Here is a 72,089-nt window from a genome sequence, read left to right as displayed (position 1 = left end):
CAATGGAGTATTACTCAGCCATTAAAAAGAATGAATTTCAATCAGTTCTAATGAGGTGGATGAAACTGGAGCCTATTATACAGAGTGAAGTAAGCCAGAAAGAAAAACACCAATACAGTATACTAACGCATATATATGGAATTTAGAAAGATGGTAACAATAACCCTGTGTACGAGACAGCAAAAGAGACACTAATGTATAGAACAGTCTTATGGACTCTGTGAGAGAGGGAGAGGGTGGGAAGATTTGGGAGAATGGCATTGAAACATGTAAAATATCATGTATGAAACGAGTTGCCAGTCCAGGTTCGATGCACGATACTGGATGCTTGGGGCTGGTGCACTGGGACGACCCAGAGGGATGGAATAGGGAGGGAGGAGGGAGGAAGGTTCAGGATGGGGAACACATGTGTACCTGTGGCGGATTCATTTTGATATTTGGCAAAACTCATACAATTATGTAAAGTTTAAAAATAAAATAAAATTAAAAAAAAAAACTATAGTAATCAAAACAGTAGGATATTGATATAAAAACAGGCACAGAAATAAATGGAAAAGAACAGAAAGCCCAGAAATGAACCCATGCTTATATGGTCAGTTAATCTAAACAAAAGAGGCAATAGCATCTAATGGGAAAAGACAGTCTCTTTAGTAAATGTTGGGAAAACTGGATCACTATATGCAAAAGAATCAAACTGAACTACTTTCTCTCCTCATGTTCAGTTCAGTTCAGTTGCTCAGTCGTGTCTGACTCTTTGTGACCCCATGGACTGCAACATGCCAGGCCTCCCTGTTCATCACCAACTCCCAGAGTTTACTCAAACTCATGTCCATTGAGTACGTGATGCCATCCAACCATCTCATCCTTTGTCGTTCGCTTCTCCTCCCACCTTCAATCTTTCCCAACATCAGGGTCTTTTCAAATGAGTCAGTTCTTTGAATCAGGTGGCCAGAGTATTGGAGTTTCGGCTTCAGCATCAGTCCTTCCAATGAACACCCAGGACTGATTTCCTTTAGGATGGACAGATTGGATCTCCTTGCTGTCCAAGGGACTCTCAAGAGTCTTCTCCAATACCACAGTTCAAAAGCATCAGTTCTTTGGCACTCAGCTTTCTTTATAGTCCAACTCTCCCATCCATACATGATTCCTGGAAAAACCATAGCCTTGACTAGACAGACCTTTGTTGGTAAAGTAATGTCTCTGCTTAATAATAAGCTGTCTAGGTTGGTCATAACTTTTCTTCCAAAGAGCAAGCATCTTTTAATTTCATGACTGTAGTCACTATCTGAAGTGATTTTGGAGCCCTCCAAAATTAAATCTGTCACTGTTTCCATTGTTTCCCCATCTATTTGCAATAAAGTGATGGGACTAGATGTCATGATCTTCGTTTTCTGAATGTTGAGCTTTAAGCCAACTTTTTCCACTCTCCTCTTTCACTTTCATCAAGAGGCTCTTTAGTTTTTCTTCACTTTCTGCCATAAGGGTGGTGTCATCTGTATATCTGAGGTTATTGATATTTCTCCTGGCAATCTTGATTCTAGCTTGTGCTTCCTCCAGCCCAGCATTTCTCATGATATACTCTGCATATAAGTTAAATAAGCAGGGTGACAATATACAGCCTTGACGTACTCCTTTCCCTATTTGGAACCAGTCTGTTGTTCCATTTCCAGTTCTAACTGTATCCTGACCTGCATACAGATTTCTCAATAGTCAGGCAGGTGGTCTGGTATTCCCATCTCTTGAAGAATTTTCCACAGTTTTCCACAGACTGTGATCCACACAGTCAAAGGCTTTGGCATAGTCAATAAAGCAGAATTAGATGTTTCTCTGGAACTCTCTTGCTTTTTTGATGATCCAACAGATGTTGGCAGTTTGATCTCTGGTTTTTCTGCCTTTTCTAAATCTAGATTGAACATCTGGAAGTTCACCGTTCATGTACTATTGAAGCCTGGCTTGGAGAATTTTGACCATTCCTTTGCTAGTGTGTGAGATGATTGTAATTGTGCACTAGTTTGAGCATTTTTATGGCAGAAGGCAAAGAAGAACTAAAGAGCCTCTTGATGAAAGTGGAAGAAGAGAGTGAAAAAGCTGGCTTAAAGCTCAACATTCAGAAAACTAAGATCATGGCATCTGGTTCCATCACCTCATGGCAAATAGATGGGGAAACAGTGGAAACTGTGGCAGACTTAACTTTTTTGGGCTCCAAAATCACTGCAGATGATGACTGCAGCCATGAAATTAAAAGACACTTGCTCTTTGGAAGGAAAGTTATGACCAACCTAAACAGCATGTGAAAAAGCAGAGACATTACTTTGCCAACAAAGGTCAATGTAGTCAAGGCTATGGTTTTTCCAGGAGTCATGGATATGAGAGTTGGACTATAAAGAAAGATGAGCACTGAAGAATGAATGGTTTTGAACTGTGGTATTGGAGAAGACTCGAGAGTCCCTTGGACAGCAAGGAGATCCAACCAGTCCATTCTAAAGGAAATCAGTCCTGGGTGTTCATTGGAAGGACTGATGCTGAAGCTGAAACTCCAATACTTTGGCCACCTGATTCAAAGAACTGACTCATTTGAAAAGACCCTGATGTTGGGAAAGATTGAAGGTGGGAGGAGAAGGGAATGACAGAGGATGAGATGGTTGGATGGCATCACCGACTCAATGGACATGACTTTGAGTATACTCTATGAGTTGGTGATGAACAGGGAGGCCTGGCATGCTGCAGTCCATGGGGTCACAAAGAGTTGGACACAACTGAGCGATTGAACTGAACTTGAGCATCCTTTGGCATTGCCTTTCTTTGAGATTGGGATGAAAACTGACCTTTTCCAACCCTGTGGCGACTGCTGAGTTTTCCAAATTTGCTAGCATATTGAGTGCACCAATATGTACAAAACACCATGTACAAAAAATAAACTCAAAATGTGGACCAAAGGCTTAAATGTAAGACCTGACACCATAAAAACTCCTCGAGGGAAACATAGGCAATATGCTCTTTGATATTGGTTGACACTATATTTTTGATATGTCTTTTTAAGCAAGGGAAACGAAAATAGACAATGAGAATATATGAAACAAAAAAGCTTTTGTATGGTGAAGGAAACTATCAACAAGACAAAAAGGCAGAAATTTGGAAAATTTTTATCTGATAAAGGATTAATATGCAAAATATACACATAACTCATGAAACTCAACATTGAAGAAACCAACTCAAAAAAATAAGCAGAGGACCTAAATGGATATTTTTAAAAGAAGATATACAGATGGCTAATAGACACATGATCAATCAACATCACTAATCATCATGGAGATGTAAGCAACCTGGAGGGGTGGGATGGGGAGGAAGGTGGGAGGGAAGTTCAAGTGGGAGGGGACATAGGTAAACCTATGGCTGATTCATGTTGATGTTTGGTAGAAACCAACACAATACTGTAAAGCAATTATCCTTTAATTAGAAAGATACAGTTACCAAAAAAACACAACAAGATATCACCTCTAGTTTACTCTGGACCGTCTGACTCTGACAAACCTATTGCCATAGATCAGTGTGTTCTTTACTTGCTCCATCAAAAGAGGAAGCTGTAGGTCCCCACGGAATCACTGTATTGCTGCTGTGGTTTTCATTCTGTTTGTCCATGCTGGTTTCTTCACCACTGTAGTGGGTATGCATTGTTTGTTTTCCTTCCTCTTGCCAACTCTTTTTTGAGTGTGGTCCAGTCATGATTTCCATACTAGATACAGTCTTACTCCCTGTTAGGCTATTTTTTAAAATTTTCTGTCAGTTGCTATTAATCAGTGGCTTTTTACATGATGAAATGTCCTTCTTTTCTCAGAGGGCTATAATTTGGTAGGTAACAGTATGGGCTACGTGCTGTATCACCTAGATCTGAATGCTAGCATACTCTCTGTGGGAGCTCTGGCAAGTTTTTAACTTTTCAAAGGCATGGGTATGTTATTTGTAATGGTGGGAAGATAATAGTACATACTTTGTTTTGTGAAAATCATGGAAGTTAATTTCTGTTCAGTACTTAGGATAATCCCTGGTCTAATCAATTAATGTGAACTATCACCACTTTAGAGGCATTTTAAAATAATGTTCCAAGATTATTACAGCTGGCATGAACTGGTACTCATATTCTCCCAGGTGCATTGCTTAGGTTACTTATATTAACTTTTTTTTTTTTTTTTGACCAAAGGACTTTTAAAAAATCTTTCTCCACAAACTCTCTGTAGCAGTCTAAATCTTTGTGTGCGTGTTTTTAAATAAAGCATTTTGTTATTTGATGAATCCCTGAAGTATTTTCAACTTTAGAAACTGTTGATATAGTCTAGTTTCTTCATTAATGTGGAGGGCACATTTTTTAAATTTATTTTTTTAATTGAAGGATAATTGCTTTACAGAATTTTGTTGTTTTCTGTCAAACCTCAACATGAATCAGTCATAGGTATACATATATCCCCTCCCTTTTGAACCTCCCTCCCATCTTCCTCCCCATCCCATCCCTCTAGGTGATATGGAGCCCCTGTTTTATTTCTGAGCCATACAGCAAATTCCCATTGGCTATCTATTTCACATATGGTAATGTAAGTTTCCATGTTACTCTCTCCATACATCTCCCCCTCTCCTCCCCTCTTCCCATGTCCATAAGTCTGTTCTCTATGTCTGTTTCTCCACTGCTGCCCTGCAAATAAATTCTTCAGAAACATTTTTCTAGATTCTGTATATATGTGTTAGTATACAATATTTATCTTTCTCTTTCTGACTTACTTCACTCTGTATATTAGGCTCTAGGTTCATCCACCTCATTAGCACTGACTCAAATGCATTCCCTTTTATGGCTGAGTAATATTCCATTGTGTATATGTAGCTCTACTTCTTTATCCATTCATCTGTTGATGGACATCTAGGTTACTTCCATGTTCTAGCTATTGTAAATAGTGCTTCAGTGAACAATGGGATACATGTGTCTTTTTCAATTTTGGTTTCTTCAGGGTATATGCCTAGGATTGGGATTGCTGGGTCATATGCTGGTTTTATTCCTAGTTTTTTAAGGAATCTCCATACTGTCTTCCATAGTGGCTGTACCAATTCACATTCCCACCAACAGGGACACATGGTTTTGAGCTGCTATAACTAGTCTGTAAGACAAGCCAAATTTGCTTCATTCTCTTGTTTATAATAGCTATCTTCTTCAAAACAGAGTCTTGAGTAAGATGCCTTTGTTTAAAATTTCCAAACCAATATGAATCCTTCTTGGAAGCTAATTTTAAAATACCTTATACTTGCTTTGCTTAATTGACCATCATTGAAATGGAGTTTGTTAGTCTGTAATGAATACCTGTTGTCCTCCTTTAAATGATATGCATTTATACCTCTTTTTCAATCTTTGAGAAGTCTAATTCTTGTTTCCTGAAGATGTGCAGAGCTGCCCAGTGACTTGAGCATGCCATCAACCTGCTAATTTGAAATTTTGTAGCATTGATTCAATTCATGAATTTTAAACATTAGTCTTGGTTGGCTTTTTACTTCCAAATTGCTTGAGTGATCCTGCAGTTTGGTCTTATTTGCATGATTTCAGTTTAGGAACATTTGTGCAATATTTAACTTATATGCAGAGTACATCATGAGAAACGCTGGGCTGGAAGAAGCACAAGCTGGAATCAAGATTGCTGGGAGAAATATCAATAACCTCAGATATGCAGATGACATCACCCTTATGGCAGAAAGTGAAGAGGAACTAAAAAGCCTCATGATGAAAGTGAAAGAAGAGAGTGAAAAAGTTGGCTTAAAGCGCAACATTCAGAAAACGAAGATCATGGCATCTGGTCCCATCACTTCATGGGAAATAGATTGGGAAATAGTGGAAACAGTGTCAGACTTTATTTCTGGGGGCTCCAAAATCACTGCAGATGGTGACTGCAGCCATGAAATTAAAAGACGCTTACTCCTTGGAAGAAAAGTTATGACCAACCTAGATAGCATATTAAAAGCAGAGACATTACTTTGCCAACAAAGATCCGTCTAATCAAGGCTATGGTTTTTCCAGTAGTCATGTATGGATGTGAGAGTTGGACTGTGAAGAAAGCTGAGCGCCGAAGAATTGATGCTTTTGAACTGTGGTGTTGGAGAAGACTCCTGAGAGTCCCTTGGACTGCAAGGAGATCCAACAAGTCCATTCTGAAGGAGATCAGCCCTGGGTGTTCTTTGGAGGGAATGATGCTAAAGCTGAAGCTCCAGTACTTTGGCCACCTCATGCGAAGAGCTGACTAACTGGAAAAGACTCTGATGCTGGGAGGGATTGGGGGCAGGAGGAAAAGGGGATGACAGAGGATAAGATGGCTGGATGGCATCACCGACTCGATGGACATGAGTCTGAGTGAACTCCGGGAGTTGGTGACGGACTGGGAGGCCTGGTGTGCTGCAATTCATGGGGTCGCAAAGAGTCGGACATAACTGAGCGACTGAACTGAACTGAACTCAACTGTGCAAAAGAAACTGTTTTCCTGCACAGTAATAACAACAAAGATGATGACCACTCATACAACACAACTAACACTGGCATGGCCCATGATAGTTTTCAAAGTTCCTTGAAATAACTTGGTTAATTTTATTTTCATGGTCCCTCATTGAGGAAGGGGAAAAGAAAGACAAGAACTGTCCTTAGGGATAAAGTCCAAGTTTTGACTTACACTGTCAGGACTGTCGGTGTGTCAGACACACTAAACAAAAGATTTGGATAATGAATCAGAGAAAACCTTTTAGACCATCTTAGGAATAAGTCTACAGGGCACCCATACTTGTCAGCCACTCCTCTCTTCAGCCTTTTCCAGTTTTTATTTGCCAACGTCAACGTCCTACAGACTCAGTATTTCTCAGCTTCTGAGATGACTTGAGAAATCATAAAGGACACCGGATTCTCTGATTTGTAGGGTTGAAATCAATTTTGCTGCAAAAAAGCCTGATATCTACAGTATAAGTTAACTTGCAATGTCTATGACTTTTTAAAATCTTTATCTTATGATCATAAGACCCTTTCCAATACACTCATTTTTCATCCATTTAATATGATTAGGTTTCTGACACAGGCTTTGTGCCCATGAGTCTGGCTCTGGTTTCTTGCTGAATTTTGGACCCTGTACTGAAAACTATTCAATTGACCCACAATCCTATCGTTTCTAGGGCTTCCTAGGTAGTGCTAATGGTAAAGAACCCATTGCCAGTGGAGGAGATGCAGGAGACATGGGTTTGATCATGCATGGGTCAGGAAGATCCCTTGAAGGAACACATGGCAACCCACTCTAGTATTCATGCCTGGAAAATCTCATGAACAGAGGAGTGGCAGGCTACGGTCCATAGGGTTGCAGAGTCCGACACGACTGAAGTGATCTTTACTTGTACCTATCCTTTTTTCAAGCCATTCCTTTGGCAGTTCTCTGTACCTACACACATGCGTTATCAAGGCTCTCAGTGCTATTACTTGTCTGATTTCAAGTCTGACCAAGGTGTGAACATTCTCCTGCTGAATCACGACTCCAGATTTTGTTTTCCTTAGAGATTGACAATATGTCAACCATGGTCCTACCCATTTTGATGTTTTTTTTTTTATGTTTGCTTGATATGCAGGAGTCACTCAGCTTGTTTCTAGATTTCTTTCAGAGGGAGTTATTGCATGTGTAGCTGTAGATTGGTGTGTCCATGGAAGGAAGTGTGTTAAGGAACCTCTTATAACACTGTCTTGAACCAGAATCTGACGGCTGTTTTATTCTTAAATTTCACTCGTGATATCAGTCTATTTTGATCTTGTACTTTTCACATTTTTTCTTTTTGTTTTTTTGCAACCAGACATTTCTTCCAGAAATATAATACATATACTACCATCTTACTGGCTAAATGCTACATAACTCATTGACTTCATCTGTCAGCATTATTCCAAAGCCATGTATTTCTTATATTTTCAAAGTCTGTCATTTGATGTTAGGGTCTTATTTTCTAGAGTATAAGGGAGTCTTTCTTTTTAGCTCTTTGTCTTCGCATGTTTGACTAATTTGTAACTTTGTAGCACATGGCGAGTTATCTTTCTATTTTTTATTTTTGGACCTACCCCACGGGTATGTGGGATCTTAATTCTCATACCAAGGGTTGAACCTGTGCCCCCTGCAATGGAAGCCTGGAGTCCTAACCAGGCTTACTTGCTGCTGCTGCTGCTAAGTCGCTTCAGTCGTGTCCGACTCTGTGCAACCCCATAGACGGCAGCCCACCAGGCTCCACCATCCCTGGGATTCTCCAGGCAAGAACACTGGAGTGGGTTGCCATTGCCTCTTCCAATGCATGAAAGTGAAAAGTGAAAGTGAAGTCGCTCAGTCGTGTCCGACTCCTAGCGACCCCATGGACTGCAGCCCACCAGGCCTCTCTGTCCATGGGATTTTCCAGGCAAGAGTACTGGAGTGGGTTGTCATTGCCTTCTCCTAACCAGGCTTACTTACTGCCATGGAAATCCCCTGTTCAGTTACTTTGTGTGAACTCCTGGCTTCTCTTTCTGCTTGGTTTTTCAGATGTAGCAACTATTGCACATTAGTCATTCCTGTTTTTGCTCCAGAAATTTTCCTCCAGAATTACTTGTCTTACCATTTCTGTATCTATTATTTAGTTCTACAAAACAGAACAAGGAAATACCTATGCTTGGAAATGCATATACTCTTACTGAAAGAAGAAAAGACAAATATTAATGTACATATCATAATAATACATTTGTTTTCCAAAGTCAGTTAAAAATAAACAAGGCTTGAGGGAAAGGGATGGTTAGGGAGTTTGGGATGGACATGTATACACTGCTATATTTAAAGTGGACAAACACCAAGGAGTTTCTACAGTGCAGGAAACTCTGCTCAATGTTATATGGCAGCCCGGCTGGGAGGGGAGAGTTTGGGGGAGAGTGGATACATGTATATATGTGGCTGAGTCCCTTTGGTGTTCACTTGAAACTATCACAACATGTTTGTTAACTGGCTATAACCCAGTACAAAATAAAAAGTTTTTTTAAAAATAAGCAAGTCTTATAATATATATTCACATTTTATATTGGAAATATAAATTTCTTCCTTTTGTATCATTATAAATTAATAAATTTTTATACATTCAAATATTTCTAATTTATCGTCATAATATAAGTAAATTATGTATATATATATAACTATTTTAATATCTATTTATCTATCCTTGTTATTAATTAACTTAAGGATAATAAATCCTTATTACCAAATTCAGACTTAAATGAAGAAAGTAGGGAAAACCACTAGGCCAGTCAGGTATGACCTAAATCAAATCCCTTATGATTATATAGTGAAAGTGAGAAATAGATTCAAAGGATTAGATATGATAGAGTGCCTGAAGAACTATGGATGGAGGTTCGTAACATTGTACAGGAGGTGGTGATCAAGACCATCCCCAAGAAAAAAAAATGCAAAAAGGCAAATGGTTGTTTGAGGACACCTTACAAGTAGCTGAGAAAAGAAGAGAAGTGAAAGGCAAAGGAGAAAACGAAAGATATAAGCATTTGAATGCAGAGTTCCAAAGAATAGCAAGGAGAGATAAGAAAGCCTTCCTCAGTGAACAATACAAAGAAACAGGAAAACAATAGAAGGGGAAAGCCTAGAGATCTCTTCAAGAAAATTAGAGACACCAAGGGACAATTTATGCAAAGATGGGCACAATAAAGGACAGAAATGGAAGGGACCTAACAGAAGCAGAAGATATCAAGAAGAGGTGGCAAGAATACACAGAAGAACTGTACAAAAAAGATCTTCATGACCCAGATAACGACGATGGTGTGGCCACTCACCTAGAGCCAGACATCTTGGCGTGCAAAGTCAAGTGGGCTTTAGTAAGCATCACTATGAAAAAGCTAGTGGAGGTGATGGAATTCCAGCTGAGCTATTTCAAATCCTAAAAGATGATGCTGTTAAAGTATTAGGCTCTTGGATCGCAGCCATTCTGACTGGGGTGAAATGGTACCTCATAGTGGTTTTGATTTGCATTTCTCTGATAATGAGTGATGTTGAGCATCTTTTCATCCAAAAGTCTACAAGCAATAAATGCTGGAGAGGGTGTGGAGAAAAGGGAACCCTCTTACACTGTTGGTGGGAATGCAAACTAGTACAGCCACTATGGAGAACAGTGTGGAGATTCCTTAAAAAACTGGAAATAGAACTGCCTTATGATCCAGCAATCCCACTGCTGGGCATACACACTGAGGAAACCAGAATTGAAAGAGACACGTGTACCCCAATGTTCATCGCAGCACTGTTTATAATAGCCAGGACATGGAAGCAACCTAGATGTCCATCAGCATATGAATGGATAAGAAAGCTATGGTACATATACACAATGGAGTATTACTCAGCCATTAAAAAGAATGAATTTCAATCAGTTCTAATGAGGTGGATGAAACTGGAGCCTATTATACAGAGTGAAGTAAGCCAAAAAGAAAAACACCAATACAGTATACTAACGCATATATATGGAATTTAGAAAGATGGTAACAATAACCCTGTATACGAGACAGCAAAAGAGACACTGATGTATAGAACAGTCTTTTGGACTCTGTGTGAGAGAGAGAGGGAGAGGGTGGGATGATTTGGGAGACTGGCATTAAAATATGTATAATATCATATATGAAATGAGTCGCTAGTCCAGGTTCGATGCACGATACTGGATGCTTGGGGCTGGTGCACTGGGATGACCCAGAGGGATGGTATAGGGAAGGAGGAGAGAGGAAGGTTCAGGATGGGGAACACATGTATACCTGTGGCAGATTCATTTTGATATATGGCAAAACCAATACAATATTGTAAAGTTAAATAAAATAAAAAAAAATAGTGTTAGGCTCAATATGCCAACAAATTTGGAAAACTCAGCAGTGGCCAGAAGACTGGAAAAGGTCAATTTTCTTTCCAATACCAAAGAATGTTCAAACTACTGTGCAATTGCACTCATTTCACACGCTAGCAAAATAATGCTCAAAATTCTCCAAGCGAGGCTTCAACAGCACGTGAACCAAGAGCTTCCAAATGTTCAAGTTGGATTTAGAAAAGGCAGAGGAATCAGAGATCAAATTGCCAACCTTCAATGGATCATAGAAAAAGCAAGAGAATTGCAGAAAAACATTTGCTTCTGCTTCTTGACTATGCTAAAGCTTTTGATTGTGTGTATCACAACAAACTGGAAAATTCTTTAAGAGATGGGAATATCAGACCACCTTACCTGCCTCCTGAGAAACCTATATGCAGGTCAAGAAGCAATAGTTATAACTGGACATGAAACAACAGACTGGTTCCAAATAGGGAAAGGAGTACATCAAGGTGTGTATTGTCATCCTGCTTATTTAACTTATATGCAGAGGACATCATGTAAAATGCCAGGCTGGATGAAGCACAAGCTGGAATCAAGATTGCCAGGAGAAATATCAGTAACCTCAGATATGCAGGTGACACCACCCTTATGGCAAAAAGTGAAGAAAAACTAAAGAGCCCCTTGATGAAATTGAAAGAGGAGAGTGAAAAATTTGACTTAAAGCTCAACATTCAGAAAAATAAGATTATGGCATCTGGTCCCATCACTTCATGGTAACATAGGGAAACAATGGAAACAGTGAGAGACTTTATTTTGGGGGGCTCCAAAATCACTGCAGATGGTGACTGCAGCCATGAAATTAAGACTCTTGCTCCTTGGAAGAAAAGCTGTGACCGACCTATTTCAGTTCAGCTGCTCAGTCATGTTTGACTCTTTCTAACCCCATGAACCACAGCACGCCAGGCCTCCCTGTCCATCAGCAACTCCTGGAGTTTACCCAAACTCATGTCCACTGAGTCGGTGATGCCATCTAACCATCTCATCCTCTGTCGTCCCCTTCTCCTCCTGCCTTCAATCTTTCCCAACATCAGGGTCTTTTCCCATGAGTCACCTCTTCGCATCATGTGGCCAAAATACTGGAGTTTCAACTTCAACACCAGTCCCTCCAATGAACACCCAGGACTGATCTTGTGTAAGATGAACTGGATGGATCTCCTTGCAGTCCAAGGGACTCTCAGGAGTCTTCTCCAACACCACAGTTCAAAGCATCAGGTCTTCAGCGCTCAGCTTTCTTAATGGTCCAACTCTCACATCTATACATGACTACTGGAAAAACCATAGCCTTGACTACACAGATGTTTGTTGACAAAGTAATGTCTCTGCTTTTTAATATGCTGTCTAGGTTGGTCATAACTTTCCTTCCAAGGAGTAAGTGTCTTTTAATTTCATGTCTGCAATCACCATCTGCAGTGATTTTGGAGCCCCCCAAAATAAAGTCAGGCACTGTTTCCACTGTTTCCCCATCTATTTGCCAGGAAGTGATTTCCTTGAACTGCAAGGAGATCCAATGAGTCCATCCTAAGGGAAATCGGTCCTGGATATTCATTGGAATGACTGATGTTAAAGCTGAAACTCCAGTATTTTGGCCACATGATGCAAAGAGCTGACTCATTGGAAAAGACTGACGTTGGGAAAGATTGAAGGCAGGAGGAGAAGGAGACAACAGTGGATGAGATGATTAGATGGCATCACCGACTCAAATGACATGAGTTTGGGTAAACTCTGGGAGTTGGTGATGGACAGGGAGGCCTGGCATACTGTGGTTCATAGGGTTGCACAGAGTTGGACATGACTGAGCAACTGAACTGAACTGAACTGAACTGATGAGACCAGATACCATGACCTTAGTTTTCTGAATGTTGAGCTTTAAGCCAACTTGTTTACTCTCCTCTTTCACTTTCATCAAGAGGCTCTTTAGTTCCTCTTCACTTTCTGCCATAAGGGTGGTGTCACCTGCATATCTGAGGTTATTGATATTCCTCCTGGCAATCTTGACTCCAGCTTGCGCTTCACTCGGCCCAGTGTTTCTCATGATGTACTCTGCATATAAGTTAAATAAGCAGGGTGACAATATACAGCCTTGATGTACTCCTTTCCCTATTTGGAACCAGTCTGTTGTTCCATGTTCAGTTCTAACTGTTGTCCTGACCTGCACACAGGTTTCTCAAGAGGCAAGTCAGGTGGTCTGGTATTCCCATCACTTTCAGAATTTTCCACAGTTTATTGTGATCCACACAGTCAAAGGCTTTGGCATAGTCAATAAAGCAGAAATAGATGTTTTTCTGGAACTCTCTTGCTTTTTCAATGATCCAGTGGATGTTGGCAATTTGATCTCTGGTTCCTTTGACTTTTCTAAAACCAGCTTGAACATCTGGAATTTCACAGTTCACGTATTGCTGAAGCCTGCCATGGAGAATTTTGACCATTACTTTACTAGCGTGTGAGATGAGTGCAATTGTGCAGTAGTTTGAGCATTCTTTGGCATTAACTTTCTTTGGAATTGGCATGAAAACTGACCTTTTCCAGCCCTGTAGCCATTGCTGTTTTCCAAATTTGCTGGCGTATTGAGTGCAGGACTTTCACAGCATCATCTTTTAGGATTTGAAATAGCTCAACTGGAATTCCATCACTTCCACTGGCTTTGTTCGTTGTGATGCTTCCTAAGGCCCACTTGACTTCACATTCCAGGATGTCTGGCTCTAGGTGAGTGATCACACCATCGTGATTATCTGGGTCGTGAAGATCTTTTTTGTACAGTTCTGTGTATCCTTGCCACCTCTTCTTAATATCTTCTGCTTCTGTTAGGTCCATACTGTTTCTGTCCTTTATCGAGCCCATCTTTGCATCAAATGTTCCCTTGGTATCTCTAATTTTCTTGAAGAGATCTCTAGTCTTTCCCCTTCTATTGTTTTCCTCTATTTCTTTGCATTGATCGCTGAGGAAGCCTTCTTGCTATTCTTTGGAACTCTGCATTCAAATGGGTATATCTTTCCTTTTCTCCTTTCCTTTTTGATTCTCTTCTTTTCACAGCTATTTGTAAGGTCTCCCCAGACAGCCATTTTGCTTTTTTGCATTTCTTTTTCTTGGGCATGGTCTCGATCCCTGTCTCCTGTACAGTGTCACGAACCTCCATCCATAGTTCATCAGGCACTCTGTCTATCAGATCTAGTCCCTTAAATCTATTTCTCACTTCCACTGTATAATCATAAGGAATTTGATTTAGGTCATACCTGAATGGTGTAGTGGTTTTCCCCACTGTTTTCAGTTTAAGTCTGAATTTGGCAATGAGGAGTTCATGATCTGAGCCACAGTCAGCTCCTGGTCTTGTTTTTGCTGACTGTATAGAGTGTCTCCATCTTTGGTTGCAAATAATATAATCAATCTGATTTCAGTGTTGACCACCTGGTAATGTCTATGTATGGGGTCTTCTCTTGTGTTGTTGGAAGAGGGTGTTGCTATGACCAGTGTGTTCTCTTGGCAAAACTCTGTTAGCCTTTGCCCTGCTTCATTCTGTGCTCCAAGGTCAAATTTGCCTGTTACTCCAGTTATTTCTTGACTTCCTACTTTTGCATTCCAGTACCCTATAATGAAAAGGACATGTTTTTGGGGTGTTAGTTCTAAAAGGTCTTGTAGGTCTTCATAGAACAATTCAACTTCAGCTTCTTCAGCATTACTGGTCGGGGCATAGACTTGGATCACCGTGATATTGAATGGTTTGCCTTAGAAACGAAAGGAGATCATTCTGTCATTTTGAGATTGCATCCAAGTACTGCATTTCAGACTCTTTTGTTGACTATGATGGCTACTCCATTTCTTCTAAGGGATTCTTGCCCACAGTAGTAGATATAATGGCCATCTGAGTTAAATTCACCCATTCCAGTCCATCTTAGTTTGCCGATTCTTAGAATGTCAATGTTCACTCTTACCATCTCCTGTTTTCACCACTTCCAATTTATCTTGATTCATGGACCTAACATTCCAGGTTCCTATGCAATATTGCTCTTTACAGTATTGGACCTTTCTTCTATCACCAGTCACATCCACAACTTAGTGTTGTTTTGCTTTGGTTCCGTCCCTTTATTCTTTCTGCAGTTATTTCTCCACTGATCTCCAGTAGCATATTGAGCACCCACCAACTGGTGGAGTTCATCTTTCAGTGTCCCATCTTTTTGCCTTTTTAAACTGTTCATGGGGTTCTCAAGGTAAGAATACTGAATGGCTTGCCATTCCCTTCCCCCTTGGACCACATTCTGTCAGACCTCTCCACCATGACCCGGCCATCTTGGGTGGCCCCACATGGCACGGCTTAGTTTCATTGAGTTAGACAAGCTGTGGTCCGTGTGATCAGATTGGCCAGTTGTCTGTGATTGTGGTTTCAGTCTTTCTTTCCTCTGATGCCCTCTCTCAGCGCCTATCGTCTTACTTGGGTTTCTCTTACCTTGGAGGTGGGATATCTCTTCATGGCTGCTCCAGCAAAGTGCAGCCACTGCTCCTTACCTTGAACTGGGGTAGCTCCTCTCAGCTGCTCCTGCACCACGCAGTTGCCAAAGCAGAGACATTACTTTGCCAACAAACGTCCATATAGTCAAAGCTATCATTTTTCCAGTAGTCATGTATGGATGTGAGAGTTGGACCATAAAGAAGGCTGAGTGCTGAAGAATTGATGCTTTTGAACTGGGGTGTTGGAGAAGATTTTTTTTAATTAATTAATTTATTTTAATTGGGGACTAATTACTTTACAATATTGTAGTGGGTTTCGCCATACATCGACATGAATCAGCCATGGGCGTACATATGTTCCCCATCCTGAGCCCCCCTCCCACCTCCCTCCCCATCCCATCCCTCAGGGTCATCACCGTGCAATGGCCCTGAGTACCCTGTCTCATGCATCGAACCTGGGTTGGCGATCTGTTTCACATATGATAATATTGTTTCAATGCTATTCTCTCAAATCATCTCACCCTCGCCTTCTTCAACAGAGTCCAAAAGACTGTTCTTTACATCTGTGTCTCTTTTGCTGTCTCGCATATAGGGTCATTGTTACCATCTTCCTAAATTCCATATATATGCGTATTCTGTATTGGTGGAGAAGGAAATGGCAACCCACTCCAGTACTCTTGCCTGGAAAATCCCATGGATGGAGGAACCTGGTAGGCTACAGTCCATGGGGTTTCACAGAGTCAGACACGACTTAAGTGACAACATGGATGCATGCATTGGAGAGGGAAATGGCAACCCACTCCAATATTCTTGCCTGGAGAATCCCAGGGACAGAGGAGCCTGGTGGGCTGCTGTCTATGGGGTCCGCACAGAGTCAGACACGACTGAAGCGACTTAGCAGCAGCATACTGTATTGGTGTTTTTCTTTCTGACTTACTTCACTCTGTATAATAGGCTCCAGTTTCATCCACCTCATTAGAACTGATTGAAATTCATTCTTTTTAATGGCTGAGTAATACTCCATTGTGTGTATGTACCACAGCTTTCTTATCCACTCATCTGCTGATGGACATCTAGGTTGCTTCCATGTCCTGGCTATTATAAACAGTGCTGCGATGAACATTGGGGTACACGTGTCTCTTTCAATTCTGGTTTCCTCAGTGTGTATGCCCAGCAGTGGGATTGCTGGGTCATATGGCAGTTCTATTTCCAGTTTTTTAGGGAATCTCCACACCGTTTTCCATAGTGGCTGTACTAGTTTGTATTCCCACCAACAGGGTAAGAGGGTTCCTTTTTCTCCACAGCCTCTCCAGAATTTATTGTTTGTAGACTTCTGTATAGCAGCCATTCTGACTGGTGTGAGATGGTACCTCATTGTGGTTTTGATTTGCATTTCTTTGATAATGAGTGATGTTGAGCATCTTTTCATGTGTTTTTTAGCCATCTGTATGTCTTCTTTGGAGAAATGTCTGTCTAGTTCTTTGGCCCATTTTTTGATTGGGTCATTTATTTTTCTTGAATTGAGCTGCAGAAGCTGCTGGTATATTTTAGAGATTAATTCTTTGTCAGTTGCTTCATTTGCTATTATTTTCTCCCATTCTGAAGGCTGTCTTTTCAACTTGCTTATAGTTTCCTTCGTTGTGCAAAAGGTTTTAAGTTTAATTAGGTCCCATTTGTTTATTTTTGCTTTTATTTCCATTACTCTGGGAGGTGGATCATAGAGGATCCTGCTGTGATTTATGTCAGAGGGTGTTCTGCCTATGTTTTCCTCAGGAGTTTTATAGTTTCTAGTCTTATGTTTAGATCTTTAATCCATTTTGAGTTTATTTTTGTGTATGGTGTTAGAAAGTCTTCTAGTTTCATTCTTTTACTAGTGGTTGACCAGCTTTCCCAGCACCACTTGTTAAAGAGATTGTCTTTTTGGAGAAGACTTTTGAGAGTCCCTTGGACTTCAAGGAGATAAAACAGTCAATCCTAAAGGAAATCAATCCTGAATATTCATTGGAAAGACTGATGCTGAAGCTGAAGCTCCAGTACTTTGACCACTTGATGCAAAGAGCTGACTCCTTAGAAAAGACCCTGATGCTGGGAAAGATTCAAGGCAGGAGGATAGAGGATGAGATATTTGGATGGCATCACCGACTCACTGGACATGAGTTTTAGCAAACTCCAGAAGATGGTGAAGGACAGGGAAGCCTAGTGTGCTGCAGTCCATGGGGTCGCAAAGAGTTGGACATGACTGAGCGACTGAACAATGTATGGCAAAACCAATACAATATTGTAAGTAATTAGTCTCCAAAAAAAAAAAAATCAATTAATACATTAAAAAAAAGAAAGTTATTTAAGCTTGGTTTTGGAGTCTTTGCAAGTTAACAAAGTTTAGTACATTTCACCTGTGCTGAAGATTGTGTTCTTTACCACAGAATTTCTCATTTCCTCTTCTTTGCCCTATTAGGGCAAAGAAGCTTAATTTCCCTTATTGGAGTACTTGGGAATTTAATCAACAGCTCCACCACCTTTTTCTAAACTCTACAACAAAAGTATTTTGTCTTTACATACATACGCTGTGCAGATGAAAAACTTTTGCTCATTGTTCACATTACCTTTTACCATCTTGCATGCAACTTAGTTCAGACAAATATCCAAGGCAGAGTTTAGCTCATGCACACAACTACCTTTGAAAACATATACAGGAAAAGAAACCTGAGGAAATGTTTATTCTTCTTTTGATTAGGTGAAGTTGTGATTCTTTTAGGGCATGGCTACATTTTTTGCTTGAACAAGTAAAAATAAATTAAGAAATCGTACATGACACACTGGCGTAGTGACCTTATGAAAATTTCTGCTGTTTTTGAGTGTGGCTTTCTCAATTTCCTTTTTCTTTGCTCCATCCTAGAGTGAATCAAAGGACACTCCCGTGTTTGGAAAGACTTCTTCTTTTGAGCTGTCTTTAATATCGAGAGCTTTCTAATCTTAGCAGAATAGGCAAGATTAATGTTCAATCTCAAGAATTTCTGAATATATTTCTTTATCCACAGAATAAACTGTGGGGAAAAAATTTAAGAGGTTGCTGAGGCTGCTGGTTCTCTCCAACGCTGAACCACAAGAGATTTAACATACAATGGGGCAAGAAGAACCACTAAATAAACGTGAGTATTTGTTTCCTTTCAGTTTTAAAGAAGCATATTTAATTATGACTAAGATTTTAAAATATGAATTGATGATAGTTGTAGTTATTAAGATTGAAGATGGTGATGGGGAGGAAGTTGAAGAAAGTGAAAATGATTTTGGTGAAGAGGGGGGACATAGATTCAAACATGTGAGGTATTAGAAACTTCTTTATAAAATGTATACAGGGACAAGAGAGAACACCAAATATATAAAAAAATAAGATGAAAGAGAGTAATTTGGGAAAATTGTTTAAAGGAAAAAAAGAGACGAGAGAGACAGAAAACACACTGGCTGGGACAGCAGTGAACCTGAGGTTCTGACTTTACTTCTTTTTATACTCAAGTTCTACTCAAGTGACACATAAATGGGTTTGTACTGTAAGAACATTAAAAAACACTTGAGAAATATATAGAATGAATGCAGAAATATATAATTTTGAAATTAATGTTTCATTTCATCTCATCACTCCACCCAAATTTTAATGGGGTCATGATGTACAATGGTACCGACAATCACATTTTTATGTAGCAATATGTTTTGGAGACTTCTTTATGTTAATACATACATGTATACATGATTATTTTAATTGCTCTATAGAATTTCATCATATGAATTCACCATAATTTATTGTGTCTGCTTTTGATGACAAGCATACAAGTATTAGGTTTCAAGGGTTTTTTTTTCTATTTCCAAAATTACTGCAGTGAATATCATTTTATAGAAATAAGTTTAATTGCTTCTATAGGTTTGAGTGCTAGAATTTAAATTGTGGCAAATGCAATGCATTTAAAATTTGATAAGTGTTCCTAACTTTATCTGTCTAAAAGGCTTTCCAGCTTATAGTTCAGTAGTGACATTTATTTTCTCACTGAGTGTTTATTTCCTGTAGGCCTTGCCACACTACATATTCTCAATTTACTTTAAAAAATTTGATATATGACAAAACCATGCCATAATATTTTGGTTTACATGTCTCTGATTGAGCATGCTGTTTGTTAATTTGTTTAATGGATTTTTGAAATACTTTCAGCAAATTTTCTGCTCAAATTTTTGCTCAGTTTTCAAATTGGTTTTAGAAATTCTTTATACAGCCTGGATATTAGCATTGTGACAAGATTTTTCTTCCATGTGTTCCTTGTATTTTAACATTATTTGTTTATAAAGGAGCTCTGGTTTTTATGTACTACAACTATCAATTTTTAAAGATTTGGGGGTTTTGAGTCTGGTTAATAAAAAGCATGTTCCTAATCCCCCCAAAAAACCCCAAAGAAATACATTTTATTTGAAAATATATTTAATTAATTTATTTGTTTATCAGTGAACTCTAAAGTTGATTTATTCAGGGGAAATCTTTAAGCTCTCTTCCACGTCTAAAATATTTTGGATGATCTCATTCTAAGCTTTCTCCTTGGTGGCATTAGCTCCCTTAGTTCTTGTGGCTGAGAAGAAGATAACCTATTCATCTTTCTTTTTGTTTTAGTAGAAAGAGGCCAGCATTCCCAGCTGATCCCTTGGACCATTGCTATTTTTTTCATGTCACTTCTAAGTGCCTGTTTTATTGCGAATTGTGTGGGTAAGTTATTAGCAAAGTGGAATGCTCCTTGAATTATTCACTTGAAAAACTTTCAGAAAGTTGCCCTAAACCTTTTGTTATCACGACCTTCTCCAACATACCAATCCAGAAAGGCCTCAGGGCTTGGATTTAATATTCAGAGCTACATACTTGACCTTCTGTTTTTTGATGGTGCAGCCTTGAGCCAGGAAATGAACGATGAAACTTAGACCCGTTCCTATACACGGGAAGGTTGGAGACTGCGTAAATCATTCTTCACTTTGGACCAGGATAACAAGGACTGCATCTTTCTAGAAAAGAATAACCAGTAAAAAACCCTCAAATTTCAGATGGACTGTAGTCTGGCTTTGAAAAGAAGAACATTTGGAAGACTTCTTTCTGATATCAGGATATTGTATGAAGTTATTATAAATAAAGTAATATAGTATAGGCGCAAGAATAAACAAATAGAGAAAGAATGTTGAGAGCTTTGTTACAGATCTGTATTTATGAACTGTATATAAAACAGGCTACCCACTCCAGTATTCTTGCCTGGAGAATCCCATGGACAGAGCAGCCTGGCTGGCTACATACAGTCTATGGGGTCATAAAGAATTGGACAGGACTGAGTGACTAAATAACAACAAACAAAATAAAACTGAAGGGAATTAAAAAAAAAAAAACTGAAGGGAATAAATCAACTATCCTCCAATGAAAATTAATTAAAAAGTGAACAGAAGGGGATATTGCAGAGTTATATGGAGAGGACAGTTTTGTTCAATTACTATTCAATTAGTAGAGAGGATTGATTATCCATATTCAAAAATGAAATTGTTCTCCTGCCTCATATCATGTTAAAAAACCAACCTAAGGTGGAGAATTGATTAAAATATGAAAGCAAATTAATGTTTTAGAAAAAAATATGGAGAATATATTCTTGACCTTGAGACAGAGAATGATTTCTTAAATATGACAAAATGTGCTAGCCATTAAAGAGACTATCACCAAAATATACTACGTTAAAGTAAGAATTACTGCCCAACAAAAATAACACTGAGTGACAACAGAAAACATAGGAAAATATGTTTTAATGCATATAATTAATAAAGGATTAGAGTATAGAATATTTAAACCGTTGTTCCAAATCAATAGGAAAAATACTTACAACAGAAAAATGGGCTAAGTCCTGAACAGGCAGAATAGAAAAGAAAAAAAATGAAATGTCTGATAAACATACAAAATATTTCTAACTTCATTAGTTTTCAGAGAAATGCAAATTCAACTCACAATGAGACACCACTAAGAACCTTGGGGATGGTAATAATTAAAGTCTGGCAGTATCAAGTATTGATGATACTGCAGAGCAACTAGATCTTCAATGAATTTCTGCTGGTGAGAGTGTACAGTAGTACTCAGTTCGGTGGTTCAGTTGTGTCCAGCTCTTTGTGACCCCATGGATTGCAGCACACCAGGCTTCCTTGTCCATCACCAACTCCCAGAGCTTGTTCAAACTCATGTCCATTGAGTTGGTAATGCCATCCAACCATCTCATCCTCTGTCATCCCCTGCTCCTCCTGACTTCAGTCTTTGCCAGCATCAGGGTCTTTTCCAAGGAGTCAGTTCTTCCCATCAGGTAGCCAAAGTATTGGGGCTTCAGTTTCAGCATCAGTCCTTCCAATGAATATTCAGGACTGATTCCCTTTAAGATTGACTGTTTGATCTCCTTGCAGTCCAGGGGACTCTCAAGAGTTTTCTCCAACACCACAGTTCGAAGGCATCAATTCTTCAGTGCTCAGCTTTCTTTATAGTTCAACTCTCACATCCATGCATGAGTACTGGGAAAACTATAACTTTGATTAGACAAACCTTTGCTGGCAAAGTAATTTCTCTGCTTTTTAATATGCTGTCTAGGTTGGTCATAGCTTTTCTTCCAAGGAGCAAGTGTCTTTTAATTTCAGGGCTGCAGTCACCATCTGTAGTGATTTGAGATCCTCCAAAAATAAAGTCTCTCATTGTTTCCATTGTTTCCCTATCTATTTGCCATGAAGTGATGGGACCAGATGCCATGATCTTTGTTTTTTGAATGTTAAGTTTTAAGCCAGCTTTTTCATGCTCCTCTTTCAATTTCATCATGAGATTCTTTAGTTCCTCTTCACTTTCTGCCATAAGGGTCATGTCATCTACATATCTGAGGTTATTGATATTTCTCCTGGCCATCTTGATTCCAGCTTGTGATTCATCCAGTCCAGTATTTTGCATGATGTACTCTGCATATAAGTTAAATAAGCAGGGTGACAGTATACAGCCTTGATGTACTCCTTTCCCTATTTGAACCAGTCTGTTGTTCCATGTCTGATTCTAACTGTTGCTTATTTACCTGCATACAGATTATACTTCATACAGCAGTATAATTGCTTTGAAAAAGGTTGCCCCAACCATAGTTGGCAATAGGTATAACCTATTACCAGCAGTTGCATACGTGTGCATGGACCTTACAGAAATGCATGCTTGTGTTCTCTAAGGATACATGGTCAAAAATGCTCAGAGGTGCAGAGCCCATACTAGCCAAACACTGGAAACAAGGCAATTATCTACCAGAAGAAGAAAAGATAAATACATTTTAGTTCATTAAGATAATGGATCACTTTTCAGCAATGAGAACTGATGAGTTATGATTGCATGAAACAACATAGACAAATTTCAGAGACAGCTCTGAGCAGAAGACAGAACCCAAAGTATGATTTCACTTATATTAAGTTCAGAAGCAGGCAAATCTGATCTATATGGTTTTGTGATAGATTATGAAGTGGTAGAATCATGAAGCAAAACACAAAGTGATTGCTTTAAAAGCCATGGCATGATTACCTTTAAGAGAAAGTGAGGGATTCGTGTTTGGGCTGTGAAGGTCACCTGGGGCTTTGGTAATGTTGCATTTTTTGAGCTGGGTTGTTGGAATGTTCACTTTATATTAATTTGATAAACTGTACACTTATATTTTTCACTTCGTTAGACTTGGTTATATTTCAAAGTGAAAATACTGAAAAGATAAATGTGTAAGACTTGTAGGACTTTGCAGAAGAATACCAGTGGTCACCAAAATCTCCACTCTAAGCACAAATATTGATAGAAAAACATGTTTAAAAGCACATGGACATTAAAGTTTGCAAAACTACCCCCACAAAGCATAGAATGGACACTGAGGGCTTCCCAGGTGACCCTAGTGGTGAAGAACGCACCTGCCAATGGAGGAGACATAAGAAATGCGGGTTCAGGAAGATCCTGGGTCAGGAAGATCTCCTGGAGGAGGGCATGGCAATCCACTCCAGTATTCTTGCCTGGAGAATCCCATAGACAGAGGAGCCTGGTGGGCTTCAGTCCATAGGGTCCCAAAGAGTCAGACACAACTGAAATGTCTTAACAAACATCCATAATAATGAAAATATTAATTTTCAACAATTCTTTTCAACCAATTCACCTGAAGCTGAAACAAAGGAACTGCGTAGAAAGAACAGAGAAGGTGGGGACCTTAACTATTACAGTAAAAGAAAATTTACTTAGTGCAGTACGCCCCCAAAGTAAGTGGTTATATAGGAGAAGGAAACTAAGATTTTTTTCCCTCCTTCACAGTGACTCACCACAACTTTCTATCCTGTAAGAAAGGAACAGGGTTCTTCAGGCTCCCAAAGCAGCACCCAAAGGTGACATGTGTCAGAGAGAAACCAGAACTGAAAGGTACAGAGAGTCGAAGAAATTTCTTCCTTATTTCCATTAAAATTCATAGCCTGATTTAAAGCATATCATTTCTACATTATTATATAAAGAGAGAGATGAAAAGAGCACAAGATGAGAATCTGGCACAAGAGCGGACATCAGTAAATTGAGGTAGAATTATTTTCATGATTGTGAGCAGTTGAATAACTAATCAGAGAATATGAACAAAACATTTATGAGCTGTTTTTGGCACCCAAAGCATAACATTTTCTTTTGATTCAGATATATATGGACTGCTCCCTCCTAGAATATGTAAACTTTGCCAAAGTGTCTTTATCTCTTTTATTCTGTGAAGGCTCATTACATGAGCATTTTAGCAGGTTCTTTGCCTCCTTCAGATAAAATGTCCTGCCAAAAGCTTTGTTATAGGAACTCTTTCAATATGGTTGTAAATAACTGTAGGGATGTTGAAAAATGATCACATCTTCTAAGAGAAAACCTTGTAATTTTCTCATGGTCATTATATGATTCAGATACTTTTGTTTAGGAGCTATTTAGAAATGTAATTTTCAGGATCTTTTTTTTTTTTTATAGGGGGGACAGAATGATTGTGGTAATCCTGGTATTATTCTCTTAAATGTTAATTGGATATTAGGTAGTAAAATAACTATATGATTTGTTATATATGGTATGCTCCCATGGACCTAATTTTCCTTTTGATTTTCACATGAGGGGGCACCTGGAATTGCTGTCCTGTGGGCTGGAAAGCCTTCCAGTCCAACTGCTATTTTCCTTTTAATGACAACAAGACATGGGCTCAGAGTGAAAGCCACTGCTCTGGGGTGGGAGGTCACCTGGCCACCATCAGCACAGGGGCTGAGCAGGTATGCTGAGAGGCTTATGTCAGTTTCTCTGCTGGTTTGAATCTCCTTGCAGAGAGAGGAATTTCTCAGCTCTGCTCCACCTCTGTGCCTTTGCTTCCTCTCCCCCATCTGCCTGGAAAGACTTTCTTCCTCTTGCATTTTGCTTCACATGGCCAACATCTTCTGGTCTTCTCAGATCTGACTCATGTTATATTTTCTCAAGAAAACTACCCTGACCACCTTCCCAACTCCATCCTTTTTGTTCTAATCTGGAGATACTTTCACGGAATTTTGTGCATTTTATGACCAGGGCACTTAGTTCAGTGTTCACTACCCCAGCTCTTCCATGTGCAGAGGGCTACAGCCATGCTTTACCCACGTTTGTATCTCCAATGGCCTGTGCAGTGCTAGGCCCACTTAAGTGTTTGATGATTAAGTAAATAAACGAATGGTTAATTAGGACTGAAATATCTTCTCAGCATAAAGAATAGGACAGATAATTCAGATGTATGTTTGTTATTCTAAAAAAAGAAATCTCAAGGTAAAGTTATTTCTGAGCTGCAATTTATTTCCTTGTGCAATGTATTTCCATATATTATATACCCAGACTCAGATTCTACTCCATTCTTGGTTAACATGGTTTCCTGGAGGACTTTGTTTCCATGGCTTTGCAGCTATAGGTTCAGCAACTCTTTGAAATAAGTGTAATTTAATGAAATATGCAATCAATTAATGAAGGTAATTTAAAAAATTAAATTTCCTAAAAATCCAATCCCATTAAGAACTATGCTAAGTAATTTGCAAGCTGATCTCATGCAGTCTTCACAGTGACCCTCTGAAGTAGTGGAGTTGTCCCTTTTGGAGCTGAGAAAACTGGGGTTTGGTGACATTAAAGCACTTATTAACATCACACCATAAATGTCAGAGGCAGGATCTGAAAACATATAACCAATGCTTTTGTGTTTAACTAGTAGTTTATTTGACCTCTTTCTTCTTTTCCTAAAATTATCAACTGATAAATGCAAATATACTTATAAAAATTCACATTTTTACGCAGAACTTTATCACTCAATTTTTGGATAGACGATTTTCATATTTCCTGGGACTTAGGAGTGAGAACCTTGACGGCCAGTGGCATTGGGTGGACAAGAAACCATTTAACCCACAGATGGTGTGAGTATACCAAGTAGGGTAAAATAGCTTTATAGGCAAAGGTAGGAAGAAGACAGCAAGCTACATTCATTTTGGGATGGGTTATACCAGTGTAGGGCTTCCCTGGTGACCCATTGGTAAAGAATCCACCTATCAATTCAGGAGATGGCAGGTTCAATCCCTAGGTTGGGAAGATCCCCTGGAAAAGGAAATGGCAACCCACTCCAGTATTCTTGCCTGGGAAGTCCCATGGACAGAGAAGACTTGCGGGCTACAGTCCCTTGGGTAGCAAAAGAGTCAGACATGACTTAGCAACTAAACAACAACAATACCAGTATAAGAATGCCTACTCAGAACAGAGCACTGTCTTTTCAGGAACCTCTATGCTAGTCGATTGCTCTGATTCTGTTGGACAGTGCAACTGTAAATGTTTCACTAGGGGCATTTTCTCTGCCTTGTCCTCTGACCTCTACTATACACACACAACATGTACACACACGTGTATATATATTTTTTCATTTCAGATTCTGGCACAAGCGTGAACCCAACAATGATCAGAAAGAAAAATGTGTTGTTCTTGTTAACGACAAAGACAAATGGGCCTGGAGTGATTTTCCTTGTGACTATAAGACAAGTTGGATTTGCAAGATAACTGGAACTGCATTCAACTAAAAACCTACGAAGGGGGCCTTGTGATGAGGACACAAAATAAGAAATAATGCGACTAAAGCAGAACATACATGTATTGTGGGAACAGAGAAAACATTTTCCGTCATAGAACATTTTCCGTCATGATGGTCTTATTTATTTATTTTTTTTGTTTCATTCATTCAAGATAATGTATTTTTTTGTGTAGTGTTTTGGTGGAAAGAATCATATTTTTCTGTGAGAATCAATTTTCATTAACTTTGCTTTCTTAATAGTATTTCAGGCAGGGTATTTACTTTTCAATTGGTGTGTATTGATTACATATTTAATAGCTTGAGTGGTGAAATCTCTTTAGTCACCATTTCCTCTGCTCTGATGATTCTTAGCACTTAAATTTCAAAGGTGGGATATTTCAATTGGTAGTGGTGTATCATTTTTTTTAACCCAAATATCACAAACTCTAAAGTTTTTAAGCAGCATTTTTATTGTCTGATGCTTTGTTTTCAGGTTAATAGTATCAGTCATTAGACTGAAATTCCATGAGCAGAATATTTTCTGAAGAACAGTATAGAATAATTATAATTATGGTTTTGCCCGGGAAGAAAGGGCTTCCCTGGTAGCTCAGTTGGTAAAGAATCTGCTTGCAGTGCAGGAGATCCTGGTTGGATTGCTGGGTCGGGAAGATCCACTGGAGAAGGGATAGGGTACCCACTCCTGTATTCTTGGGCTTCCCTGGTGGCTCAGATGGTAAAGAATCCGCCAGCAATGCTGTAGACCTGGGTTCTATCCCTGGGTTGGGAAGATCTCTTGGAGAAGGGAACGGCTAATCACTCTTGCCTGGATTTTTGCCTGGAGAATCCTAAGGACAGAGGAGCCTGGGGTTATAAAAGAGTCACACATGACTGAGTGAATTTCATTTTCCAGTAAGAAAAAAATATCCATTTACCTTTTAAAAAATTTACTCCACTTTAAAAATCTTACCACAGTGAGGAGTCTCAAGCTGACAATTTCTTTTTGAGTGGAAAAGTCCCTTGCAGGCCATCTTAAGCACACTCCTTTAATTCTATAGCTAAGGAAACAAACATTTTGGGAAGCCAAAGAGCTCACCTTCACAGGGTTAGTTTATGACGCAAACAAGACTGTGGCCCAGAGCTAGCTTTCATAGTAGGTGGGATGTATTCCCTTTGGTATTACGGAAAAGTTACTGGTGGTGCTGTGGCCTCTTGGCTAACAGATAGATAATAGTTCTTAATTATTCATGTAACACTGTATTAGTGTTTCTGTATTTCTAATTAGAATCAGAAGAAAATCGTATTTTCAATCCATTTATGTAAATTGTTAGCATGTTTATTTAGAGCTATAAAGCTACAGTTCGAACTAGCAAGAAAAGTCACGGCTTTAACAACCTGAAGTTGTGCTTTTGTGATGTATGTAGCTTTAATTGTGAAGCAGTCATGTCCAACATCAACAAAATATGGAGGTCTTTCTAAAACATTTTATTTTGCTGATGTTTCCTGGATCCAAGCTAAAAAATTTCAAGTGACATCTTTTTAGCTACCTTCCTTGGTGGCTCAGGTGGTAAAGAATCTGCCTGCAATGCAGAGTACCTGTATTCGATCCCTGGGTCAGGAAGATCCCCTGGAGAAGGGAATGGCTACCCACTCCAGTATTCTTGCCTGGAAAATTTCACGGACAGAGGAGCCTGGTGGGCTTCAGTCCATGGGGTCACAAAGAATTGGACACGACTGAGCAACTAACATTTTCATCTTCCTTACTACTATATTAAAAAGACAGTATTTATTCTGAAATTAGTGGTTTTCTAAGTTCAGAATATTAGTGTATGATTGACTGTATGTCTTTACGTGTCTGTGTTTCAAGCTGATGCTTTTAACTGAAATAGCATCAAGGGACTTTGTGTTTGCCACAAATTACATAGCATTAATCTATAAAACTTGAAATAGACTTTATATAGTTAATATTATCCATTCTTCATTTGTATAAAACTGTATTTAAAGATTCAGTAGTCAATAAAATGTGACCTCTTTGTGATTTTATACATCTATACCCTAATCTTTTTCTCCCAATTTGGATCATTTTCATTCTCTCCATGGCTTCCACCAGACTAAGTAAACATCTATTTACCTGGATTATTACAATGGCCTTCTGATTGATCTCCCTGTTTCCACCCTTGGTCACTTTCAGTCAATTCTCAACTCTCATGGCACCATTTATACAGAGTCTTCACAATTTCTTTAAAACAGCTAATAGTAATTTCATAAAAATAAATGCTAATTTCTTAAGAACATTGTGATAGAATGTCCTAGAAGTCTGAAACATTTTAAAAACCTAAGCACTTTTTAGAGACTTCCCTGCAGTCCATTGGTTAAGACTTCACCTTCCAATGCAGGAGGTGCCGGTTTGATCCCTGGTTGGGGAGATAAGATCTCCCATGACTCATGGCCAAAAAACCAAACCATGAAACAGAAGCAATGTTGTAACAAATTCAATAAGACTTAAAAAAAAAAAAGGTCCACATCAACAAAGTCTTAAAAAAAAAAAAAACTAAACATTTTTATCTTAGAAAAAGTAATGTATATGTGTTAAAAAGGCAAACAGTAAAAGACATTATTAAAAATATAAGGTGACTCTCTCTTCCATTCTGAACCTCTAAATACCCCTTCAGCCTAACTATGATTACTGATTTCTTATACGTATATCCATATATGGTTTTGTTTCCCTGCATGCATCCACATGCGCACATGTAAAAGCTCCCTAAGTCTATCTCACCCAATGAATGATTTAGGGGCTATATTGTTGAGAAAGGAAAAGGAGGACAGCAGGCTGAGAGGAGGAAGAAACAAAAGAGCAAGTCTTATTGACGTAAGTCAGTAAGAGAAACACAAATATTGTATCTTAATACATATATATGGAATCTAGAAGGATGGTACTGATGAAGCTATTTGCAGGGCAGGAATAGAGATGCAGACAGAGAAGGAACTTGTAGACACAGCAGGGGGAAGGAGAAGGTGGGATGAATTGAGAGATTTGCATTGACATATCTATACTACCATGTGTAAAGTGGATATCTAGTAGGAAGCTGCTGGGTAGCACAGGGAGCTCAGCTGGGTACTCTTGTGACAACCTAGAGGAGTGGGATGGCTGTGGGAGTGGGACGGAGGCTCAAGAAGGAAGATATATATATAGTTGATTCATGTTATTGTACAGCAGAAACTAACACAACATTGTAAAGCAATTATCCTCCAGTTAAAAAAAGAAAAGAGCAAGAAGAACATTTTACGTGATTCCTTATTATTTTTCTGTTAGGGACCCTTTAGGAAAAAAATTTTTGTGGTTATCTATAAGGCCTCTAACCTGGAGGAGGGCATGGCAATCCACTCCAGTACTCTTGCCTAGAGAATTCCATGCACAGAGGAGCCTGGCAGGCTTCAGTCCAGGGTCTCATGGAGTCGGACACAACTGAAGCGACTAAGCAGCAGCAGCATAAGGCCTATAAAATTCTTGAATTTCAAGAATTCTTTAATTTCACTTCAATTTTTTTATTTGATAAATTTAAGTAAAATTAAATTTCATACTTTAAAAGAAATTTAAATTGAAATTTCATACATCATCTGCTGCATGATTCCTATCGATCTTAACCTATATCAACTTGGAATTCAATTCTTTTTTAAACTTTCATCTTTATACAATTGTTGCTCTGAAAAAATTTTAATAATAAATAGGTAACATTTTAAAAAGATGTAGTAAAGTGATTTTTCTTTTTTAAAAAATTGGGAGCCCAAGTGGTAATAGTATTTAAATTGTAACAGTGGTTTAATTGGAGAACATGGTCTTGGGAATATGAATGACTGATTACTCTTTATTTTTTGCTACTTTTTGGGTTTTCTGGTGCCTAAGTATTTATATAACCCCATTTATAAAATATGATATTTAAAAACAGTTTCAATTGGATGATCTGATTCTCAAAGAAGAATTTTTCTGATAATTTAGGTTCTAATCTTTACTCTAATAAAATCTAAACAATTCTTTTTTTGCCAAACTTTGAAGGCAGAGTTAGTTGCATAACTTAAATTGTAAATAGTGAAATATATGCATTAATATTTTTATGTGTCTTTCAATATCAAAATAAAATTTAAAATTATTATAGCCATCTAAAGTATAAAAGCAATGAACAAAAACATTTCCACATATTTTAAAATGTTTCCTCATTTGATGTTTGTGATATGAAAAAAGAAATTAGAAAGTTGAAGATATATTTATTGAATTACTTTCAGGTTGAATGACTTTTGTTTTAAAGGCATATTGATTTCAAAAACACAGATTGTCATGCCTATGAGAAATAAACATTTGTAAAGAAAGCTAATATATTATATTCATTTATTCAGTTGAATTTTCCCATTCAATGATTATACATTAATTCCAATGTATGATTTTGAGGGTCGATTATGCTGCTGTGTGCAAGAAACATGTTTATAAAAGCTGCTGTGTTATTTACATATTCTTGAATAACAGTATCAGTATTAAACTGTGCTGTGCTTAGTTGTTCAGTCGTGTGTGACTCTTTATGACCCCATGGACTGTGGCCCACCAGGCCCCTCTGACCTGGCAAGAATACTGGAGTGGGTTGCCATGCCCTCCTCCAGGGGATCTTCCCAACCCAGAGACTGAACCTACATCTCCTGCATTTGCAGGTGGATTCTTTACCATCTGAGCTACCAGGGAAGCCTAAGAATACTGGAGTGGGTGGCCTATCCTTTCTCCAGGGAACTTCCCGACCCAGGAATGGAACTGGGGTCTCTTTCTGGTAGATTCTTTAGCAGCTGAGCTACCAGGGAAGACCACTGATAGATTATTATGCAATAAATGGACAGGCTTGAGACAGGAAAGTGTGAAATTGACTGTTCAATTAGAATAATTTATACTGCTCCTGCTTTTCATGTCTTGGTTGGTAGGCCATGAGGCATATGGGATTCCCGCTCCCTGACCAGGGATTGAACATGCATCCTCTGCATTGGAAGGTGAAGTCCCAGCCACTGGACCAGCAAGGAAGTCCCTGGATGATAGTCTCTTTGGAGCTGAAGGTTAGCATGGCCTTTCTATTAATAAGTAGGTGAAGTAAATGCCTTTGGCTGGAAAGTCCACACCAGTCTTTTAATCAGGAATAAGTTTGTGACTTGAAAAGTTTCCTACTCATTATAGAGGAGAACACAATGAAGCAATATGCTTGGGTAAGGGGTAAAAAAAAGAATGAAATCAAGAAGACAGATTTTTCAGGAACTAGAAAGAAGACATGACACAGAGCCTGAATTTGAACTGTTTAAGACGTTTTCCAAAATTCTCTTCTTTGCTGGATTTGGTGCTTGTCTGTGTCCCTGTATTTTCACATAAATACTCATAAATGAAGCATTTGTACCCAAAGGAGAAAGGAATAGCCCTTTTCGCAGCATTGCTAGATAAGCTTGGTAAATTCTGAGAAATCCCAAGACTGATGTAGACAAAAATGCACTTTAGTCGATAACCATGAATTATAACCTTCAAAATGACTTATTTTTATTTATATGAAAGCAACAAACATTTATGAAGTCCTAAAAAAGTGCAGTGCATGCTTTTCTCACATTAGAGTTGTGTGGTTATGATTATCATTTGTTCTTTCCCATTTTTGCATTTTAGGGTTGTGCCTCGTGTCTTGAAGATTTTTCTTTTCTCAAATCTTTCTTTCTGGCATTTCGCAAACCCGAAACATATTGAAGAAACAGGGCACATCATTCCAGTTTTGCCTTGGATTTGAGGAGTCCCTTATGGTGGCGCAGTCCTCCACGATAACCAGGTTGTTGGGCTCCCCTGCATCCCAGAAGCTGAAAGAGAGCAAAAGGGGAGATTTACATGAGGCAAGGTGACCTATGCATGCATGCTAAGTTGCTTTACTCATGTCTGACTCTTTGTGACCTTATGGACTGTATGTAGCCCACCAGGCTTCTCTGTCCATGGGATTCTCCAGGCAAGAATACTGGAGTGGGTTGCCATTTCCTGCTGCAGGGTTATCTTCCCAACCCAGGGACTGAAGCTACATCTCTTACCTCTCCTGCATTGGGCAAGTTGGTTCTTTACCATTAGCGCCACCTGGGAAGCCCTATAAACTAGGCAAAATACATTCGTGTTTGACTTTGCAACAATTTTACAAGACAGGTATTATAATCCCCACTTTGCTGACGAAGCAAAAGAATCTCAGAAGAGCTAAACCATTTCTCTAAGTCATAGAGTTTGTGAATAGTGAAGTTAAACTGGATGTTTCTGACTTTCTATTCTGCTGTGGTCGCTTATGGCTTTAGATCCAAAATGGAGATGTTAGGGGAAAGAGGGATATCCTGATGGATTTGTTTCCTTCACACACATAGCTCACATCGTGTTTATCTCCCCTTATCCTATAGAGTTTGTATTCACTGAGGTGCATACTTCACTGGGGCCAGAAAACAATGTTTTAAAGGGTCAGAACATCCTACTTTTAGTCCATCCTACTTTTAGTCCATAGGAATCTGTTGTCTCAGACTTCCCTTGTGGCACGGTGGATAAGAATTCATTTACCAATGCAGGACACCCAGGTCCAGTCCATGATCTGGGAAGATCCTACATGCCACGGAGCAGTTAAGCCTGTGTACCACAACTATTGAGCCCAAGCTCTCTAGAGCTCAAGAGCTGCAACTTCTCAGCCTGTGGGCCACAGCTACCCAAGTCCATGTGCTCTGGAGCCTGTTCTCCTCAACAAAAGAAGCCACCACTATGAGAAGTCCATGCACTGGAATGAAGAGTAGCCCCCGCAACTAGAGAAAGCCCTCACAAAGCAATGAAGACCCAGTGTAACCAAAAATAATTAATTTTTTTAAATTCAAAGCTCTAAGAAAAGAATCTGTTGTCTTTCTTAAATCATTGTTTTTGTCTCATTGACTACAGTTTGGTGGCACAAGACTTCAAATTCCACTCTTTGTCTCCCTTGCATTTCCCATGAACTAGTGTTCTGTTTTAAGCCTCTTCTCATTTCATCTATTATTTCCCCTTTATTTCTGAGGTAATTCTAGGAGATGGAGGCAGCAGATCCTTATACTTCTCTTTTCTGTCTTATATATCAGCTCTTTTTATGTTTGCATTTAATATCACCAAGAATGGACATGAATATACCTCTTGGACCAGAAGGAGGTTCTGAGGACTCTCCTCAACAGTGGTCTAACTTTACAATTTGGGCTAGCGTTATAGTTCTACTGGGCTTCCCAGGTGGCTCCACCTGCCAATGAAGGAGATACAGGTTCGATCCCTGGGTCAGGAAGATCTCCTGAAGAAGGAAATGGCAACTTGCTCCAGTATTCTTGCTTGGAAAATCCCATGAACAGAGGAGCCTGGCAGGCTACAGCCCATGGGGTCTCAAAAAAGTTGGACACAACTGAGCAACTAAACAACAACAAATAGTTCTACTACAAGAAGGAAATTACCTCAGAGACTTTGTGAGAGGTGTACCATCTACCCATTGCCACTGACCCTCAGACACCTGGTCCGTCATTCCAATATAAAACTCTTTCTTTCTAGGTTTTGTGTGGTAAAGGAATTCCTATGGGAGATACACACAGCAAATGAGATCAGTTATTCCAATTCCAAACAAACATTGAAGGTAATTGTTATTAAGAGAGAAGTAGGATTTGGACTGGAGATGATAGAAAAATGGGCCTGAAATGATAAGATTATAGAGGATTTATTTTGGCAAAGCATAGATAACATAAAATTACGCCAGTGAAAAGGAACTTTTGACAGAGAAGGTGGTTCACAATAACTCATGCAAAGTTTATCTACAGTTATGGGTAGCACAAAACATTATAAATCATAGCTTAAATATAATGGACAATTTCTGCTTACCTTCTTTCACATGTTTCTAAAAACACTGGTCATTCTAAAATGAGGTCCCCATATGTACCCTATCATGTGTAAAATAAATAGCTAGTGGGAAGCTGCTATATAGCACAGGGAGCTCAGCTCAGTGCTCTGTGATGACCTAGAGGGGTGGAACGTGGGGTGGGAGGGAGGTTCAAGAGGGACGGGATACATGTATACATACAGCTGATTCACCTGGTTGTACAGCAGAAACTAACAGAACATTGTAAAGCAATTATGCTTCAATAAAAATAATAAATAAAATAAAATAAGAATAAGACTAAAGTAAAATATATGAAATATAAACTAAAAATGAATAAATAAAGTAATAATTCAGTTCAGTTCAGTTGCTCAGTTGTGTCTGACTTTTTGTGACCCCGTGGACTGCAGCACGCCAGGTCTCCTTGTCCATCACCAACTCCCGGAGTTTACTCAAACTCATGTCCATTGAGTCGGTGATGCCATCCAAACAGCTCACCCTCTGTCATCCCCTTCTCCTCCTGCCCTCAATCTTTCCCAGCATCAGGGTCTTTTCAAATTAGTCAGCTCTTTGCATTAGGTGGCCAAAATAATGGAGTTTCAGCTTCAACATCAGTCCTACCAATGAACACCCAGGACTGATCTCCTTTATGATGGACTGGTTGGATCTCCTTGCAGTCCAAGGGACTCTCAAGAGTCTTCTCCAACACCACAGTTCAAAAGCATCAATTCTTTGGCACTCAGCTTTCTTTATAGTCCAACTCTCACATCCATACATGACTATTAGAAAAACCATAGATTTGACTGGATGGACCTTTGTTGGCAAAGTAACGTCTCTGCTTTTTAATGTGCTGTCTAAGTTGGTCATAACTTTCTTTCCAAGGAGTAAGCATCTTTAAATTCATGGCTGCAGTCACCATCGCAGTGATTTTGGAGCCCCCCTAAAATAAAGTTTGCCATTGTTTCCACTGTTTCCCCATTTATTTGCCACGAAGTGATGGGACCAGATGCCATGGTCTTAGTTTTCTGAATGTTGAGCTTTAAGCCAAGTTTTTCACTCTCCTCTTTCCTTTTCATCAGGAGACTCTAGTTCTTCTTCCCTTTCTGCCATAAGGGTGGTGTCATCTGCATATATGAAGTTATTGATATTTCTCCTGGCAATTTTCACTCCAACCTGTGCTTCATCCAGCGCAGCGTTTCTTATGATGTACTCTGCATATAAGTTAAATAAGCAGGGTAACAATATACAGCCTTGATGTACTCTTTTCCCTATTTGGAACCAGTCTGTTGTTCCATGTCCAGTTCTAACTGTTGCTTCCTGACCTGCATATAAGTTTCTCAAGGGGCAGGTCAGGTGGTCTGGTATTCCCATCTCTTTCAGAATTTTCCACAGTTTATTGTGATCCATACAGTCAAAGGCTTTGGCATAGTCAATAAAGCAGAAATAGATGTTTTCCTGGAACTCTCTTGCTTTTTCAATGATCCAGTGGGTGTTGGCAATTTGATCTCTGGTTCCTCTGCCTTTTCTAAATCCAGCTTGAACATCTGGAAGTTCACAGTTTACGTATTGTTGAAGCCTGGCTTGGAAAATTTTGAGCATTACTTTACTAGTGTGTGAGATGAGTGCAATTGTGCAGTAGTTTGAGCATTCTTTGGTGTTGCCTTTCTTTGGGATTGGAATGAAAACTGACCTTTTCCAGTGCTGTGGCCACTGCTGAGCTTTCCAAATTTGCTGGCATATTGAGTGCAGCACTTTCACAGTATCATCTTTTGAAAATGAAAATGAAAGTGAAAGTAGCTCAGTTGTGTCCGACTCTTTGCGACCCCATGGACAATACAGTCCATGGAATTCTCCAGGCCAGAATACTGGAGTGTGTAGCCTTTTCCTTCTCCAGGGGATCTTCCCAACCTAGGGATTGAACCCAGGTTTCCTGCATTGCAGGTGGATTCTTTACCAGCTGGGTCACAAGGGAAGCCCAAGTATGCTGGAGAGTGTAGCCCATCCCTTCTCCAGCGGATCTTCCCAACCGAGGAATTGAACTGGGGTCTCCTTCACTGCAGGTGGATTCTTTACCAACTGAGCCATGCGTGTGAGATGAGTGCAATTGTGCAGCAGTTTGAGCATTCTTTGGCACTGCCTTTTTTGGGGACTGAAATGAAAACTGACCTTTTCCAGTTCTGTGGCCACTGCCGAGTTTTCCAAATTTGCTGGCATATTGAATGCAGCACTTTCATAGCATCATCTTTTAGGTAATAATAATTACAGATTACTAAATAATAAATAACATGAACTCCCAATCCTCTTTTTTTTCCTGCCTTACTAATAAAGGAATTAAACATGAAAATTTCTTTTTATTCTAGTTTCTTCTAGTAAAGAAAATAAAGTTGGTAATGACTTACAGAAAAGGTAAGAACAGCATGTATTTCAGTAAATTCATGTGACACATGGAAATTGCGGGTCAAATACTATACACAAGCATGTATGGGGTAAAGGGAGGTGGGTCCTGTGAAGGATGTTTCACTACACTGGAGGGTGCTGTACTCAACTACCTGCTCCTCCTGCGTGTTGATAACCACCAGGTGAGCGCCCATGCTCGAGCAGTTTTTTAGACTTGCTGTCCAGGACATGGTGTCAGCAGAAAATAAGTAGCAGCTGGATTGAAAATGGAACCAGTTCAGTGGACAGCAATTCTTGACTGAACCTGGAAGGAGAGAAGTTTCTGTGAGAGTCCCACATGAACCAGGTAAGATAATAGAAACCTTCCTCTGAGTTGATAAGTTCTTCACTTTGAGTCAGAAGCCTTGGAACCCCTTGTTCATGCTCCATATCTTACCATCCAAGACTTTAGGGAATTCCTCAGTCAACAAACACAAACAGCAATGTTCTTGTCTTTCAAGACTTAATCCTTACTTTCTAGATGTCAGTGCCAATAAATAATAACACAGCCGTATAAAAGCGGTCTCCAACCTTATGGCACCAGGGACAGGTTTTGTGGAAGACCATTTTTTCATGGACCAGGTGGGGGAGCTGGTTTCAGGATGATTCAAGTGCATTACATTTATATTGTACACTTTATTTCTAATCTAATGCCGCTGTTGATCTGACAGGAGGTATCAGTCTTTGGATTGGTACACATTTATTCTAAGGGTTTTCTGTAACATCCCCAAAGTTACCTGTTTGAATGCTAATTGCACTTCTAAAGTTTTATTCTTGTCCTCTTACCAAATTCTCATTATTCTCTGACAGGCAAGATTTTGCATTTTACTTTTGAAAAACAGGACTCAACTCAATTACTTTACTTATCCCCAAAGAGATTGGGAACCCCTGATACATACAATCTTCCTTAGTTATGCTATTGACATGTTCATAGACTTCCAAGTTCAGAGAAAAATTATGTATTTTATCTGAGTGACCACTAAGCAACTGTCTCTCACGTTTTCCAAACAATGTACCCTCAACAGAATCTCCAAACTAGTTGTCCTACAGTTCTTAGAACTATAGAATTTCAACCTATGAAGTTTATTAAAAATAAATAGTCCAATCCCTCTTGATTTAATGGTGAGGAAATTATAGCTCAGAGAAGGAAGTCACTTTCTATTGTCAAGTAGCATTTTGCTAAGACTTGGACCAGGACAATATGGAAGAGTATAGGGAGCATACTTCTGAGATATTTTCAAATTTCCTTCCTACATTTTTTTCCTCCTTCACTTCATTTTGGAAGCAGGTGATGGATGAAAATAAAAAGTACACTTCTGGGAATAACACCTTCACCTTCTAGATTGACTCTTCAGCCAGACGCCTCACATTTATTCTAAAGGTTTGCTATAACGTCCCCAAAGTTTCCTGCTTGAACACAAATTGCACTTCCAAAGTTTTATTATTGTCCTCTTACCAACTTCTCATTATTCTCTGACAGTACAGGCAAGATTTTGCATTTTGCTTTTGAAAAACAGGACCCAACTTGACTATTTTACTTATCCCCAAATCAATCTAAAGCCAGAAAATGTTGCTATGTAAATTTAGATGTTCAAGTTTGAGGTCTATTATACCTGACCCATTGGGCTTCCCTGGGGGCTCAGATGGTAAATAATCCACCTACAGTGTGGGAGATCTGGCTTTGATCTCTGTGTTGGGAAGATCCCCTGAAGGAGGGCATGGAAACCCACACCAGTATTCTGGAGAATCCCCATGGGCAGAAAAGCCTGGTGGACTACATAGGGTCACAAAGAGTCAGACTTGACTGAGCGACTAAGCACAGCACACATACCTGATCCATCATTATAGCAGGAGAGTTCCATGGAATCCCCAGGTGGCTGGAGCTTTTTCTCATCACATAGTTGAAAGATGCTATATGTCACTGTAAGGGAAAGAGGCACAGCTAATATTCATTACCCTTAATACAAGTGCATTTTATCTGACACTGATGAACCTATTTGCAGGGCAGGAATAGAGACGCAGACACAGAGAACAGGCTTGAGGGCACAGTCCAGGAGAGAGGGTGGGACGAATCGAGAAAAGATACATTACCATACATAAAATAGTTTGCTAGTGGGAATTTGCTGTATGATGCAGGGAGTTCAACTCAGTGCTCCGTGATAATCTAGAGGGGTGGGATGGGGTGGGAGGGAGGATCAACAGGGAGGGGACATATGTATATTTATGGCTGATTCACATTATTATATGGCAGAAACCAATATAACATTATAAAGCAATTATCCTCCAATTAAAATTTTTTACAAATACATTAAATTTTTTTATAGTTATAAAAGTACCAGTAGTTATGATATTTCCTTACTATCTACTTTTACTTCAGCATGGATAGGAACTGAGGTTTGCTTAGTCAAAGAAGAGAGAATTCACATTTCATGCTTTTCCTGATTTAAGAGGATAAATGTACTTTATTTCAGGTTCAAAGACCCAAAAAAAACAGATGTGATGTCATGTAAAACTCACATTAAATACATTTGTATGTTTTTTTTTTCTTGTAACAAAGCCCTAGCTGAGACAGTAGAGTAGAAGAAAACTTTTTTCCTCACCTACACAGTAGAATGCATTTTAAAAGACAAATATTTTTGAAATGCTAATGTTTTCCTTGATTCCACAAACAAAATATTCTTCTCAGCCAGTTTCTTACCAAAGAAAGACACTCATATGAATTTACCTGTAGGAATTATGTATCTCAATATAGCTGTTTTACTAATGGTACAATATGCTTGGTAAGTCCTAAGCAATAAGTCCTAGCCTAAGATGAAAATGAATTATCTATTTATTGAATGAACTTTGTTAGTAACATGATGATGATAATGCAGAAGATTGGTTTCAGTGATGTTAAATGAATGAATTATTGGAATGGCCACTGATCATATAAATTGCCAAATTCAATTTAGCAGCTTGGATATTTTACCAGGGTGTATTCCTAGTAGTGTGTGCATAATCTGGAAAAATAAACTCAACAGTGAGTTAAATATATATATATAATAAATGAGTTTGGACTCTCTCTTGTTGCTGTTGTTTAGTTGCTAAGTCATGTCCAGCTTTTTGCAACCCCATGGACTGTGGCCTGCCAGGTTCCTCTGTCCATGGGATTCTTCAGGCAAGAATACTGGAGTGGATAGCCATTCCCTTCTCCAGAAGGTCTTCCTGATGCAGGGATCCAACCCACGTCTCCTGAATTGCCAGCAGATTCTTTACCACTGAGCCACCAGGGAAGGCCCCACAAAAACAATACAAAATGCCTAAGACTCTCTCTTTTGCCAAGTTGAACCTTCTAACCCTTCTTTCCAAGAAGTGACTTCCTGTGCCTCTGGCTAGGATCTCAGAGAGGTTTACACTAAAGACAAGATTACAGAGAGGTTGGACTCAGGGCCACTAAGGAAATAAAAAGTGTGTACCATGAAGAATGTTTCACAGGTCACTGAAACTTAGTACCAGTTTTATGCTGGTTGGGGTTTCTGGCTTGAGGAGTAACCTGGAGATAAATATGGGGGAAAGCATTAGTCACTCAGTCGTGTCCGACTCTTTGCAACCCCATGGTCTGTAACCTGCCAGGCTCCTCTGTCCATGGGATTTCCCAGGCAAGAATACTGGAGTGGGTTGCCAGTTCCCTCTCCGGGGATCTTCCTCACCCAGGGATAGTACCCACATCTGCATCGCAGGCGGATTCTTTACCATCTGAGTCACCAGGAAAATGGAAATACCCTTTGTGGGAGAAGAGAACCCACAGTCAACAAGGAAGAATTCACTCCTAATGTTCACCAGGCAGCTTGAATGTGACCTTCATAACTCACCAACACATCTGGTGATAAAACAGGCACTCAGGAGCAGGATGGAGGTGCCAGCAATGGCCCATGAGAACAGCTGGGAAGAGAAGCATCTTCTCTCTGTAGAAGGAAAGACATACATGTGGTCAATCTTCCCTAAAAAGCTACGAAAGAGATAAAAGAAATTTATATTTGACCCTGTTTACTTCCTTCCATTTTTATTACCTATACTGAGTAATTCTTACACTTCAGAAAGCATCAAAATCATTGGAAGGGTTGGCTAAAACACAGATCATGGGGGTCTCACCTCCAGAATTAAAAATTCAGTAGAGCTGGTATGGAATCTGCGAATTTCCAGGAGCTGAGAATGCTGTTGGCCTGGGAACCACACTTTGAGAAGCACTGAAGGAGCTCATGGCTATTTTTAAGAGTCTGAATCAAGGACTCAGACAGATGTGCAATTTTTTTTCTTTCCAACTCTCCCAGATTTTCCCTCTTTCCCTCTCCCTTTCTCCTCCTCACTCTTTCCAGTTTTTCTTGTCTCTCTACTGCTCTCCTCCTTTCAGGGTCTCCTTTTCCAGGTGCTTTGTAAATCAATCTGATGAAACTTTGATGACCGCATAGTTCCCCTCCTCCTCCTTCCAGGCACACATATTTACACACACAGAGAGTGAATTCCAGAGACTTGCAGAGACTTGCACCCACTCCAGTGTTCTTGCCTGGAGAATCCTGGGGACGGGGGAGCCTGGTGGGCTGCCGTCTATGGGGTTGCACAGTGTCGGACACGACTGACTACAGTGACTTAGCAGCAGCAGCAGAGACTTGCCCAGTGGGACACAATGAACCATGGAAAAGGTAGTAGTCTGGTAGCTCTCCCTGAACTCAATCTCCTGCAATCTTTCCAGAAGAACATCTAGCCTTCTAACCATCCCCTCTTTCACTCTCTCTCTCTGTCTCTCCTCTCTTACTCTACTGGCATTTACTGGGCAACAAGTCAGTCTCCTCACTCTAGGAGACAACAAAATGGAGAAATGATGACATTTTAAGTATCAACAAAACAAACTGACCTTGGAGAGATATGAAGGACTTTAAAAATATTGTTTTATTTTGATGGACAAAATTTCTCCACTTTCTTCCAGACCTCACTCATCCCTAAATTTATTGTCCTGTCCCCAGAATGTTTATCTCCTCTTCCATGAAAAATCTATGAAAGAAAAGTGCATGCATGCTCAATCGTCTCCTACTCTTTGTGACCCCATGGACCATAGCCCACCAGGCTCCTCTCTCCATGGGATTTTCCAGGCAAGAATACTGGAGTGGGTTGCCATTTCCTCCTCCAGTCTTCCCAACCCTGAGATCTAACCCATGTCTCCTGTGACCCTTGCATTGGCAGGCAGATTCTTTACTACTGAGCCACCAGGGAAGACTGAAGGAAAAGGAATAGTTGCAAATCTTACCTGTGCTTTGTGATGCTGGCGATGTGGATGAATTCATTCTTTCTCTTTTCTCTTTCTTCCTTACCTCTCCTCCTCACTGTCTCTTTCTTCCTCCTCCTCTCCTCCTCCCTGTCTCTGTCCTTAGTTTCTGAGTCCAAGAGTGCTTTGTTGATAAGAGCCAAAGAAAATGAAGGAGAAATACTTGATCTGTGTTTTAGGAAGCTCAACCGTAAGACATAAGAAAATTAACTTGTTCTGTGGCTGTGTGTTTATGTCAAGATTTCCTTTGTTGCATAAGGAGGACAAAGGAGTTTACTGGGCAACAGTCAGTCTCCTCACTCCAGGAAACAATGAAATGGGGAAATGAAGACATTTTAAGCATCAACAAAACAGACAGAACTTGTGGGGATATGATGGATTTAAAAATTATTGTTTTATTAATATTTTGGTGGATAAATTGCTGTGCTTTCTTCCAGACCTCACTTATCCTTAAATCTTTCCTTGACATCTGTGGGGCTCACCTGTGCACTTTCAAACCACTTTGATCTTTCAGTTCAGTTCAGTTCAGTTGCTCAGTTGTGTCCGACTCTTTGCAACCCCATGAATCGCAGCACGCCAGGCCTCCCTGTGCATCATCAACTCCCGGAGTTCACTCAAACTCACATCCATCGAGTCGGTGATGCCATCCAGCCATCTCATCCTCTGTCGTCCCCTTCTCCTCCTGCCCCCAATCCCTCCCAGCATCAGAGTCTTTTCCAATGAGTCAACTCTTCGCATCAGGTGGCCAAAGTACTGGAGTTTCAGCTTTAGCATCATTCCTTTCAAAGAACACCCAGGGCTGATCTCCTTTAGAATGGACTGGCTGGATCTCCTTGCAGTCCAAGGGACTCTCAGGAGTCTTCTCCAACACCACAGTTCAAAAGCATCAATTCTTTGGCGCTCAGCCTTCTTCACAGTCCAACTCTCACATCCATACATGACAGCTGGATAAACCATAGTCTTGACTAGACGGACTTTTGTTGGCAAAGTAATGTTTCTGCTTCTTTACTATTGCACATTTGTTAACTGAAAAGAGGGCTTCCCTGGTGGCTCAGATGTTAAAGAGTCTGCCTTCAGTGAGGGAGACCTGGGTTCGATTCCTGGTTCAGAAGATCCCCTGGAGAAGGAAATGGCAACCCACTCCAGTATTCTTGCCTGGAAAATCCCATGGGTGGAGGAGCCTGGCAGGCTACATTCTATGGGTTGCAAAGAGTCGGACAGGACTGAACTGAAAAGGAGACACATTTGACACAGAGCTGGGCATGTAGTATATGTATTTATACCTTGCTGCTGCTGCTGTTGCTAAGTCACTTCAGTCGTGTCCGACTCTGTGCGACCCCGTAGACGGCAGCCCACCAGGCTCCTCCATCCCTGGGATTCTCCAGGCAAGAACACTGGAGTGGGTTGCCATTTCCTTCTTCAATGCATGAAAGTGAAAAGTGAAAGTGAAGTCACTCAGTCGTGTCCGACTCCTAGCGACCCCATGGACTGCAGCCCACCAGGCCCCTCCATCCATGGGATTTTCCAGGCAAGAGTACTGGAGTGGGTTGCCATTGCCTTCTCTGATTTATACCTTAGCCATGTGAATTTCATAGTGTATGTATTTATACCTTAGCCATGTGAATTTTTTTCACCTTTTATGCTTTTTCTTCCTCTTTCCTTTGAAGCTCTTAAACAGTCTATTACTTTGGATTACATATGCCCTTTATCAAGTGATAGCCACTAGGCTATTTTACAGGTTCAACTCAGATGAACAGCCTCGTGTAGTATGACTATGCACTTTGAAACTCATCTCAATTTCTCACATCATAACATAGCTTCTGAGGTTCTGGAGGAGGCTCAGTAGGAAGTTTAATTCTACTGTTCTAAATTACTTGTGAGTTTTTTTTGGTATTAATATTATAGCCTATTTCTCTCAATGGGAAAAATGACTTTGAATGTTAGAAGAAATAATTTCAATTAGATGTTGCAATACAGTGTGTTTCTGGAAGATTAGTTGGATATAGTCATGTTCTGTTACTTAAGGATAAGATTAACTGATCTCAGTTGATTTAAATTCACATTTGTTTTATATATATATGTACAAAACCTGGTAATCCCCACACCCAATGACTCACAGACTTCCCATGTGTTAGAAAATATCCCTATTCTCAAAGGGACTTTTTATTGTTTGAATGTATTGGTCAATTCCCTCCACATTTTCCATTTAACAATTATATAGACTACAGAATGCTTACAACTTTTACACATTTATTTTATAAACATACACATTTTTAATGTATGCTATCAACAAATGGCTTTGAACCACTAGACAGAGAAATTGTCTAGTGGATGAGTTATATGAATTGTTAAGTAGTGAATCACACTAACTACAGCCCATTATTTATTATTATCAATCAGCAGGAATCAATATGAATCAACAGTTATGTTAATAATTTAATGAATATACAATTAGCTGTATATTAATGATTAATAGTTCTGTTTTCATCAACTAAAATATGAATATGATTTTATCCCCTTTGTTTTACCACTTTTCTCCAAGTTATAAAAATAGTATTTTTATGTTCAATAATATGAGAAAAATGTGACAAGTGAAAGACTTCTATCTATCCTTAGTCCATACTTCTAAAGCCAATCACTGTTGATGATTTTTTTTTTACATACTTTGAGAGATTAAAAAAAATATTTATTTATTTTTGGCTGCACTGGGTCTTTGTTGCTGAGGATGGGCTTTCTCTAGTTGTGATGAGCAGGGGCTAGATTTAGGAAATCTACCATATTTTCCTGAAGCTGACATAAGCAGTATGACATAAGCTCTCTTAGCCTGCAACCCAAATTTGATGTTTATTTGGAGTACCATCTCATCTTGTCATCCCCTTCTCCTCCTGCCTTCAATCTTTCCCAGCATCAGGGTCTTTTCCAGTGAGTCAGTTCTTCACAGCAGGTGGCCAAAGTATTGGAGTTTCAGCTTCAGCATCAGTCCTTCCAATGAATATTCAGGACTGATTATGAAGACGAGATGGTTGGATGGTGTCACCAACTTGATGGACATGAATTTGAGTAAGCTCCGGGAGTTGGTGCTGGACAGGGAAATCTGGCATGCTGCAGTCCATGGGGTTGCAAAGAGTCAGACACGACTGAGTGACTGAACTGAACTGAACTGGAGTACCATAAATCTATATCAATGCAATTCTTATAGATATTTAAATCTTGACTATCTACTATGAAAATTAGGGATTACAATGCATAGTTCATAATGCTGATTTTAATATTGAAACATGTCAATATAAAGTGATTATCTTATACACATTTAAGAAAGTAAAAGATGAATCAGTTACATTCCTTCCCTCTGCCTATTGAGAAAGCTCATCCCGATTATAAAACCTGGTGCTGGGAACTTCCCTGATCGTCCGGTGGTTGAGAATCTGCTTTCCAGTGCAGGAGACACAGGTTTGATCCCTGGTGGTGGAAGTAAGATTCCACATGCTGTGGGGCAACTAAGCCCATGGGCTGCAGCTAAGACCTCACACAGTCAAATAAATAAATCAATATTTTAAAACACCAAACATAGTGCTTTTTATTATAGCTTTGCTTTTAACTGTGAAAAGTGAGAGGGAAAGTCACTCAGTTGTGTCCGATTCTTTGTGACCCCATGGACTATACAGTCTGTGGAATTCTCCAGGCCAGAATACTGGAGTAGGTAGCTGTTCCCTTCTCCAGGGGATCTTCCCAACCCAGGGATTGAACCCAGGTTTCTGGCATTGCGGATTCTTTACCAGCTGAACCATTAGGCAAGCCTGTTTTAAACTGTATTCAAATAGAAAAACTGTAAGATATAAATCAATAAACATAATATGAATTCTGAAGATCAGGATCAAAGAATAAGTCATATTGTGCATATTGCAAATCAGTCTTGAATATTTATTGGAAGGACTGATGTTGAAGCTGAAACACCAATATTCTGGCCACCTGATGTGAAGAACTGACTCATTTGAAAAGACCCTGATGCTGGGAAAGATTGAGGGCGGGAGGAGAAGGGGATGACAGAGGATGAGATGGTTGGATGGCATCACCGACTCAATGGACATGAGTTTGAGTAAACTCTGGGAGCTTGTGATGGACAGGGAAGTCTGGTGTGCTGCAGTCCATGGGGTTGCAAAGAGCTGGACACGACTGAGCAACTGAATCAAACTGAACTGAACTGTGCATATTGCTAATTCTTGTAGTTCATTTCATTATAATGTATACCTGACTTTATAATGTTGAACTTACAACCCTTTATCATTAACATTTAAAAAATAAAATCCAAATATCTGCAGCAATAAATAAATAAACCTGAAATTTTGTCTTGTCAATTATTTTCACTGTAATTTAATGTAAAAGCCTTATTGTTAAAATGTAACACAAGGACATGACAATATAGGAACATTAATTACTCAATAGAGCAGGTGAAACATGACTCTTGTGACAGTCATACTGCAATTTTTTCTTCTGAGACAAACACTTCCTCTTCCTTATGGAGTGATAAGGGAGAGAATAAGATATTTTTGACTACTTCATTTTTCTTTAATCCTTTCTTATTCACATTCTTGAATAACCGTGAAACCGTCTTCCTATATCAAATATGATTTTTCATGAATTTTGTAGAATGAGATTTTGGAAATTTTCTCCCTTTTGAGGTGACAAAATTGATATTCTTCTGTTAATTTATCTTTGTAAGATGTGAATAATTCCCAAATAGAATTCATCTTAAAAGATCTAAATGGAAATTAAGTGTCAAAACTATTTTATTTTATTTATTTAAAGAGCATTTTGTCAACAGAGGTATTCTACAAAGATTAGAATTATGATATAATTAATTTCTATTGCATTTGTAGTTTTCAAATTTTATAAATGTATGTATGTTATTTAAATTTTTATGAATGATTGTATTAATGTTATTTATAGATGTTTCAGTTTTAGTGTACCTACTATCAATTTCCTTGTTAATTTTATCATTTGAAAATAAAGAACTTTTATAATAACTACTATTTAACATTAATAGTTCAGAGTTTTTAAGGAGAGTGGAAATGACCATCACAAGTTAGCACAGATGTAAGGAGTTACCCATTTATAACTGTTTATGCCTCCAAAACATTAGCTTTAAAAAATAATAAGGTAATGTTTAAGTTGTTCAGAATATATATTTTCTCATAGAAATAAATAGGTCCTCAAATCAACACCTGGAAAATCCCATGGACAGAGGAGCCTGGCAGGCAACAGTCCAGGGTCACACAGAGTTGGACAGGACTGAAGCAACTTAGCACACACGCACTCACCAATCAACACAAAAACTTGTTTAACCCATCAGAATTTTGAGGTGTTTGCTAGTAGCTTGTTCAGACTATCTTTTTGTAAATGGAGAGAGGTATTGTGCATTTACATAGAATAACTTGAGTCACTATTAACTTGCCAACCAGGTGACAGAGCAGTCAACTCAGAGCGTGTGTGGACTATGATATGACTTCATTATTTCCAAACAATGCCCTGTACTGTGCTGTGTCAAAATTCTCTTTTCTGCTGAGTAGCAAATATTTTAATATCTTGGCAGATCCTTTGGTTTTCAGGTCACTTTCACTAGGCAAGTTGTGAAACTTATCTAACCCATTTTAAAGCTGATTTTATATATCTTACGTTTATTTTCCTCTTTCTCCAATGGATCTTGTAACCTGCTGAGCCACAGGCATGGGCCATGGCCTGAGGAGTCTGCAGCCAAGAAAGGAGAATGTATTCTGCCCTTTGTTTTTAAAATATATATATTTATATACATATAGCTTCCCTGGTGGCTCAGATGGTAAAGAATCTGCCCACACGGTGGGAGACCAGGTTTGCTCCCTGGATCGAGAAGATCCCCTGGATAAGGAAATAGCAACCCATTCCAGTTTTCTTGCCCAGAGAAATCCATGAACAGAGGAGCCTGGTGGGTTAAATTACATGGGATCACAAAGAATCAGACATGAATGAGCAACTAACACACACTCACACACACACACACACACACACATATTTGGTTGTAACAGGTCTTAGTTGTGGCCCTCGAGATCTTTGATTTTCATAGCATTCAGGATCTAGTTGCAGCATGTGAGATCTAGTTCCCTGCACAGGGGTCCAACCTGGGCCCCCTGCATTGGGAGGGCAGAACCTTAGCCACTGGATCACCAGGGAAGTCTCTGTTCTGCTCTTTGAATAACTTCCCTCTTCAAAATATCCCCCTCCTTTCAGCTTCTGCATTTGGTCTCTCTGTTTCAGGGCACAGAGAGGAGAGAACTCATGCTATGCTTTTGGCCCATGATTCCTGGTGAGGGAGCATTGGCTGAGGCTTATTTTGGTTCCTCTGCCTGCTAGTGGTGTAGTGTGCAGTTTGGGCTCATTTTCTTGGAGGCATGTTTCAGTTTTTGTCCTACCACCTAGTACTGCCTCGGAGAAATAAATTCCCCATTTATAATTTTACACCCATAGTTCAGGGTAAGAAATTCCCTCCCTTGGAAGCTGTCTGAGCGGCCAGGTAGCTCCTTTGTTCTTGTTTACACTCTTGAGTTCCTTCATGTGAAGTCAAGGAAACCAGGGGTCTTCTTCTCCCTCTTTTTCTTTCCAGGCACACTACATCATGCAGCACTTTCTCTGGCTGGTATATACAGCTCCATCAGCCTCTTGCTTTCAGAAAGTACAAATTGTCTGTATAAATTATCACCAAATTGTAGGGAATGTGTCAAGCTTTCCCAGAACAACTTGGGAAGCTTTCCCACCAACTTCAGGTGGTGAAGAACAACTTCACCATCTCCATTAGACTATAAGCTCTATGAGGACAGAGAATTAACTAATTTGTTCATTACCATATTCCACGGGCAGGGAACATGTAAGACATCATAGGTGTTCATCATAGGCAATTTTTTTAAGCTCTGACATTTATTTATTTTTGGCTGTGCTGGGTCTTCGCTGCTGTGTGGACTTTTGTCTTGTTGCAGTGAGCGGGAGTGTTCTCTAGTTGTAGTGCACCAGCTTCTCATGTGGTGGCTTCTCTTGTTGTGGAGCACAGTTTCCAGGGTGATTGGGCTTCAGTAATTGCAGCTCCCGGGTTCTAGAGCACAGGCTCAGTAGTTGTGGCAAGTGGGCTTAGTTGCTATGAAGTATGTGGGATCGTCCCGGATCAGGGGTCAAAACCATGTCTCCTGCATTAACAGGCAGATTCTTTACCACTGAGCCACTGGGGAAACCCCAGTATTCTTTTTATTGAAAGAATAAACAAAATAATATCAATAATTTTTTTTTTTAAATCTTTAATACAGGTTGGATAACATCAGGTTTCAATTAACCAAATAACTGATAGCCTAGTGGCTATAAACTGGTGGTAATTTGGCTTGCTTCCCATTGAGGATATGCTGTAATGTCCAGACATTTTTGGCTTCCCTGGTGGCTCAGTGGTAAAGAATCTACCCAAAATGCAGGAGATGTAGTTTTTCAGTTCTTTATTTATTTTTCTGGCCAAGAAATTCCTTTGTACAGTTCATTTCTTCTTTTTTTGTTTAAAAATGTTGGTTTATTTATTTATTTGACTGCACCAGGTCTTAGCTGCAGCATGTAGGTTCTTCGATCTTCATTGCAGTGTGTGGGATCTAGTTTTCTGACTAGGGATCCAGGCCTGCTGCATTGGGGGCTCGGAGTTTTAGCTGCTGGATCCTCAGGTCATTTCTTATTTTTCAGTAATAAACCAATCCTTCATATAAATCTTTAAAGGGAGAAGGCAGGTGGACTGGGAAGGGACTGGGCTTCCCCCTCTGTTGGGTCTTCTCAACAGAAAGTGCACAAGGGCAAGTGCCTCCAACTTGTTGATTGCTGGAGCTTAACTTGGAGCTGGCCATGGTGGGAACTGCGGCTGCAGTGGTATGGTAGCCTACTTCTAATAATAGAGTCATTGGAAATAACTGATACTCAGAAATTGCTGCACCAGTCAATTTTTTTTTCCTTAATTGAAGAAAAAATGGTGGTTTACAGGTAAAGAATCTGTCTGCCAACACTGGAGATGCAGGAGACGTGAGTTCCATCTCTGGGTTGAGAAGATCCGCTGGAGAAGGAAATGGCAACCCGCTCCAGTATTCTTGGCTAGAGAATTCCATGGACAGAGAAGCCTTGCGGGCTACAGTCCATGGGGTCGCAAAGAGTTGGACGCAACTGAGTGAATAACACTTTTACTTTCAAGCAGAATGTGGATGATAACCAAAGCAGGTCACAGAGGAGGAGTATAGTGGGGGAAGGGAAGAAGGGAGGAGGGAGAAATAAGATGTTTGGAACAGGTGGAGAGTGAAGGTCATTGTAAAGACTGTTTTTTTGTCAGACTGAAATGGAGAACGATTATAGGGTTTTGAGCAAAAGACTGACACAATCGGACTCAAGTTTCAAAAAAAATTCACTCTCAGAATAATCTAAAGGGAGACAAAGAGAAGCAGAGAGACTTGCCAGGATGTTATTACTGTCATAAGCAAGGGGAATCTAAATACTAGTATTGTTTAAATCTGAGGATAGACAGAACGTGATGATTAATTTGATGTGTCAATTTGACTGCATCATGGGATACCCAGACATTTAACTAAACAGTATTTCTGGGTGTGTGTGTGTCATTATCATCATTTCACTGATTCTCATCAGATCCCCTGGAGAAGGGAATGGCTACCCACTCTTGTATTCTGGCCAGGAGAATTCGGTGGACAGAGGACCCTGGCAGGCTACAGTCCATCGGGTCTCAAAGAGTTGGACAAGACTGAGCAACTTTCATTCACTTACTCATTTATCTGTGACTATACTGAATCCACACTTTTACCTAAATTTCTTCTTTTTTTTTTGACCATGTCACACAGCTTGTGGGATCTTAATTTCCACACCAGGGATCAAACTCTGACCTTCAACAGTGAAAGTGCAGCATCCTAACCACTGGACCATCAGGAATGTGTTCAGTTGCTTCAGTTGTGCCCGACTTGTTGCAAACCCATGGACGGAGGAACCTGTTCATGGGATTTTCCCGGCAAGAATACTGGAGTAGGTTGCCATTTCCTCCTCCAGGGGGGACTGCCAGAAAGTTCCCTAGCTAAATTTCATATAATTTTGAGTCCAATGAAATTATTGAATGACTGCCTTCTACCAAATGATGTGTTAAGAGCTATGAATGCTGTGTAATTGAACAAAATAAAGTAAGTGATGAGAGAATAAACAGCAAACAAGGTGAATAAATTTTGCGTCTGTATAATTTTTTTCCTGGAGTAATGGTGCCCTCGTGTGGCTCTAGCTGGATGTCAAATCATTCTCAATTACTTTAGGAGTTCAGGGTGCCTATTATGAAATGCTGTGACATATTTGTCTGCATGCATGCTAAGTCACTTCAGTCATGTCCAACTTTGTGTGACCCTATGGAGTGACCCATAACCTGCTAGGTTCCTCTGTCCCTGGGATTCTCCAGACAAGAATACTGGAGTGGGATGCCATACCCTCCTCCAAGGGCTCTTGCTGCCCCAGAGATTGAACCCTTGTGTCTTATGTCTCCTGCATTGAGCGCCACCTGGGAAACTCGATGTATTTTTCTAGTAATGTTATAATGCAGAAATTCACATTAAACTTTCTTCTCACTCTATATTTGGTGATAGAACATCTGTACGTGTGTACACAGCTCATTCTCATTATTCAGGGTCCTTATAGCATATGATATCACTGGGAACATGGAACTGGAGACCACTGAACTGCTCTCCTAGTGATAACACACAGGGTTAGGTTGGCTGTGAGGCTCTGGTCACATTTTTGTCAATGGATTGATATAAAAAATCTGGCTTATGTGTTTTCTATTAAAAACATCTTATTTAATATATTTTGTTATAAATTAGATAACAAGTAAAGACCCACTGTTTAGCACAGGAATCTCTATTCAATACTCTGTAATGGCCTATTTGGGAAAAGAAGCTAAAAAAGAATGGATATATGTACATGCATGGCAGATTCACTTTAATGGACATCTGAAACCAACAGAGCATTGTAAATTATACCCCAACAAAAATTAAATATATATATGTTAATTATATATATTTAATATATCTTTTAATTTTTATGAGAGGCCTGGCATGCTGTAGTGCATGGAGTCTTAGAGTCAGACATGACTGGGTGACTGAACAACAGTAAGAATGCTTGACTGGATCACACGACAGAATTTTACCAAGAAGCTAAGGGTGTGAATTCCTTGGTAATTCCATTACTTAACTTGACATACTTAGAAGTCAAGTTTGAACCTAAAGAATTGGCTTCACAACAATTCTGTTTTTCTATTTTTCTTTCATTGTAATAATGAAGGCCACTATCTTCTGAAGCAAAGATTCCTTCATAGCAGAATTGGTTTTTTCCAGAATTTGTTTTTCACATTCTAAAATTTAAGAATGTGGTTTAATGTCACTGGATGCAGGAGTGATGTTCTGAAATCCCCATAATAGAATGATCTATTGTTCCTTTTTACACAAGTTGTTTCATAGACTCAGGGCAAGTTGTCAAGTGGGTGAACTTTTTTTCTCCTTTCAGTTTTCCTCAGTATTTTTCAAGATGCCAGTTATTTTGCTATGTCCTAACAGCTCCCCTCCAGAGAAGGCAATGGCAACCCACTCCAGTACTCTTGCCTGGAAAATCCCATGGATGGAGGAGCCTGGTAGGCTGCAGTCCATGGGGTCGCTAGGAGTCAGACACGACTGAGCGGCTTCACTTTGACTTTTCACTTTCATGCATTGGAGAAGGAAATGGCAACCTGCTCCAATGTTCTTGCCTGGAGAATCCCAGGGACGGGGGAGCCTGGTGGGCTGCCGTCTATGGGGTCGCACAGAGTCGGACACGACTGAAGCGACTTAGCAGCAGCAGCAGCAGCAGCAGAAACAGCTCCTCTCATAACGGAAATGGATATTTTTCCAAAGATATTACTTCTTTCATAAAAGTTAGCTTTTTCAAAAGTTATATTTCAGCCATTTGGCCTTTGAGCATGTATAACGCCAACCAGGAGTTCCTGTTTAATCACTGAGATAACCACTTACCTAGTGTAACAACAATAACAATACAATAACAATTGTATATTGTTATGCTGTGAAATTTATTTCATGCCCAGTAATAATGCCTAGAAGGTTTCCCTTGGGCCTGCTTTTGCCTAGTTTTTTTGCCTAGAGTTTTTACTAGTTTTGGGCTTAATAGATTAACAATCTCAACCAATAGGGTTTTCCTCAATTTTATATTTTGAGGGGTTGGGAGAAAGTGGGTTATCTCAAGTAATAGTTTTTGTTCTTATTCAAAGAGAAAAAGAATTATTTTATAATCATTGCTGCTTTCAGAATGGTTCAGCAGAAATAGTACCTGGAATATTTTTTTTCATTGAAGTTAACAAGTCAATCAGTAAAGCTGAACCATTTAGTCTAAAAAGTGCTTGCTTGTTTTCCATTTTCTTTTTTTGCTTTATTGGATTGACCATTGTTTGACTGGATTTATTGTATGAGTTCATGGCTTTGGCTTGGTGTTTCAAAGTTTTTAGCCTTGAACTTGTATTCTCTGACATTCTGACTTCATTCAGCATCCACCTCGAGGCAGCAATGTGAAACTTAAGGCATGTTGAAACCTGAAGGAACAGTGGGAATTCCCACTCACATCTCTCCCCGGGCCTCTCAATTGCCTCTCTCTAGAGGTGAGGACTGAGCGACTGAACTGAACTGAACTGAGAGGTGAGGAATCTTCCAGACAGGTGCAGACTCACAGGACAGAAACTTCTCAATGACTGTAAGTTTTGTCAGAAAGTCAAGAAAAAAAAAATGAGTAAAAAAATGAAAACAATGGAAGTCACAGGCCCTGTGGGAAGTACCAACTCTTGCATCTGTTTTCAGATCAAGTATATTCTTCAAGGAGGCCTCTCTTGAGGCATAATTATGAAGTTGCTAAAGTTTGTTTTAGTAGTCATCAGCACAGTTCCCTTTCTGATTGTTGGCATGTGTTTTCCTAGCCAGCTCAGAGTGTTTATTTCTGTCCTATGCCTTCCTAATGCCTCAATGTGCAGGCCAGGCCCTGCCCTTTGGAAGAACACTTCATGGCCTAGTCTTGAACATCACTTTAAACCATCACCAGTTAAATCAAGCCTTTCAATTAAATGAAATTAAATTAAACCTTTACATTGGAACAATTGATTCTCTCTTCCTGTTCCTTCCAGGTTTGTGTCCGCTGACTAAGCTGAGAACATCTGTTCTTCACTGTTACAGATGAAGAGTTATGGGTCCAATTTAGTGTAGTACCTCAAATGGCTAATGCAAGAAACTGTAGGAATGTCAGTCACACTGATAGGTTGGTAGGAAATTAAAGTTTCTCCAGTAAAACTTCCTTTGGCACATATTAACTCATATTTTTTCTGATAAGTCTGTTCCTCTTACATGTGGTGTTTTCTCTCTACCCCAGTGCTCTGCACTGAGTCTGATCTGATACTTAGGAACTGTTTGAAAACCAAGTATTCTTGCCTTGAGAATCTCATGAACAGTATGAAAAGGCAAAAAGACAGGACACTGAAAGATGAACTCCCCAGGTCAGTAGGTGCCAAATATGCTATTGGAGATCACTGGAGAAATAACTCCAGTAAGAATGAAGAGAAGAGAAACCAAAGCAAAACCAACACCCAGTTGTGAATGTGACTGGTGATGGAAGCAAGGTCCCATGCTGTAAAGAGCAATGTTGCATAGGAACCTGGAATGTTAGGTCCATGAATCAAGGCAAATTGGAAGTGGTCACACAGGAGATGGCAAGAGTGAATATTGACATTTTAGGAATCAGTGAACTAAAATGGACTGGAATGGATGAATTTAACTCAGGTGACCATATGCCCACTACTGTGGGCAAGAATCCCTTAGAAGAAATGGAGTAGCCATAATAGTCAACAAAAGAGTCTGAAATGCAGTACTTGGATGCAATCTCAAAATCGACAGAATGATCTCTGTTCGTTTCCAGAGCAAACCATTCAATATCACAGTAATCCAAGTCTATGCCCCAACCAGTAATGCTGAAGAAGCTGAAGTTGAACAGTTCTATGAAGACCTACAAGACCTTCTAGAACTAACACCCCAAAAAGATGTTCTTTTCATTATAGGGGACTGGAATGCAAAAGTAGGAAGTCAAGAAACACCTGGAGTAACAGGCAAATTTGGCTTTGGAGTACAGAATGAAGCAGGGCAAAGACTAATAGAGTTTTGCCAAAAGAGCACACTAGTGCTCTACAGCAGCAACAAAGACGCAGCACAGCCAAAAATAAACACATAAATACAATTATTTTTTAAGTGGTGTTTTGTGGAAGGAAATATAATCAGAAATCTCAGTAACAATGGGGTTTCACAGAAAAGAGACAGTAAATGATAATGCCAATATTTTGTAGTAACTATAAATGGACTGGGAGTTGTGGTGTCATAGCAATAGTCACATAGCATAGTCACACCCTCTTCCAACAACACAGGAGAAGACCCTACACATGGACATCACCAGATGGTCAATAGTGAAATCAGATTGATTATATTCTTTGCAGCCAAAGATGGAGAAGCTCTATACAGTCAACAAAAACAAGACCAGGAGCTGACTGCCATGTGGGGTCTTCCCAGATCTGGGACTGAGCTCATGTCTCCTTCATTGGCAGGCAGATTCTTTACCGCTGAGTCACCAGGAAAGCCCCCACCACTTTTTTTAGTGTAATTTTTATTGAGATATAAATGGCATATTACATTGTGTAAATTTAAGGTGTACGACATGTTGATCTGACACATTTACATATTGCAACATGATTATCACCAAGCACTAGCTAATACTTCTGTGAATGTGAAAGCATTAGTCACTCAGGCATGTCTGACTTTTTGTGACCCCATGGAATGTAGCCTGCCAGTTTCCTCTGTCCATGGAATTCTCCAGGCCAGAAAACTGGAGTGGGTGCTGGATAATATTTAATTTGGTGGCTCAGCAGTAAAGAATCTACCTGCCAATGCAGGCAGGAGCAGCAGGAGACACAGGTTGGATCCTTGGGTTGGGAAGATTCCACTGAGAAGGGAATGGCAGCCCACTCCAGTAGTCTTGCCTGGAGAATACCATGGACAGAGGAGCCTGGAGGCTTCAGTCCATGGGGTTGCAGAAGAGTTGGACATGACTTAGCAACTAAATGACAACATTTTCTAATTACATATCTGGTAAAAGACACATTTATACATGCAAAGAACTCAACATTCAATAATAAGAAAATAAATAATACAATTCTAAAAATGGGCAAACTTGTATTAGACTTGAACCAGACATTTAGCTGAAGAAGATTGACCAATAGCAATTAAACAGATGAAAAGAAGCTGTGTACCATTAGTTGTTAGAGAAATGGAAGTCTAAATCTTAATGAGAGATCACTCTTTACCTATTAGAATGTGTACTTTAAAAGTTTGACTATTCCAAATATTAGCAAGGATGTGGAGTGACTGGAATGCCCATACACTGTTGCCAAGAATGTACAATAATACAACCACTTTGCAAAACCATTTGATAGTTTCTTAAAAATGTAAACAAACCCTTAAAATTATTTACACATATGATTCAGCCGTCCCACATCTAGTTTTTTTTTTTTTTTTAAATATTTCTTTGGCTGCACTGGGTCTTAGTTGTGGCATGCAGGATCTGGTTACCTGACCAGGGGTCAAACCTGGGCCACTTGCATTGGGAGTGTGGGGTCTTAGCTACTGGACCACCGGGGAAGTCCTGCCCACTCCTAGGATTTTACCCAAGAAAAGATAAGTGCATTGCTGGTGAGACCCTTTGGTACTTACTTACCTGACTGCAGCAAAACCCGAAGCCTGCTCTTGAGCTGTCAGTATCAACTGATAATAGAACATCTGTCAGCCCAGGTGCTTGAATGACTATACAGCGTAGAGCTTCATACTCTTCTCACCCCGATGGTTGTCAAAATGTTGCGGAATCCGGAGTTGCAAAACACACCCCGGAGGAGACTCAAGACAGTGGCATAGTTTATTATGCCAGCGGGTCCAAGGGGAATCAGTTCCCAACAAAGACCCTAATGTTTCTGAGAGGCCCAGTTTTATACCCCACACTATGTGACTAGTTACATGTTAGCAACCTTTTTTGTTGTATATGACTAAGTTTCACAACAAGTAGGTGCTAGGAGAACAGACAATTAATGTTAAGGGGGGGGCAATAATTACATCAAGGGGGATGTTTCCATGGTTAATCTCACACGGGCAGCCTGACCTCAACTACAATATCTGTTTGCCATCTGTAGGGAGGGAAGTCTCCAGGAGACCTGGTTTTCATTAGCAATGGTTTCCTCAGTCTTGGGCAGGGTTCAGGCCCAGTTTGCATTCTGTTTTTAAGATGGATGATAAGCTTCAAGATGGAGTCTCCCCTGCTTTTCTCACACTGGCCCCAACAGGATATGTAGTGTGAGTGAGAAATCCATTTTTTTATGGTTTTAAGTCACTAAGCCTGAGGCTATTTGCTGCCATAGCATAGATCTGCCTGTTGAATACAGTTACCAAGCTTTAAGTTTTTCTAGCTTCTCACAGTTTTTTGCTGTTTCCTGAGCTTTATTTGGGCTTTCCAGATGGCACTAGTAGTAAAGAACCCACCTGTCAATGCAGGAGACACAAGAGACTTGGGTTTGATCCCTGGGTCAGGAAGATCTGGAGGAGGAAATGGCAACCCACTCCAGTATTCTTGCCTGGGAAGTCTCATGGACAGAGGAGCCTGTTGGGCTATAGTCCATGGGGTTGCAAAGAGTCTATGACTTAGTGACTGAGCACAAGAGAAATAATTTACTCTCTTGAGTTTGCTGTGACATTCAGTTCAGTTCAGTTCAGTTGCTCAGTCGTATCAGACTCTTTGTGACCCCATTACTCTGCATTCAAATGGGTATATCTTTTTCTCCTTTGCTTTTCACTTCTCTTCTTTTCACAGCGATTTGTAAGGCTTCCTCAGACAGCCATTTTGCTTTTTTGCATTTCTTTTTCTTGGGGATGGTCTTGATCCCTGTATCCTGTACAATGTCACAAACCTCCACCCATAGTTCATCAGGCACTCTGTCTATCAGACCTAGTCCCTTAAATCTATTTCTCACTTTCACTGTCTAGTGGTTTTCCCTACTTTCTTCAATTTAAGTCTGAATTTGGCAACAAGGAGTTCATGATCTGAGCCATAGTCAGCTCCTAGTCTTGTTTTTGCTGACTGTATAGAGCTTCTCCATCTTTGACTGCAAAGAATATAATCAATCTGATTTCGCTATTGACCATCTGGTGATGTCCATGTGTAGGGTCTTCTCTTGTGTTGTTAGAAGCGGGTGTTTGCTATGACCAGTGTGTTCTCTTGGCAAAACTCTATTAGCCTTTGCCCTGCTTCATTCCATATTCCAAGGCCAAATTTACCTGTTACTCCCTGTGTTTCTTGACTTCCTACTTTTGCATTCCAGTCCCCTATAATGAAAAGAACATCTTTTTTGGGTGTTAGTTCTAGAAGGTCTTGTAGGTCTTCATAGAACCATTCAACTTCAGCTTCTTCAGCATTACTGGTCTGGGCATAGACTTGGATTAATGTGATATTGAATGGTTTGCTCTGGAAACGAACAGAGATCATTCTGTCGATTTTGAGATTGCGTCCAAGTACTGCATTTCAAACTCTTTTGTTGACTATGATGGCTACTTCATTTCTTCTAAGGGATTCTTGCCCAAAGTAGTAGATATAATGGTCACTTGAGTTAAATTCACTAATTCCAGTCCATTTTAGTTCGCTGATTCTTAAAATGTCGATGTTCACTCTTGCCATCTCCTGTGTGACCATTTCCAATTTGCCTTGATTCATGGACCCAATATTCCAGGTTCCTATGCAATATTGCCCTTTACAGCACGGGACCTTGCTTCCATCACTGGTCACATCCACAACTGGGTGTTGTTTTTGCTTTGGCTCCGTCTCTTCATACTTTCTGGAGTTATTTCTCCACTGATCTCCAATAGCATATTGGGCAACTATCGACCTATGGAGTTCATCGTTCAGTGTCCTATCTTTTTGCCTTTTCATACTGTTCATGAGGTTCTCAAGGCAATACTACTGAAGTGGATTGCATTCCCGTCTCCAGTGGACCACATTTTGTCAGAACTCTCCACCATGACCCATCTGTCTTGGGTGGCCCTACAGGGCATGGCTCATAGTTTCATTTAATTAGACAAGGCTGTGGTCCATGTGATTAGATTGGTTAGTTTTCTGTGATTGTGGTTTTCAATCTGTCTGCCCTTTGTTTTCAGTCTGCCTGCTTGACATTAGGGGACAGGTCAGATTCAAAGTCAATACCCATTTTACTTAAAATGTATCAGATTTTGAGCAAAGATTGCCACCATGTCCTGCCTGCCATGTCTGCCACACGCCATAGGGTGTCGCTCCAGGACCTTGCTTCAGACTTGTAAACGCCACTCCCATCTTGCTGCTGCTACTGCTGCTAAGTCGCTTCACTTGTGTCCGACTCTGTGTGACCCCAGAGACGGCAGCCCACCAGGCTCCCCCGTCCCTGGGATTCTCCAGGCAAGAACATTGGAGCGGGTTGCCATTTCCTTCTCCAATGCATGAAAGTGAAAAGTGAAAATGAAGTCGCTCAGTCGTGTCCGACTCCTAGCGACTCCATGGATTGCAGCCTACCAGGCTCCTCCATCCATGGAATTTTCCAGGCAAGAGTACTGGAGTGGGGTGCCATTGCCACTCCCATCCACTAAACCGCTAATGTCTCTGTTGTTGACTCTGGGCTCTTTCATTAGTCTTAATGCTGGGAAAGTGTAGGCCTTGTAGCCTCTTGGGTGCAGGCCGACAACTGGCAGGGCAGCTAGGAGACCCAGAAAACTGTGAGCGCAGAGATGTAGGGAAATATAGAACAGGGATGGAATGTTGTGGGAGCCATCCTCTAGTATGTGGTGCCCAAAAGTTTTGAATATAATTGCCTTCCCAGGACAGGCCTTTCCCCGCATCCTCAGCTTTCACTTCTCTCTGAAGTACCTGGATTATAGTATTTGATGCAAATTTCCTGAGTTGTATTGTCAATGTGGAATCACCACCCCACCTCACCCGCCAAACGGAAGATGCTAACTACCTGATGGTCATAAGCACAGAGCCCCAGGCCTCCTGGAGCCTGAGGACTGGTCAAGTTCACCCCTGTGACACCACCTGCTGTCTCACCATCAACCCATCAGAGAACTGCACAAGCTCATCACCGACCCCGCAACCCCGCTCCCTCACCGCCCTTTTAAAAATGCTTTGCCAAAAATCATTGAGAAGCTTGAGACCTTTTAGGGCATGAGGCCACCTGGTTTCCTTGCACAGCCCTGCAATAAACCTCTCTCTGCTCCAAACTCCCACGTTTCAGCTTATCTGGCCTCACTGTGTGTTGGGCACATGAACTTGTGTAAACATAATCCTGGGGTGACTGTCCATTAACACATGGGGCCCAAATGTTCCAGGAGTGATCCTAAAGGTTGTGGGGAAATCCTGGGGTGGAGGTTGCTGGTGCCACAACATGCATCCACCATTGTGTGTGTTGTGTGGCCGTCTTTGATTAATGGGGGCCTCCCAGAGATTTGGAGAACAATGGCTTTTAATGGCTCTGCTGTTGTATCTCAGTGAGACTTTTGTCATTAGTTAAGCTAAATTCCCAAAAGGAATCGGTGTTTCTCTTGTGCCTTTGAAATGTAAATGATCTACCTGAGCTCTCTGGAACTCACAAAATCTGTAAGAGTCGAGGAGGAAAAAGAACTTTGAGGCAAATGCTGCAGAAATAACTGTTTCGGGAATGTCTCAAAAATCATCTCCAGATTTTGGTAACTTGAAAGTAAGTTAAACAGAGAGAATTCACTATCTGTGTCATTTCAAATAAGATAAAATATTGGAGCATTAATTGCTGGGTGGGTCTAAGTTTACCTACCCTAGCCTTCTTAGAAGAGGAAGACTGAGACATAAATTTTTTATCAGGAAATGTCTGTTTTGTGGTCTTTCAGATCTGCATTGTGCATCTGTATTGTTCATTGAGGAAGTGAATGGATTTGAAAGTGAAAATGGAGTAGCTGTGTCTCAGACATCCAAGGTAAAATTAGGTGGAAGTTGCATATGTGATGTAAAATTGTTTTTTTTTTTTTTTTGTCCCATGGGATCTTAGTTCCCACACCAAGGATTGAAGTCGCACTCTAGGCAGTGAAAGAGTGCAGTCTTAGCCACTGGACCACCAGGAAATTTCCTATCTATATGATTTTAGACATGTTTCTTGTATTTTTTAGATTGAGTTTTCTGAACTGTATTGCAGGCTAGGACAAAAACCACAGGCAAGTATGGTATTTTCTCAGATGTGGTTATTGCTTGTATTTTGCTCAGTTGTTTCCATCTCTTGTGTTGTGCTTGTTAGATGTTTTACATTCCAGGACCTTGCCTCAGACCTGTAAGATCCCTCTCCCTATTAAACCATTTGAAGGACTCTTTTGGGCCTAGAAAAGAAAACAAAGTCTCAAAGGCCCTTCCTGAATCATCTAATTTTGGAGAAAACAAAACTGAACTTTAGGTCCCACCCTGATGCTGCAGGCCGGTTGCATCTATCTGGGACTTATCACCCCCTGTGCAGAAACCTTCCACCCCCTATACCTGCCCAGAAGACTTCTCACCCCCTGCCCAACTACAAATGCCATCTCACCTAAAAACTACCCAAAACATCCCGCCTGATTAACGTTTCCCTTATGGCTTCCACAACCTCCCTACAAATATGGAGCCTCCCTGATCCCTCTCCGTGCTCAGCCTGGTCGTTAGGCCGACTGTCGCCCCTCCTTGCCTGAATAAAGGTAACCTACTTCTGTTGAGGTCGTCTTTCCTTTTTCTGCCTCGGCCCGAACTATTCCTTACATTCTTGGTGCCGAAACCGGGAAGGGGCGAGGCACTCGTCTCACTCTCTCTCACTCTCCCTCCCTCTCATTGTTTTCCCTTTTCCCGGAGTCTGGGAGCACGAACTTCCTCCGAGCTCACTTTTCTGCCAGGGCTCAAGTTCCCCTCGGGGACGCCCAGTGCCTTCGTGAGCGGTGCAAGCCTTGTGCTAAGGCTTTATTGATGCTTTGTGTACCCCCAGGCCTCGGCTCTACCCCCTTTCTCTCTCTCTCTCCCAGACGACCTCTGGAATAGGGAACTCCTGCCATTCGACTGCTCTACATGCAACACTCCACTCAAGCCAGGCCCCTAGATTAAGGTAAAATCCTGACGGTGTTCTAGAGGCGCCCTAGAACTCAGTCCTCTCTGGCTCCTGGGGACCTCCGGCCCAGGGCCACTCTGTAGGCGATGGTGGGGGATGCTCCACCTCAACACAGAGCTCTCTTCTCATAACTCCTATTGCGACTACGGGTGACTACTCGAGCTCTCAATAGGAGCCTCTGCTTGCTTTTTAATTATGGGGTCTGGCCAATCTGCCCCAAAAGATTCCCCTCTGACCTGTGTTCTCAAAAATCTCAAACCACTTTCACTCACTGAACTCAAAGCTAACCGTTTAAAACAACTCTGTACACAGATTTGGCCTCAATACCAATTAGACAGTTGAGACCGCTGGTCTGAAGTCAGCACATTTGACTTTAACATTCTTCAAAATCTCACCGACTTCCTTAAACATAATGGCAAGTGGTCAGAGGTTCCATATGCCCAAACCTTTTGGGCCCTTCGGAGCAGGCCCTCCCTGTACAAGGCCAGCTCCGACCACGTAGTCTTTCTGTGCACCTTGCCTCCCAAGCAAAAGGGCTCTTCTTCCTCAATTAACTGCAGACCGTGACCTTCTGCACCCCCAGAGTTCAACTCCATGGACGAGCCCCCTCCCTACCCGCCATCCCGCCAACCCTCTCCTTCCCCTTCATCCAACTCACTGGTAAAAGCCCACGCTGATTACTTACATAACCAAGACAGAGATAGCCCAGTTGCTGATGAGGCAGTGCCTCAGTTAGATCCCCACTGGACTTACCAGCCTGGTGACCCAGGTATCAGGAGACTCAATCATGTGATTACCTACATTCTAGAAAGAATGCAGAAAAATACTCATATCCATGTCAATTATGATAAAGTCAGAGAAATCACCCAAGTGGCAGACGAAAATCCAGCCTTATTCTAGACATGCCTCACAGAGGCAGTCCAGAAGTATATCAATCTAGATATCACCACCCCTGTTGGGTTACTCTACCTTCATGTTCAATTCATCAGCCAGCCCGCCCCTGACATCAGACTGAAGCTTTGACAACAAGAAAAGGGCACTGAGACCCCGCCAAAGAGACTTTCTAGAAGTAGCCTTCAATGTATTCAATAATAGAGAGGAGGAGGCTAAGAGAGAAAAAGAACGCGAGAGAAAAGCTAAATATGCCTTTTTGGCAGCAGCAATTAAGGGAAGAGATCAGCCTGGCCCAAGTCATCCCAGAACGGGGCTTAAGATGCCCCCAGACCCTGCTTCCGATGCAACCAGTCAGGACACTGGGCAAAGACATGCCCAAACCCACGGCCCCCCACAAAAACATGCCCAACCTGTGGCCAATGGGGGCACTGGAAGATGGACTGTCCCCAGGGACGCCCTGGCACCCCTGGGGAGGTCCCCACCTCCCAGACCTGGAGAGTGGAATGTCCACAGGGATGCCCTGGTGCCTCTGGGGAAATCCCCACTTCTCCGCAGAACCCCAGCCCAACCCTACGAGAGTTGTTCCAATGCCGGGGCCCGGATTCCAGCCCCCTGGCCTGTGTCCCAAACACGAGCTTGGAACTTAGGGTAGAAGGGGTAGTGGCCGGAAAAAAGACCTCTTTTATAGTAGACACTGGAGCCACTGTCTCCCTTTTAACTTCCTACTCTGGCCCAACTTAAGACTCAGAACTCACAATTAAGGGGGGTCTCTGGAGTTCCCCTAAGGCCAAAAATCAGCCCTCCATTACTCTGTCAATTTGGAAAATCAACCCTTATACACTCATTCCTCATAATGTCTCAGTGCCCAATGATACTCTTAGGGAGAGATTTGTTATCCAAATTGGGGGTCTTTATTACCATACCCCCCTCCATACAGTCTCTATACACTGCATGCAGATGGCACCTGGATGGTCCCTATCCCTCACCCTTGACCTTCCCTTGGATCTACCCACCTTAGACCCCCAAGTCTGGGACACTGATCACTCATCCATAGCCAAACATCATCCCCCAGTCCACATTACCCTAAAAGACCCCTCAACTATAATCACCCAACAACAGTACTCTCTCACCCTGGAGGCCCACAAGGGACTTAAGTCTATCATAGACCGTCTTCTTCAAGCCTCTATCCTAATTCCCACCCATTCACCACACAACACCCCTATTCTGGCAGTAAGGAAGGGACCAAACTCTTGGAGACTGGTCCAGGATCTGTGAAAAGTCAATGAGGCCATCACATCAACATTCCCAGTAGTCACTAACCCTTACACCCTTCTGTCTACCATACCCCCGACTGCAACCCACTTCACGGTATTAGATGTCAAAGATGCCTTTTTCACCATCTCTCTCGACCCCCTCTCCCAACCCCTTTTTGCCTTCACCTGGCAAGACCCCGAGACTCATGTTTCCCAACAACTAACATGGACAGTTCTCCCCCAGGGGTTCAGAGACAGTCCCCACTTTTTTGGACAGGCTTTACAAAAGGACCTACAGACACTAGACATAGCCCCAAGTCATCTCCTCCAATATGTAGATGATCTCCACCTTTGTAGCCCACCCAAAAACTCTGCCTCCAACATACTGCCAAACTCCTGGGGACCCTGGGATCCTGGGGTTATCAGGTATCCCAATCTAAGGCCCAAATAGCCCAGACAAATGTCACCTACCTGGGGCTCTCCATATCCCATCAACAAAGAACTATTCCCCCAGATAGAATCCAGGCCTTAATTAACTGTCCACTTCCAAAAACGAAAAGAGAACTCCTGTCTATTCTCAGCCTCCTAAACTTTTTCCGTATCTGGATCCCTAACTTCTCCCTTGTTGCAAAGCCGCTCTATGAGGCAACTAAAGGATGTCTGGATGAGCCCCTCTTTTACCCCTCCTCGCTGGCCAATCCTATTCGCCAGCTCACCCAGAGCCTCCTCCAAGTGCCAACTCTCCACCTGCCAGATCACACCAGACCATTCTTTCTCTTTGCACATTCCAACCAAGGACAGGCCCTGGGACCTCTGTGTCAGCGGGCTGGAGACACCTGGGCTCCCATAGCCTGTCTATCAAAACAGCTTGACATAGTGACCAAGGGGTGGCCTCCCTGCATACAGGCCATGGCTGCTATCGCAGCCCTCGTACCTGAAGCAAATAAACTCTCTAGGCATGCCCCTTTAACAGTCTGTTCTCCACACACCTTCCGAGACTTACTATCACATCGGGCTTTCCTCTCCCTTCTTCCTTCCAGGGTACAGTCCTACATGCCTTTCTCCTCGACCCTCAGCTCTCATTCTCCCCCTGCTCTCCCCTTAACCCCACTAGCTTATTACCCATGTCCTCTACAACAGACCCCCTCCTATATAGCTGCAGCCTAACAGTAGATCTTACCCAAAACCCCTTCAAACATTTAACAGATCAGCCCATCCTAGACCCAGACACCCCACCCTGGTTCGTTGGTGGCAGCTCTCAAAAATCCCCACCCTTTGCAGCAAGATATGCCATCATCCAGGGGGACCTTCGTCACAATCACAGAACCCAGACAATTGAAGCTTCACCTCTGCCACCTCACACCACCTCCCAACAGACAGAACTGATAGCTCTCACCAGAGCTTTAACTCTGGCTAAAAATCTAAGGGTTAACAGCCACACAGACTCCAAATATGCCTATAACATACTTCACTCAAAAATCCTAATATGGAGAGAAAGAGGTTTCCTAACCCAAAAGGGATCCGCCATTATTAATTCAGACCTGATCCACAAACTTCTAGAGGCAGCACTCTTACCAAACAAAGCTGCCATCCTCCACTGTAGGGAACATCAAAAGGGAAGTCTCATATCAGACTACAACAATGCTGCAGACCAGAAGGCAAAGGAGATAGCACTGTCCCATCCTTCCCTCCAGTCCCCTGTCATCTGAGCTCTGACTCCACCCGACCCTCCCACCACCAGAGAAATCCTCTCTTATCTACACTCACTTTTTCATCCCTCATCCAAGACATTCTGACAGTTCCTCCGTAACCACTTCCCCATATCCAATGTTGACCAACAATATTTAGATAACCTTACCTGCTCCTGTCAAACATGTCAACGTACTAACCCCAATTCCAACCTTAAACCGACATCCTTTCCAACCCATCAAGTGCGAGGCAGCCTCCCAGCACAGGATTGGCAGATAGGCTTTACTCACATGCCCCTGGTCTGGAGAGTCAGATACCTCCTGGTCCTTGTGGACACCTTTTCAGGATGGGTAGAAGCATTACCCACTACAAACAAAAGAGCCCACACCGTGGCCCAAATCCACCTCACAGAAATTATCCCCAGGGTTGGCCTGCCTTCATCCCTACAGTTTGATAATGGCCCGGAATTTACATCCAAGGTCACCCAACAATTTGTCCAATTCTTACAGATACCCTGGAAATTTCACATTCTGTACCGTCCCCAGTCCTCAGGAAAGGTAGAAAGGATGAATAGAATAATCAAAGAAACCCTTACCAAACTAACCCTTGAAGTACATCTGGATTGGACTAAACTCTTGCCAATTGTTCTCCTCAGAATACGGGCTTTGCCCAGAAAGCCCCTGGGGCTGAGCCCCTTTGAGGTGATGTGTGGAAGCCCCATGCTCCCTCCTGGATTCCCCCCTGAACTTCCTCCCATACCAAGCTTCTTACACTCCCCTCTGCTGGCAGAACTCCGCAATGCCCTCTGGAAATACATCAACCACAACTTGCTTGCCCCTGACCCCCAAGCCTCCATGCCCCCTTTACAAACTGGGGACATGGTCTATTGGTCTGATAATCCCCAGGGTGACCTAACCCCAAAGTGGCAGGGACCATTCAGAATCATCCTCCTTACCCCAACTGCAGATAAACTCGAGAAGGTCACCTCCTGGGTACACCCATCTCGCCTAAAACGGGCATGACTGAGTGACTGAACTGACAGACTGACCTGAAAGAACCTTGATACTATTACTGATTCAGTTCAGTTCAGTCACTCAGTTGTGTCCAACTCTTTGTGACCCCATGAATCGCAGCATGCCAGGCCTCCCTGTTCATCATCAACTCCCGGGGTTCACTTAAACTCACGTCCATTGGGTCAGTGATGCCATCCAGCCATCTCATCCTCTGTTGTCGCCTTCATCTCTTGCCCCCAATTCCTCCCAGCATCAGAGTCTTTCCCAATGAGTCAACTCTCCACATGAGGTGGCCAAAGTACTGGAGTTTCAGCTTTAGCATCATTTCTTCCAAAGAAATCCCAGGACTGATCTCCTTCAGAATGGACTGGTTGGATCTCCTTGCAGTCAAAGGGACTCTCAAGAGTCTTCTCCAACACCACAGTTCAAAAGCATCAATTCTTCGGTGCTCAGCCTTCTTCACAGTCCAACTCTCACATCCATACATGACCACAGGAAAAACCATAGCCTTGACTAGACGGACCTTTGTTGACAAAGCAATGTCTCTGCTTTTCAATATGCTGTCTAGATTGGTCATAACTTTCCTTCCAAGGAGTAAGTGTCTTTTAATTTTATGGCTGCAGTCACCATCTGCAGTGATTTTGGAGCCCAGAAAAATAAAGTCTGACACTGTTTCCACTGTTTCCCCATCTATTTCCCATGAAGTGATGGGACCAGATGCCACGGTCTTAGTTTTCTGAATGTTCAGCTTTAAGCCAACTTTTTCAGTCTCCTCTTTCATTTTCATCAAGAGGCTTTTTAGTTCCTCTTCACTTTCTGCCCTAAGGGTGGTGTCATCTGCATATCTGAGCTTATTGATATTTCTCCCAGCAATTTTGGTTCCAGCTTGTGCTTCTTCCAGCCCAACATTTCTCATGATGTACTCTGCATATAAGTTAAATAAACAGGGTGACAATAGACAGCCTTGACGTACTCCTTTTCCTATTTGGAACCAGCCTGTTGTTCCATGTCCAGTTCTAACTATTGCTTCCTGACCTGCATATAGGTTTCTCAAGAGGCAGGTCAGGTGGTCTGGTATTCCCATCGCTTGAAGATTTTTCCACAGTTTATTGTGATCCACACAGTCAAAGGCTTTGGCATAGTCAATAAAGCAGAAATAGATGTTTTTCTGGAACTCTCTTGCTTTTTCGATGATCCAGCGGATATTGGCAACTTGATCTCTGGTTCCTCTGCCTTTTCTAAAACCAGCTTGAACATCTGTAAGTTCATGGTTCACGTATTGCTGAAGCCTGGCTTGGAGAATTTGAGCATTACTTTACTAGTGTGTGAGATGAGTGCAGTTGTGCAGTAGTTTGAGCATTCTTTGGCACTGCCTTTCTTTGGGATTGGAATGAAAACTGACCTTTTCCAGTCCCGTGGCCACTGGTGAGTTTTCCAACTTTGCTGGCATATTGAGTGCAGCACTTTCACAGCATCATCTTTCAGGATTTGAAATAGCTCAACTGGAATTCCATCACCTCCACTAGCTTTGTTCGTAGTGATGCTTTCTAAGGCCCACTTGACTTCACATTCCAGGATGTCTGGCTCTAGGTCAGTGATCACACCATTGTGATTATCTTGGTTGTGAAGATCTTTTTTGTACAGTTCTTCTGTGTATTCCTGCCACCTCTTTTTAATATCTACTGCTTCTGTTAGGTCCATACCATTTCTGTCCTTTATCAAGCCCATCTTTGCATGAAATGTTCCCTTGGTATCTCTAATTTTCTTGAAGAGATCTCTAGTCTTTCCCATTTTGTTGTTTTCCTCTATTTCTTTGCATTGGTCGCTGAGGAAGGTGTTCTTATCTCTTCTTGCTATTCTTTGGAACTCTCCATTTAGATGTTTATATCTTTCCTTTTCTCCTTTGCTTTTCACTTCTCTTCTTTTCACAGCTATTTGTAAGGCCTTCCCAGACAGCATTTTGCTTTTTTGCATTTCTTTTCCATGCAGATGGTCTTGATCCCTGTCTTCTGTACAATGTCACAAACCTCTGTCTATAGTTCATCAGGCACTCTAACAGATCTAGTTCCTTAAATCTATTTCTCACTTCCACTGTGTAATCATAAGGGATTTGATTTAGGTCATACTTGAATGGTCTAGTGGTTTTCCCTACTTTCTTCAATTTAAGTCTGAATTTGGCAACAAGGAGTTCATGATCTGAGCCACAGTCAGCTCCTGGTCTTGTTTTTGCTGACTCTATAGAGCTTCTCCATCTTTGGCTGCAAAGAATATAATCAATCTGATTTTGGTGTTGACCATCTGGTGATGTCCATGTGTAGAGTCTTCTCTTGTGTTGTTGGCAGAGGGTGTTTGCTATGACCAGTGCATTTTCTTGGCAAAACTCAAAAGTATGAAGTCATAAAGACAAGGAAGAACAGGGGAATGGTTACAAATTGGAAGAAACTAAAGAGATAGGCCATAACTACATATAATATGCAGTCTCGCATTGGATCCTGAAGTAGAGAGACGATGGACAATCTGGTGAAATTTGAATAAGTTCTGTATTCAGTAAATAGTATTGTACTAATACTATTAAGGACCATGTTATGTACCATAATTTCTTACTTTTGATGAATATTTTGTGATTATAAAAGATGTTAACATTAGGAGAAGCTGGGTAAAGGGCATATGAGAACTCTATTATTTTCAGTTTTTTATAAGTCTAAAGTTATCTTTTTAAAAGCCCATCAAAACACACATGCAGATATTTGAAACATATATATATATATCTGTATATTTGTATATATATCTGGATCACTCTGCTATATAGCAGAAATTAACACAACATTGTATTACACTTCAATAAAGTTTTTTTAAAAAAAGAAAGAAAAAGCCTATTATGAAGGCTTTTAAGAATAAAACATTCTGGTAAGTCTGTAGTTTGATTTTTATTTTTACTGCTCTTAACTGAGCTCAGTTTCTTACATCAGTGAGACTGCAAGGCTATCCTTGTTTGCCTTAATTTGCCTGAGTAACTTTTGAAAGTTACTTTCCTAACTTATTCAGCCTCTTGGGCCAGGCAATGATCTTAAGTTCCAGGAGACTTGGTTTTGTTGACAGTCCAAAGGAGAGAGTCCAGTTTCACAGCTCAGAACTTTCCAGAAGTCTTAGGCTTAATGAGTACATCAACCAGCCTCTGGAGGTTTGCAAGATTCCAAACATAATTTCACCTGTTGCTCCTGGACTAATTGGAAGCAGGTGCTGAACCAGAAGCTATTAACTTCTCAAGGACTGTAATTTCAGGCTGAGAGTGAAAGAGGGGAGAAGTGACAGCAATGTTAATGAATGGACTTGAAGTTTTCATCCTAACAAAACCCCCTTTAGGAGGTACAGCTTTGACATATGGGCTCAGTTTGGTCTTAGGAGACTTGTTGCTCAGCACAATCACAAAGTTGCTAAAGTTTGTTACAGCGATACTTGCTCCCTGTCATTGGTCTATTTCTGCATATCATATGCTTCACCCAATACCCTCAACCTCACCCATACTTGGCCAGCCCACCCTCTAGCTCCTCTATTGATCACCACAGTGAAATGTCAGAGAAAGAAGTAAGTACACTTCACATATATGTGAAATCTAAAATCTACAAACAAATAAATAGAACAGAAACAGATGCACAGATACAGAGAACAAATAGTAGCTATGAATGTGGATAGGGAGGGATTAAGAGGTACAAACTACTATGGGTAAAATAAATACGATACATTGCGGGCCTGTGTGCTAAGTTGCTTCAGCCATGTCTGACTCTTTATAACCCTATGAACTGTAGCCCACCAGTCTCCTCTGTCCATAGAATTCTCCAGACAAGAATACTGGAGTGAGTTGCCATGCCCTCCTCCAGGGGATCTTCCAACCCAGGGATTGAACCCACATCTCCTTTGTCTCTTACATTGCAGGTGAATTCTTTACCCACTGAGCCACCAAGAAAGCCCTGTAGATACAGCATGCTGCTGCTGCTGCTAAGTCACTTCAGTCGTGTCCGACTCTGTGCGACCCCAGAGACAGCAGCTCACCAGGCTCCGCCGTCCCTGGGATTCTCCAGGCAAGAACACTGGAGTGGGTTGCCATTTCCTTCTCCAATGCATGAAAGTGAAAAGTCAAAGTGAAGTCGCTCAGTCGTGTCCGACTCCTAGCAACCCCACGGACTGCAGCCTACCAGGCTCCTCCATCTGTGGGATTTTCCAGGCAAGAGTACTGGAGTGGGTTGCCATTGCCTTCTCCATAGGGGCATAGCAAATTTTTATAATAACTTTAAATGGAGTAAAATCTGTAGTCTATAAAAATATTCAATCTCCATGTTGTACACCTGAAGCATATAGTATTGTAAATCAACTATACTTCATTCCCCACCCCCCCAAATCAATCTGACAGTTGGGTTTGGTGGAGCATGAAGTGTGGATGAATTGAGAGATCATGGTAAAAAATGAGACTGGATTGCTAAACAGGCACTTAGGAAAATAGGGCTTTATAAATAGTATTAAAAGAGTTTAACGTTTTTAAAAAATATTTATTTGGCTGTGCAGGGTCTTAGTTGTGGCATGAAGGGATCTTTAGTTGCGGCATGTGGGATCCAGTTCCTTCACTGGGGATCAGACCCAGGCCCCCTGCACTGGGTGTGCAGTGGAGTCTTAGCCACCGGACCACCAGGGAAGTCCTAACAGTTTAAATTGTTTTTTTTTTCTCAAATGAGGAACCAGAGCATGGAAGTGGGAAAACAAGGTTTGCCACAGGAAACCTGTGGCCACAGTGTAGAGAATTAGAGGAGCTCAATATAAAGTCATTATTATTGACACCTAATCA

At 40.8% G+C, this 72,089-nt stretch overlaps 2 protein-coding genes across 9 annotated transcripts; one reads left to right on the top strand and one right to left on the bottom strand.

The window, feature by feature from the left end:
- Positions 1–18,228: 18,228 nt before the first annotated feature.
- On the top strand, positions 18,229–26,592 carry CLEC4D (C-type lectin domain family 4 member D). Of its 7 annotated transcripts, none has more exons than XM_044941032.2 (7): positions 18,229–18,500; positions 20,006–20,095; positions 23,556–23,591; positions 23,702–23,806; positions 24,518–24,669; positions 25,706–25,821; positions 26,325–26,592. In XM_044941032.2, exons 1-7 carry the CDS (start codon positions 18,473–18,475, stop codon positions 26,470–26,472), a joined length of 675 nt encoding a protein of 224 aa, XP_044796967.2. In that variant the 5' UTR covers positions 18,229–18,472; the 3' UTR covers positions 26,473–26,592. The 7 variants fall into 7 exon arrangements, with proteins under 7 accessions (XP_044796967.2, XP_025138933.2, XP_044796969.2 ...); XM_025283148.3 differs by having other exon boundaries at positions 18,230–18,500; positions 20,003–20,095; XM_044941034.2 differs by lacking the exon at positions 23,556–23,591 and having other exon boundaries at positions 18,230–18,500.
- A 5,399-nt stretch (positions 26,593–31,991) lies between these two features.
- CLEC4E (C-type lectin domain family 4 member E) lies at positions 31,992–42,410 on the bottom strand. Of its 2 annotated transcripts, XM_006067718.4 has the most exons (6): positions 42,078–42,397; positions 40,648–40,740; positions 38,628–38,717; positions 36,910–37,061; positions 33,948–34,063; positions 31,992–32,321 (listed from the first exon to the last, which is right to left on the bottom strand). In XM_006067718.4, exons 1-6 carry the CDS (start codon positions 42,112–42,114, stop codon positions 32,171–32,173), a joined length of 639 nt encoding a protein of 212 aa, XP_006067780.3. In that variant the 5' UTR covers positions 42,115–42,397; the 3' UTR covers positions 31,992–32,170. The 2 variants fall into 2 exon arrangements, with proteins under 2 accessions (XP_006067780.3, XP_044796971.1); XM_044941036.2 differs by lacking the exon at positions 38,628–38,717 and having other exon boundaries at positions 42,078–42,410.
- Between the last annotated feature and the right edge of the window lie 29,679 nt (positions 42,411–72,089).

The sequence above is a fragment of the Bubalus bubalis genome, chromosome 4 (assembly GCF_019923935.1).
Source record: "Bubalus bubalis isolate 160015118507 breed Murrah chromosome 4, NDDB_SH_1, whole genome shotgun sequence".
Taxonomy (NCBI): Eukaryota; Metazoa; Chordata; class Mammalia; order Artiodactyla; family Bovidae; genus Bubalus; species Bubalus bubalis.
The sequence above is the reverse complement of the archived record's forward strand: the minus strand, read 5'-3'. Positions and strand labels throughout refer to the sequence as shown.

Coding starts and splice junctions, on each gene's coding strand:
- CLEC4D (XM_025283148.3), top strand. CDS start 18,473: ATGGGGCAAGAAGAACCACTAAATAAAC. Junction 20,096..23,555: donor TTTTATTGCGAATTGTGTGG/GTAAGTTATTAG, acceptor ATTCACCTGAAG/CTGAAACAAAGGAACTGCGT. Junction 23,592..23,701: donor GCGTAGAAAGAACAGAGAAG/GTGGGGACCTTA, acceptor CCTCCTTCACAG/TGACTCACCACAACTTTCTA.
- CLEC4E (XM_006067718.4), bottom strand. CDS start 42,114: ATGAATTCATCCACATCGCCAGCATCACAAAGCACAG. Junction 37,062..38,627: donor CTGCTATAATGATGGATCAG/GTATGTGTGCTG, acceptor CTCTCCTTCCAG/GTTCAGTCAAGAATTGCTGT. Junction 34,064..36,909: donor TCAACACGCAGGAGGAGCAG/GTAGTTGAGTAC, acceptor TATCTCCCATAG/GAATTCCTTTACCACACAAA.